General features: G+C 41.4%; 1 protein-coding gene and 1 pseudogene across 1 annotated transcript; one reads left to right on the top strand and one right to left on the bottom strand.

Annotated features, from left to right (window-relative positions):
- Positions 1-296: 296 nt before the first annotated feature.
- On the bottom strand, positions 297-18,927 carry LOC129530466 (bifunctional hemolysin/adenylate cyclase-like). The gene is made up of 10 exons (XM_063697645.1): positions 18,900-18,927; positions 14,873-14,931; positions 14,380-14,404; positions 11,347-11,433; positions 6,366-6,431; positions 4,300-4,361; positions 3,684-3,825; positions 1,164-1,591; positions 636-974; positions 297-596 (listed from the first exon to the last, which is right to left on the bottom strand). Exons 1-10 carry the CDS (start codon positions 18,925-18,927, stop codon positions 297-299), a joined length of 1,536 nt encoding a protein of 511 aa, XP_063553715.1.
- Positions 18,928-19,427: 500 nt separating this feature from the next.
- On the top strand, positions 19,428-24,504 carry LOC129530467 (eukaryotic translation initiation factor 3 subunit F-like; annotated as a pseudogene).
- Positions 24,505-60,948: the final 36,444 nt, after the last annotated feature.

Here is a 60,948-nt window from a genome sequence, read left to right as displayed (position 1 = left end):
AGAGGTCAATTTGGAAGTACCTATCTATTTTAAAATTCCAGTACCCTGGGAATTTCATCCCATGTCTAGAGTCTTTTATGTAAAATATTTCCACAATTAGGAGAAATATGTGCATGGGGATTTTCTATGTAGTGGTGTTTTGATAGAATAGAAAATTGGGATAAACCAAATTTCCATCATGAAGGAAATAGTAATATGCTGAATAATAATACAGCGAATATTATGCAGGCTTTAAACTTAAAAAAAGAGTTCAACTTCTGACTTCCGATGATGGTGTTGAAGCAGGTCACTGCTGGTTAACATTTGATTTTCTCGTTAGCGACGCCGTGGAGGGCGTCCTCATTAGCGATGCCGTGGACGGCATCCTCGTTAGCGATGCCGTGGACGGCATCCTCGTTAGCGATGCCATGGACGGCAACCTCGTTGCCCATGCCCTTGGTGGCGTCCCCGTTGGCGATGCCCTGGGCGGCATCCCCATAGGCGATGCCCTGGGCGGCATCCCAGTCGGCGATGCCCTGGGCGTCTTCCCAGTCGGCGATGCGCTGGGCAGCGACCCCGTCGGCGATGCCGTGGATGGCGTCCCCGTCGGCGATGCCCTGGGCGGCGACCCCGTCGGCGATGCCCTAGGCGTTGACCCCGTCGGCGATGCCCTGGGCGGCGTCCCCGTCGGCGATGCCGTGGAAGGCGACCTCGTCGGCGAAGCCGTGGACGGCGTCCCAGTTGGCGATGCCCTGGACGGCATCCCAGGTGGCGATGCCCTGGACGGCGTCCTCGTTGGCGATGCCCTGGATGGCGTCCTCGTTATCGATGCCCTGGACGGCATCCTTGTTATCGATGCTGTGGAATCCATCTTCATTAGCGATGTCCTGGACAGCATCCCAGTTGGCGATGCCCTGGGCGGCATCCTCGTTAGCGATGCCGTGGACGGCGTCATCGAGAGCAATGCCCTGGACGGCGTCCCCGTCGGCAATGCCCTGGACGGCATCCCCGTCGGCGATGTCCTGGATGGCGACCCCATCAGCGATGCCCTGGGCGGCGTCCCCGTCGGCGATGCCGTGGAATACGACCTCCTCGGCGAAGCCGTGGACGGCGTCCCAGTCAGCGAGGCCCTGTACGGCGTCCCAGTCAGTGAATCCCTGGATGGCATCCCAGTTAGTGGTGACGTGGATGGCGTCCTTGTCAGCGATGCCCTGGGCGGCGTCCTCGTCAGCGATGCCCTGGACAGTGACACCGTCAGCGATGCCATGGACGACGTCCCCTTCAGCGATGCCCTGGGCAGCGTCCCCATCAGTGATGCCCTTGATGGCGTCCCAGTCAGCGAGGCCCTGGACGTCGTCCCAGTCAGCGAGGCCCTGGACGGCGTCCCAGTCAGTGAATCCCTGGATGGCGTCCCAGTCAGCGATGCCGTGGATGGCGTCCTCGTTGGCGATGCCCTGGACGGCATCCTCGTCGGCGGTGCCGTGGACGGTGTCCTCGTCGGTGGTGCCGTGGATGGCGACCTCGTCGGCGGTGCCATGGAAGGTGTCCTTATTGGCAGTGTCGTGGACGGCCTCCTCGTTCGTGATGTCGTGGACGGTGTCCCCATGGGGAGCTTGAAGAACACAGAATAAAGGTCAGTTCCCTGGTGGTGGAGACTGTGAATCACCCAGGGGCTTGCTTGGTGTGGTGCATGGAGTTGGCTTATCACAGCATGGGCCAAGCTGATGCTGGGACATACTCCCAGGTGGACCTGCACTAGTGAAGCTAAGGGATATGTCTCAGAACACTTTCTGCAGTCGGAATCAGTTTCCAGGTTCAGGTATGCATTATCCGGTGAAGTGGGGAAATATAAAAACTAGAAATTGACAAATTCATGAAAAGCCTTCCATGAGTGCAAGTGTGATTTTTTTATCCACTTTACATTCAGTATGCATTCACACATACAAAATATTTTTACAAGAAATCAGAAATTTTAATTTTTGTCAGTTATGTTAAATCTAACTTAGCTGCCAACATAAAGATTCTCATTTACTTGGTCTCGAGAAAATCTAGCACATAGTAAGTAGACCAAAGTGTTTATTAAATGAAAACACAGAGCAGAGATAGGGGGGCTGCTAGGCAGACTGGGTTGCACCTGATTACCTGGATGATAATAAACTGCACAAAACCTCGGTCAAATTAATGTTGAAACTGCCTTTTGCTTGGGCTCGTTTCCCTTGCGGAAGAAGGATGACCAAGAAGATGAACAGGAAAGAAATGAGAAACTGAGGCCTTTGCTTAGTAGCTAAAGGCCACCTTCTGTAACACGAAATAGTCTACAAGTGGCCTTGAACTCTGCCGTGATTCAGTGACAGAGTTCCCTCCTGTCTTCTACCCAGGTTGAAGTCCAGCAAAATTGCGACTGTCCTCTTTACAACTTGTGAGACCACACTGCTTCTGCATTTGCCTGTTGTATGAGATTTACACTTGTTTTAAGGCAACATTTTGTTTCAGTTGGGCTGGTGGCCATACCCGGCACTAGCCAGTCAATAGTGAGATGGCTCCTCATGGAGGAGGCTTGGCTTGATGCTGAGGGTCTTTAACCCACATATACAAGAGAGTTGCCACTAAGGGATGGAAGCCAGGCTAATAACCAAGTGCTACACAGAGTTCCTATCTGTCCCTCCTCACCATTTTTGGCTGGCAGGATTTGAGCATTTTAGGGCTTGGGAAGATAGTATTACTAAATCTACTAAAATACATCACTCATCCTTATAGACTTTGGCCAGTTGCTGAGCAAATTAACTTCACAACTGAAGTGGGCCACACTGGCCTTTGTGGTCCCCCACTCCTCTTAGAATTTGTGTGCGTGGGGCCTACTGGAGGGTGGGAGGTGGGAGGAGGGGGAGGATCAGGAAAAATAACTGATATTAGGCCAATGTATGGGTGATGCAATAATCTGTACAACAAACTCTCATGACACACATTTCTATATGTAGCAAACCTGCACATCCTGCACATGTACCCCTGAACTTAAAAGTTAAAAAAAAAAAAAAAAGATCTGTGAGCTGAGCCAAACACCTGGGGATCTTTGTGCTTTTGACACACTGATGACTATGCCTGTCCGTGGGGAGATGAGCCTATAACTGCCCTGGGTTGTGTGACCACGGAGGCCACTTTATGATGATGGGCAGTGTCTGGGGCCTTTTGGGCTCGTTGCTTTTGGGTTTATACATGAATGCTGGACTCCCTGTGTGGTGGTGAACACCCCATGACTAAGTGCATGTCAGTGTCAGCACTGGCCCACACTCCTGGGTTCGTGTTTTCACTTTTTCATTCAGGAACTCAGGAGCTGGGGCCACTCCCTTGGCCCTTCAGGTTCTCCACCTGAGCAGTCGGGATAATAAGGCAGACCCGGGGATGGCTCTGGTGAGGGTGGAGGAGTCACTGTACAGAGAGAGTAGAGCGGGGGTGGATTTTATTGTTAGAAGTGGACACTGGTGATTGGGTTGTATAAGTGGGAAATCTCTCCTGAGAAAACACACAGCCTCACCTGTACAGAAACACACACATTCACACCACACGATGCAGCCTCACACAAGACACCACCAATCCTCAAGCACCCAACTCAGCACCACCCAAAAGGGAGCACAGCTGCTTCCTCAAAATTTGGCCATAATTTTTCCCTGAGGAATTCAGGTTTTAAAAAAACACTTCCCCTATACTTATTCCTATCACAATCCCAGGATCAGGGTGGCTCTTCACATTGAAACCAGGCAAGGATGCCACACGTTTCTTGGCATCCAGATTGTTTTCTTGGCAAGTGATTCCAGAATACTTACTATATTCACGCCTCAGAGGGGCCACCTGCACCACCAGCAATACAGAAACAAAACTTCTTGAGGGGTATGTCATGTTGTGGATTATTTGCACAAGGCTCTGTTTCTCTCAATGAATACTGAAAACTTGATCAGAAAGTGTAGTCAACTTCAAGGCCTCCAAGACAAGGGTAGGATACACACTGGAAAAGACATCAGCTTCTGGATGGTGTATCTCTCAGGTCCACGTAGGTTGGCAAGTGCAAAATACTGAATCCAAGGAGTAGACATTGCTTCCAAGGACAAGGATCCCAAGGATACAGTCTACAACCTGAAGCCGTCATAGCTAAATGCCATTTTGGATTACATATCAGTTGCTAAGAGTCACTTCTTCCTCCCCCTCAGAAAACTGCATTTAATACCTGTCATGGACATTGTCATTTTTCCACATGTAAAGTCAGTTGAAAAAGAAAGACACCAAGAAAGGAACATTTCTATTTCAGAGAAAGCAAGGCAACCTTACCCTCGCATTGACTGGCCTTTCTCCATCTCCTCTGTCCTTGTGAACTAGAGACTCCTCAGAGGCTAGGAGGACACACAGCAAGAGTTATTCATAGATACTTTTGTTCATGAGTTATTCAGGGAGCTCTGCTTAATGTGGACAACAGGACAGTGTGTGTGGATGTGTTTCATTAAAAGCACAGCTTGAGCTCCTGCTGGAAAATCTTCCCTCGTGGAAAGACAGGCAGGAACGAGGAGCTAAGGAGCAAGAAATAGAGTCCCTGGCATTTTGCTGATGGCAACTTAAGGCAATGGGAACGAGTCAGTCTACAAATGGTACTGAAGCACATGCTATAGTTTGATGAGAGTCCCACTGCTCACACTGTGAGGTTTGAAACCCAGTTAAATGGTTTTCTAAACCCTGTAAAAACAATATTAGCTTGCAGGATTTATGTCCCAAGACTAATTTTACCTCTGAGGATCCACAGTGGCTGTCACTGTAGTTGTTATGTGTTTTAGCATTTTGCACTTGAATAAAAGCAAAGTTTAATAGACAGATTGGATTCAATTCTAGGCAAAACAGTCTATGGTATTTATTCACTAATCCTTTGTTATAACTGCTGATGGGAGAATTAGAAGTACTGAAATTATATCCTTTAAAATTAATTAAAGCATAATTATTAATCACACAATATTTTTTCATCCAGGCCTCCTTTTCTTTGTCATGCATGCATATTAATTGAGGATGGAGAATATCTACACTTGTTCAGGCCAGCCAACATACGACAGTTTACTTCAAGAGAGGACACATGGGTTGAATGCTGGTGTGTTTTAATTCTGCAGCACAAACAGTTGCAACAAGTGTGGTGAACTAATCACCAGATGGCCCTTTGCTGCCTTATTTGTCATTGTGCCTTACATGTAGCTTGCAGGATTTGATTATGCTAATGTTTTGTGGTGATCATACTTTCAACTATTCCTAAAATACTGCTTCAGTCTTATCTGTTTGGGGTCAACTGCTGAGGATTTCTTACAAATTAATGAAGTTTGTGAATCTAAAGTTCTACACAAAGGGGGAAATATTTGCAAATCATTTATCTTGTAAGAGACTAAAATTTAGAATATATTTTAAATATATTTAAGATATATTCAAACATCTACAACAACAAACCAACTAAATAAAAACCAGACAACTTTTTAAAAATGGGCAAAAGACTTCAACATATATTTCCCTAAAGAAGATATAGCCACAGATAGTAGCACAGGAAAAGCTGCTCAGGATCATTAGTCATTAGGGAAATGCAAATGAAAAACACAAGCAGACACCAATATACACCTACTAGGATGATTTAAAGGAAAATAAGTGTGAACAAGGATGTAAAGAAATTGTAACCCTGATACATTGATGGTAGAAATGGATAAAGTTGCAGCCACTGTGAGAAACAGTCTGCAGTGGCTCAGAAGATTAAATATAGAACTCCTGTTGGACCCAGGAACTCTACTCTTAGGCACCCCAAAGAATGGAGAACAGAAATCAAACAGATGTTTGTATACTAATGTTTATAGCATCATTTTTCACAGGAGCCAAAAGGTGGAAATAATCCAACCATCAGTGAACAAATGAATGTAATAAAAGCAAGGTGGTCTACATGCAATGCTACATCATCCATCTGTAAAAAAACGAACATAATTTTGGTAGATGATACAACATGGGTGGACATTGAGAACATTATGCTTAGTGAAATAAGCCAGACACAAAAGGAATATATTGTATAATTGTACTTACATGAAGTGCCTAGAATAGTCAAATTCATACAAGAGAAAGTGGGATAGGAATCACCATGGGCTGGAAATAGGGGGAAGGTGCTATATTGCTTATTGTGGACAAGGTTTTGTAAGAAATCATCAAAATTGTGGGTGTAGATAGTGGTGTTGGTTATGCAACCCTGTGAATATATTGAATGCCACGGAGTGCACACTTTGGTTAAAAGGTTCAAATGATAAATATTGTGTTATATATATTTCCCCACGATAGAAAACACGCACAGCCAAGCCCAGATGCCAGTCTTGTTAGCTGCCTTCATTTACCTTCAAGAGTGGGCTGAAGCTTGTCCAATCTTTCAAGGTTGCTGAAGATTGTATGATGGAGGTCATCTGCATTGGGAAAGAAATTAATGGAGAGAGGAGAAAACTTGAGAATCCACACTACTCACCCTGCAGGGCCAAGAACTCTGTCTCCCATGCATTGCTGACCCGTCTCAGTATTTCCTGTGACCACCTCCTTTTTCAACTGAAGTCTTTGCACCTGAAGGGGTTCCCAGGTTTTTCGCCTCGGCCCTTGTCAGTACTGATCCTCTCAACTACTGACCATTTCACCTCCATTCATGTCCATGCCACATCAGGCTGTGTTGTCTAGATGGAATGAATCCACCCCAAATGTCCCTTTCTGGAGGAAGCCACCATTATGCTGTGCCTCCAACACGTCCACACACACCAAGTCACCTCGCTCATGCAAGGGGTGTGTCCTCTAACAAAGTTTCATGCTCTAAACCCAGATAACTTTTGAAACCCAAGTTCTGTTGATTCCCCTACTTTGGGTGCTCCATAGATGCTCATTTGTCTACTAAACACTGCCCCAGGCAATTAAATATTCCAAAGTGACCAGCAGAATTTTTATGTTAATTCTGACATTGCGTTGTTAGTACAAGTGTTTTTTCCCCTTCAAATTTATGTCTTTGTTACTGATAAATGTAACTGATAATGCTTTTTTCAGCTATGTTGCCGAGCATATTTACATAAAAATATACTCAGATTGTTTTCAGAATTTGACAAAGATGATAGCAACAATGATAATCTCATTTGTTTTGTACTAATCTTTATGTGTTACTTTCATCATTTCTTACATATTGGGGCCTACCATACATTGTACAGTGAAATTAGTACTATACATCATGGTAGGAATATAAATTGGCAAAAGTAATTTAGAAAATAGTTCTCGTTTCTTAAAAAAATTAGGCTGGGTGTGGTGGCTCATGCCTATAATCCCAGCACTTTGGGAGGCAGAGGTGGGCGGATCACCTGAGGCTAGGAGTTTGAGACTAGCCTGACCTACACAGCAAAATCCTGTCTCTACTGAAAATACAAAAATTATCCATGCGTGGTGGGGTGTGCCAGTTGTCCCAGCTACTCGGGAGGTTGAGGCATGAGAATTGCTTAAACCTGGGAGGTGGAGGTTCCAGTAAGCCGAGATTGTGCCACTGCACTCCAGCCTGGGTCTCAGAAAAAAAAAAATTTTTTTTGACCAAAATGTCATTATGCATTACATGACTGTATATGAATGCTCAAAGCTACATTACTCATCAAAGAAAATAACAAAATAATTAAATGTCCATTAACTGATAAATGAATAAACACTATCTGTATGAATAAACACAGCAGACTATGAAGGAAAACACATGACTAGCACGTGCTAACACGTCAATTAACTTCAAACATAGTATGCTAAATGAAGGAAGTCAGGTTCCAAATATATATATATGTCCATTTCTATAAAGCAAGCGGGAAATTTATGGAGATGGAATGTCACAGCAGTATTGCTTAGGGCTGGAGATGGGAGTGGGGATTAACTGCCAGTGCGCAAGCGAGAACTTGGGTGAGGGAAACATATTTAAATTAGATCGTGGTGTTGGGTGCACACAGTATCAATTTAATAAAGCATCAAATTGCAGATCTTTTCAGTGGGCAAACTTTATGGTGGGTTCACACCCAATATAGGTGTTAAAAATAAATTAATGTTACGGAAATTCTTGTCGGGTTTTTAACAAGCCAAGAGATATGCTGTGAAAGCAGCATTAATTCAAATGGTTGTCACAGGTCACTTAAAGTTAATCAGATAGTTGTCCTACAAATATAGGGTCAATGTTATTCACGAATTTCCTGAATCTATTGCAATAATCACATTTTTTCCATTAAACTGTTGAGGTAGCTAATTTTATTTATTGAATTTTCAATGTTAATCTACTATTTCATATTTTGAGATTAACTCACATTAGTCAGAATTTAAAGTATTTTAAAATATCACAGAATTTAATTTACCTTATCTGGTTTTGGTTTCAAGACTATACTAGCCATTTCATTTAATTGTACATGTAGGGTATTCTAATTTATGGAAAACTATTACATCTTCCTTGATTTTTTTTTTTTAGAAATTACTTCTAGGGATCTATATGGTAGAGTCCATGGAGAATTGTTTTAATTCTTCATTCATGTCTTCAGTGAGTATAGGATTGGTCATATTGGTCATAGTTTTCTGCTCGGATTTCAATAAGAAACTTGTGAAAGAACCTGAAGGGTGGGATCTTTGAGGGAGACTAAGACAGAGCAAGACAAGCTAAGAAGGAGGGCAGTGCCACAGCAGAACTATTATTGATGCCTCCTCACCTAGATTGCAGAAGAGACATCCAGCTGTAGACACTGAGGTGCAGGAAAACAATGGAGCACCATCAGAGAAAGCCGTGCCCAGGAACAAGGAGGCACTGATGGTGGCAAGGGGCAAAGACAGCTGCCACAAAGCTGTTCACATGAGGGTCTCAGGCTGCATAGACACCCACACCAGCTGAGGGGTCCTGGTTTTCATAAAGTGTGTGGCTCAGCCAGGCCACCAACAAGCAGTTCACAAACAGTAGTAATACTACACTTTCCAAAGACCTTACTTGAGTAACATGGTGATCCTCACAAATTTCCAATCAGGATGGTGGCACAGTTCCTCCTGCTTTAGGACTCAGAGCCTGCCCGTGGTCACAGTGGGTAGGTGCAGACTCTGAAGATGCACTTTGGTCAGAGACCCCGCTGAACTCTGTCTAATGAGGACCTCTGTCCTGTCTGCTGACCACCGGTCAGAGGTGCAGGCTGCACTGGGGAGTAAGAATGCCACCTTCTCAATGTTGGGAAAACTCCCTGCCAGAACTGAGAATGGCCCTTTCTAAGCAGAAGGCAAGCTCAGACTAAAGAAGGAGGCTGACCACATCAGGTTGGCAGATTGCCAAAGATTCACTCAGGGAGAGCCCACATCCTGGGCCATCTTGGGTGGTGGCAAGATGAGGTAGACAACTGCTTTTGCAACACATACCTGATAACAAAAAATCAACAACTGTAAAAGAGCCACAAAATCCCCAAATATTTGCAAATTAGCAATGCACTTTTAAATAACTCATGGGTTAAAGAAGAAGTCTCAATAGAAAATTAAAAATACTTTTAACTACATTAAAAGAAAATGTGACTTGGCAAGATTTCTGGATGTAGCAAAAGCAGTCCTTAGAGGGAAATCTATAGCATTGGATGCAATATACTAAAAATCACAAGACCTAAAATCAGTAATATCATGTTTCAATTAGGGAACTGTAGAAAATAGAGGAATGCAATGGAAAGAAAATAAAAGTAATAAACAACATCACAGAAATCAATAAAATTAAAACACTGAAATCATCAGAAAATCAATAAAACCAAAAGCTGGTTCTTTGATATGCTCATTACAATGAATGAATTGATATGCAGGCTAACCAAGAAAAAGAAGATAACACAAATGACCAATTTCTGAAATAAAAGAGGAGCCATCTCTACTGAACTGTTAGGCATTAAAAGGAATATTATGAACAGTTCTATGACCGCAGTTTGATAACCTCAGTGAAATGTATCAATTCCTTGAAAGGCAATCTTCCCAAGGTCACGCTAGAATCCTAATTTGAATAAACTTATGTCTATTAAATAAGTTGAATTCACATTAAGAGCATTCCGAAAAAGAAAGCACCAGGCCCAGATGGTTTCTCTCATGAAATCTACCGAATTCTTCAACAGGTGAATAAAAAGACAAAAATTCATTTAATGCAATATTATTTGGTGATTTAATGTGCCATTTTTTGCCATTAAGGCATAAAAAAGACATGAAAGCAGCTAAAGCGTACATCAATTTAGTGCAATAAATTCATCTGAAAAAACTACATAATACATGATTCCAACTATATGACATTCTGGAAAAGGCAAAGTTGAAGCGATAGTAAAAATATTAATAGTTGCCGAGGTTTCTGGAGAAAGAGGACAGAGATTAATGAGAAGAGAGGATTTTTAGGGAAGTGAACATTTTCTTTATGAGACCATAAGGGTGAACATAATGTTTTAAACATTTCAAAATTCATATATATGTATAACAGAAAGAATGAACATTATGCAAATGTAGACTTCGGATAATAATGTATCAATATTTTCTCATTATTCTAGCAAATGTACCACAGTAATGTAAGATGTTACTAATAGGTGAAATTAGGAAGTGAGGGTGAGGAGACAGAATAATATGGGAACTTCGTGTATTATATACTCAATTTTTATTTATTTATTTATTTATTTATTTATTTATTTATTTATTTATTTATTTATTTTGAGATGGAGTTTCACTCTTGTCACCCAGGCTGGAGTGCAATGGCATGATCTTGGCTCACTGCAACCTCTGCCTCCCGGGTTCAAGCGATTCTCCTGCCTCAGCCTCCTGAGTACCTGGGATTACAGGCGCCTGCCACCACACCCGCCTAATTTTTTTGTATTTTTAGTAGAGAATGGGGTTTCACCATGTTGGCCAGGCTGGTCTCCAACTCCTGACCTCAGATGATCCGCCTGCCTTGGCCTCCTAAAGTGCTGGGATTATAAGCGTGAGCCACCATGCCTGGCCATATGCTCAGTTTTTATGTCAATTTAAAACTCTCTAAAGAAATATATTAATTGAAAAATAATAACATAGCACCACTCTTTCAGGGAGATCTATGCTTATGTTTAACAACCAGGTAAGTTCTAGACATTAGCTTGAAACATTGTCTATCATTAAACATGAACCAAAATTGACTTTTAAGTAGATATTTACTTTTGTGGTTGTAGCAATATTTACTGACCAGGCAAATTAGAATCCTGACACATTAAAAAATATGGCTTAGTCTCTTCATAGTTTCCTCTTACATATGGGACACTGAATACTCCCCGCAATTGCAATTCTTGAAGCAACTTAATTAATGAACTTCCACAGTACCTTCTTGTGGGTACATCTTCTTCTTTACCGGGGAGCCATGAGGTCTCCGACACTGGTTGGTGTGCACAGCATATCTTCTTGTATTCTCTATCAGAGAAGATGCTGGTTAATACATTTACAATAGATAGGGCTGTTGACATCTTGCTGACAGAAGACCAGAGGGAAAATAGTGATAATCTGTTCTAAGTTTAAACTTATGATGCTTTTCTTTACAGGCTTCCAAGCAGAGCCCACTGAATCAAAGTTGGGTTTCAGGAAGATCACGGAGTTCAGTGAGCACTCAACACCTCTATCAGACAGACTGTGTGGGCAGTGCCTTCCTGGAGAGGAGAACACAGCAGGATGACTGTGAGTGCAGGGCTGATGCAGAGTGGGGGCCCGGATTCAAATTCCACTAAGCCATGTGGACCTAGCAAGCTCATGTCGTTCCTCTGCCCTCAGTTCTCTGCACTGTCATAATGTAATTTTAGCAATACTTTTTAAGCCTTATTTAGGCCCTACTTCTTAGTATCACAGTACAGGGCTAAAAAATCACTAAATACAGGAAAACCTTAGAGAGGACTGGTACTTCAGTAATGTTCTCTAAGTGTTTACTACATGCCAGGAGGAATAAGCTGGACACTTAGCAGTGGCGGAATATGGAGGGGGAACTTGGATGCTCCGGGGCAGTGGAGCATGCTTTCCTGTTCAGCTTTTCCGTGGGCATGATGCCTTATGGTTTATGGAGAACATCAGCCCTGCAGGGGGTGCAGAGGAGGGGCTGTGGCTGAGATTTTACACTTGAGGGTGCTGACATTCAGAGATGATAAGTGACGAGCAGAACCTCAACCCCGCTGAGTGAAGGACCTGAGATGGGAAATGTATTTGGTTCCCTAGAGAGAGAGATTCCTGAAAAACTGCCACCTCTTCATCACGCCCTGTGCCAGAGACCCAAGAGACCCTTCACAGTCTTTCTCCAGTCCTCCTAGCCCAAGGTGTGTGGCTGGACAAAGGTGATGCTCTGGAGGAAATGCCTGAGATAAGGAAAGGTCCTTAATGATAAAGAATTCTCCTTCCTCTTTCAGATCCTTGACTTCCCCAGTATGACAGCTTAAAGGCTGTCATCTCTGTGGCCTGCCTCCCCTTTCCCTTCACCCTGCCAGCTGCCTCTCAGTGACTGCCTCCTCCAGTGACTACACTGGGGGACCAGGGACTGCTTGCCTCCCGAGGCTGCTCAGACCTTCTGACACTGCAAAATGATTGTCAAAAGATGGGTCTGCAAAGAGTAACTTCGCTTCCACTGATCAAACCTGAATATGCAAGCTACTGTGAATTAACTGGAAAAGTGGCAGTGTGGGCTGGTGCTTTGGTGATTTAATGAATTAAGTCTGCAGCCCCCACTGCCTCCTTGACTATTGATCAGAGCTGCCTGCAATAAGGTCTGGCTAAGAATGGGCAGTGGCTGCACCAGCTCTGGGTAAAATTTGACCTAAAACGACCAGTCTCATTCACTAACCTCAACATAGTCTTATGGGTTCAATGGACCTGTCCAATCCTTTGCTCTGTTCTCTCCATCACCTTCCTGTGTAATTTTCCTCCACCACGCACATAATAGAAACATGGCACAGGGGAGCTAATCACCTCTTTTATCCTCCACTTCAGGCTCACACATAAGTTTATAGTAAAAGCCTTTTCAAATGACTGCTTTAACTGCTGCTACAGCATGTGTCATCAGTTGAATGGAATCTGTCATGTGACTTTAAGCAACCCTTTGTTGAGAGACAAGATTCAATACTAGGGACAGTATTCTAGTGTACTACATCATTGATTTTATGTTATGAAGATCATCATTTATTGAAAATGTATAAATAACGAAGCCCAGCCTTACTCTTCAATGCTGTGTGTGTAAATCCACTGAGTGTGCTGACCCCCATGCTTGTACCCACCTGCTAACACAGAAACGGTCCACTCAGAAGGGAGGCACAGCTCCAGCACTGAGGCTGTCCACACCAGCTTCACAAGAGAGTTGCCACAAGGACGACAGATACCCGGATAACAACCAAATGGTAATTTGAGTATTTAATGGTCATGATCCCTAATGTGTGTAGCTCAGAGGGCTTGTGGTGATAACTCCATCAAGACTCTAAAGCATCTCCCCAATTCTTATTGGACTTGATCCATGTCTTGAGGAGACCCAGCTATGACATGCAGGCACCACATTGTCCTACTTAGTGCCTCCCTTAGTGTTTCAGAACCTGTGATTTGATCAGAAACATGGGCTTTCTATGTTGGTTTCACACTAAGGACTATGTGACACCTGCAGGAAGATGTCTACATAGCTACCTGGATTATGAGATCATGAGGCTCTCTTATGTGAGTGGTGGCGTTTGGGATCTCTGCAGGTGTGGGTAATTCCAGGCATAGAGGGTGCTGGAACTCCCTTGCATGGTGAATAGTGATCTCTTCACTGGCTGATAAATAGAGGTAGTAGTTCAGACCTTCAACATTAGCACCGTATGAGTAAACATTTTGACTCTTCACTATGCAGCAAGTGAACCAGGGCACATTTATTTATGTGGCTTAGTTTCTCCATCTGGCATGTGGGCTCAATAAACAAGCTCACAACATATGGGCATGATGATGATGAGGTGTGAACTAATGTAAGTAAAGTATGTGGTCTGACTTGTTAAATTAAGAAAAATGGCACTGAGAGTTGTGCTGGGTAAACACAACATTTTTTTCCTAGGGAAAACACACATAGACACACATTCACAAGTAAATCATGCAGACTTGCACACAGACCACCTCACCCCACCCCCGCCCTAATACACACATACCCACACACAACCTAATGTGAACACTTTCCCAGAAACTATACATAGATAAAAAGAGTATGTCACCTGGAAAACCAGTTTCTTTTACTATACCCCACATCCTCATTCCCACCAGATATCTTGGATCATGGAGGCTCTCCAGACAAAAGCCAGCAGTTAAGCTCCAGATTTCCTGTAGAATCCTTTTCTAACAACCAGTGAGTGATTCCAGAATACGTACCATTGAATGTGCTCCCCGAAGTCACCTGTAATTAGAGAAGGAAAACACTCTGAGAATCAGGCTATGCTATGGATGGCTCACACAGGTCTTTTGTTCACTTGGAAACTCTGGGTAACCAAGACTGGAAATAAGGTTCAAGTCAAAAGCCCCAACTCTAGAATAGAGTTCCCTTAGGAAAGCACAGGAGCTTTTCTTGAAGAATGTTTCTGTCTAGGTAATTTTTGAGTAGCAATTGAAGAATTCTTATCTGAAGTGGAAAGCTTGTTCCTGAAGAAAACATCCCTTAACACGCAGTGTATTATCTGACACTGCCAATTTTGCATGTCCTCTGGAATCAGGTGTCAGTTGGTAAAATACACCTCCTACATCCCCAAGGAAATATTATCTAACATCTATAATGTAGTGGATAATTTTCCCATAGCTGATATCAACTGAAAAATAAAGGATCCAAGAAAACAACATTTACATCTTAGGCAAAGACAGGCTACTTTACCTTGGTAGTAGAGTAGGGCTCCCTTTTCACACGCTTTTTGGAAGGCTTCCTCGAGTCACCTAGGGGATGCGGAGGGACACAGCATGGCTGTCAGTTCATTGGCAGTGCTACTCATGAATGACTCAGGGACTGGTACTTAGGGGTGTGCCTGGTTAACAAGCATGGAATGAGCTTCTCCTGGACCATCTTCTTCACGGACCAAGGAAGGCAAAGAAACAGTAGCAAGGAAATGAGAGTAGAGCCCTTGGCTTTCCAGGTAATGGCAAAGGAAAGCAATGTGAAATAATCAAACTCCAAATGAACAAATGCTAAAATACCTGCTAGGATTCAACCACAGCATCCTGTCACTTCTTCAGACCCTTTAAAAGCCCAGCAAGACTGCCACTACCTTCTTGACATCTACCAAGTCCCTTTCAACCTCCACAGACCCACATACACTGCTACTGCATTTATCATGGAGGGTATAGGGTTCTGCCTTGTTTATGTGTGCATTTTTTAAAAACTAGATTTAATACCATGCACCAGCATTAATTGTATTTATTTCTTTTCTTGGTTATGAAAATAATCAGTCAGGCATAGTGGATCACACCTGTAATCCCAGCAGTTTGGAAGGTGGAGGTGGGTGGATCATTTGAGGTCAGGAGTTCGAGACCAGCCTGACCAACATGGTAAAACCCCATCTCAACTAAAAAAAAAAAAACAAAAAAACCAAAAAAAACAAAAAAACCCAGCTACTCAGGAGGCTGAGGCAGGAGAATCCCTTGAACCTGGAGGCAGAGATTGCAGTGAGCTGAGATTGCACCACTGTACTCCAGCCTGGGTGACAGAGACTTCATCTCAAAAAAATAAAAAATAAAAAATCAGGCCAGGTGTGGTGGCTCACGCCTGTAATCCCAGCACTTTGGGAGGACGAGGTGGGTGGATCATGAAGTCAGAAGATTGAGACCATCCTGGCTAACAGAGTGAAATCCCGTGTCTACTAAAAACACAAAAACTTTGGCAGGTGTGGTGGCACGTGCCTGTAGTCCCAGCTACTAGGGAGGCTGAGGCAGGAGAATCGCTTGAACACAGGAGGCAGAGGTTGCAGTGAGCTGAGATCATGCCACGGTACTCCAGCCTGGGCAAGACTCTGTCTCAAAAAAAAAAAACCTCCCCTAAAAATGATCATTAAAGATTAGAAAATACTGAAATGCTTATACTTCAAAGTAACCACTATAACCATACATTTTCCGTTCAGTCTTCCTTTGCCCTGTGTTTGCAGTCATCATGTGAGGGGCTGCCTATGTTCCGCCCAGGCAACCCACAGTGAGAGAGGACAGAGCAGGGAGATGGCCCCTGGTGAGCACTGAGGCTCTTCAAACCAGCTGCCGAGGGAGTTGCAAGCAGGGTGACACATGAGGCTCGTTATTTAGTGATATTTTGTGTTCTTACTTGTCTTGTCCCCAGGTTGTGTAGCTCACAGACTTTTTTTTTTTAACATTTCTATAGGGGTCATTTGAAGTTCATAACACCATCAAACATCAGTACAGGATCTTCCCATTATTTACCGGCTGTGGGATATGTGCTGAGGAGTGGCCACGCACTGAAGGAATGTGATCGGTTGTCCCAAGTGCTGTCCTCCAACTCAAAATCTGCAACCAGTTCAAAAGCATTTGGGCTTTTATGAGCCTATCACATAAAGACTATGACACCGCTAAGCTATTCATGTACTAATACCTGCCCTGAGCGGTGTGACCACAGATACCACCCTATAATGTGGCCAGTGTGTAGGAATTCTACAGGCTCAGATCATTCCAGACATACATGCAGATGTTGGAACTCCCTTGCACAGTGACTCATGATCCCAAGGCTGAGTGCTTAGGGCAGGTCAGTAGTTCAGAGCCTCAGCATTGGGGCTGTATGCTTGGGTTCCCATCTTGGCTCTTTTGATGAGGGGCTCATAAGCTTGGGCACATTCATCTCTGTCTTTTTCTGCCCAGGGAAAGGTGATAGTAAATCAATCAGGCCATTTGTCTGTGGTGATGGCCGAATGATTTGATGTAGGTAAAGTGTACAGTATAAGTGCTCATGAAGCTTAATTATCAGGGAAATGTCTTGCTTTAGATTTCACAGCTTAATAAGGCTCAGAGGCTTATTCACGCCCAGGATTCTGAACTCACAAGTCATTGTTCTATGACATACACCTGCTTGGCCTAAAACCGACCACTTTATCATAATGCAGACCCAGTTTTGAAAGAAGCAGATAAAGTTGTCAAAAATACTGTGTCTGCCTCAGCGCACACTCAGTGCGCTCCACACAAAGGGCATCACCATCTGCCACAATGGCCCAGTGGCCTGGCTGGCACAGACAGTGGCAGGACAAAGAGCAAGAGATCCCTAATCCCATCACCATGGTCGATAGGGCATTATAGACATTCCAGGGTGAAGGCAAAATCCACATTGTGAGGTCCAACTGCTGCCATGTAGACAGGTGTGTTTTTACATGTACAGGAAGATCATTGAAGATAAGTGTTTTTTATCCATGGTTAACAGATGAGATGACCATGAAATGAACACCAGTGTACTGGGTGGAGCAGCTTATCTATTCAGTCTTCTGCACTAAAACCTGTGAAACAATATCATCTTGCCTTATTTACTAACAAATACAAGTGCCTCTAAACTTAGACAGTTTCCAAGTCATGGAACTGATGAGCACTTAGCTCCTGCAGAGAGCTCTGGATGATGGGTCGGGAGAACAAAGTCACACAATACATCAAAACAGCATTAACAAGTAAACAGGCTTTCAAAGCTCTCTACATGCAAATTTACACAATTATCCTTTTAATTTTTATCTTCAAATTTGTGTACATAATCTACTTGCTTCTGAGTATAAATAAAACTGTATGTTCTTAGTTAATAGTCTCTACCAATTCATTCTATTTATCTTTCTGAGTTGAAATACTGCAACTCATTGGATAACAAAAAAAAAAATTGACTAAGATTACACTGGAAAGGTGAGTAGGTTGGGTGATTGACTGTGATTGACAATTCCATGATTTTGGATAACTCTAAAAGCATAAAACTAAATGTGAGTTTTATTTCACACGTAGACAATACACGTTCTTATTACTTTAAAAAATTAATATGTGAATGGAAATGACTTACTACAAATTTATTAAACTAAATACACATTTCACAAAAAAAGAAGAGAGGAAGGGAAAAACATGTTAAAAACAAAGATAGGTACATTTTATGGTGTGAAAAGCCTCCAACCCATCCATACTACTGTGGCTTTGTTCCAAAGTTTTGGAAAGTGATGATTTCATGGGTTCTTAATTAGGTTAAAAACTTTGCCATATTCTCCCCTAGGGAATAATTAATCTGTGGGGTGGGGGATGGAACGTTGAAGGATGCAGGATGTAAAAGGAAATTATATATATGTTATATATATATTATATATTATATATGTATTATATATAATTATATATAATGTATAAATAATATATAATATATATATTATATAATCTATATTATATATGATATATAATATGTATTATATATTATATAATTATATACACAATTATATATTTATACATTATATATTATATATAATATATATTCTATATAAAATATATGTAATATATATATATTTAATTTGGGAATAAACTGAATCCCAATTCACACTGGGACTACACAAGCTGCCACCATGCCTGGCTAATTTTTTGTATTTTTAGTAGAGACAGGGTTTCACTGTATTGGCCAGGATGGTCTTGATCTTCTCACCTTGTGATCCTCTTGCCTTGGCCTCCCAAAGTGCTGGGATTACAGGCCTTAGCCAAGATACATGTTTTTTAAATGAAGAAAAATTTCAAAGGTACTCTGCTTGGTACAATAATCAAATATATAATTTGAGGAATAAAACATAACCATGAAACATATTTATAACTGTGTATGGAAAACACAGAGGATAATTTTTTAAATAACATATTTTGAAAGCATTAACTAGTAATTTGAAGAGTTCGCATTTGACAGGCCAGTATGAACATACCTTGAATGCAGCAACACAGGTTCCCCATAAGAAAAATCAAAATCAGGGAAAATGAAACCACAAAGGTTCAATCTGCTCTGACCTTTGAAAAACTCAGCACAGACAGTGGCACGTAGCACCAAGGGCAGGAGATCCCTAATCCCATCACGATGGCGATAGGGCATAAAGATTCCAGGGTGAAGGCACAATCCACATTGTGAAGTCCAACTGCTGCCATGCAGACAGGTGTGCTTTTACATGTACAGGAAGGTCATTGAAGGCTCAGTGTTTTGTTTCAAAAACTGAATCCCAAGCGCACACATTATTTTGCTGTGCTTCTTAAAATAAGTTATGAGATGGGAAATAGGGCACCCCCAAATATAGCCAATAGTGGGAGTTTCAAATTGAAGAGTGGCACAACTGATACGTTGAGAATAAACAGAGATTCCATTCTGTTTTTTCTTTTTCAACTTTTATGTTAGATTCAGGGTGTACATGTGGAGGTTTATTACCTGGGTATATTGTGTGGTTCTGAGGTTTGGGGTATGAATGATCCCAACATCCAGGTACTGAACATGGTACTCAGCAGTTTTTCAACCTTTTCCTTCCTCCCCCCCCCCCAGCAGTCCCTAGTGTCTATTGTCACCATCTTCATGTCCATGGGTACTCAGAATTTACCTCCTATGTATAAGAACCTGAGGCGTTTGTTTTCTGTGACTACATTAGTTCACTTCCTGGATTCCAGCTCTATCCATTTTCCCTCAAAGAACATAATTTTATTCTTTTTTGTGGCTGCGTAGTATTCAATGGTCTATATGTACCACATTTTTATCCAGTCCACTGTTGATGGGCACCTAGGTTGATCCCATGTCTTTGCTAATGTGAATAGTGTTGCAATAAACATACAAGTGCGTATGTCTTTTTGCTGGAATGATTTGTTTTCTTTTGGTTACATATTCGGTAATGAGACTGCTGGGTTGAATGTTAGTTCTGTTTTATGTTCTTTGAGAAATCTCCAAATTGCTTTCCACAGTGGCTGAACTAACTTACATTCCCACCAAAGGTGTATAAGCATTCCCTTTTCTCCTTATCCTTGCCAGTATCTGCTATTTTTTTTTTTGACTTTTTAAAAATAGTCATTCTGACTGGTGTGAGATAATATCTCATTGTGGTTTTGATTTGCATTTCTCTCATGATTAGTGATGATGAGCATTTTTTTCATGTTTGTTGGCTGCATGTATGTCTCCTGAGAAGTGTCTATGTCTTTTGCCCCTTTTTAATGGGGTTGTGTTTTTCTTGTTGAATTATGTTCCTTATAGATTCTAAATATTAGGCCTTTGTTGGATGCATAGTTTGTGAATAATTTCCCCCCTTCTGTAGGTTGTTTACTCTGCTGATGGTTTCCTATGCTGTGTGGCAGCTCTTTAGTTTAATTAGGTCCCATTTGTCAACTTTTGCTTTTGTTGCAATTTCTTTTGAAGATTTAGTCATGAATTATTTCCCATAGCCCATATCCAGAATGGTACTTTTGAAGTTTTTCTTCTCGGATTATTGTAGTTTGAGGTCTTAAATTTAAATCTTTAATCCAACCTGAGTTAATTTTTGTATATGGTGAAAAGGTGACCAGTTTTTTGTTTTTTTGTTTTTGTTTTTTGTTTTTGTTTTTAGTTTGTTTGTTTTTTGAGAGATAGTCTTCCTCTGTCACCAGGCTGTAGTGGAGTGGTGCCATCTCAGCTCACAGCAACCTCCACCAGCGGGTTCAAGCAATTCTCCGGCCTCAGCTTCCTGAGTCGCTGGGATTACAGGCACGTGCCACCACACCCAGCTAATTTTTGTATTTTTAGTAGAGACAGGGTTTCACCATGTTGGCCGGGCTGGACTCGATCTTCTGACCTTGTGATCCTCCCACCTTGGCCTCCCAAAGTGCTGGGATCACAGTCATGTGCCACTTTGCCTGGCCAATAAGGTGCATTATTAACATCAATAAAGCTCAGGAACCAGCTTTCACCATATTTGTGTTTAATTTACAGTTTTTCTCAGAGTCTTTGGAATAGATTCCTCCCTCCATGAGCCAGAGAACTTACAATGTTCACTGCAGTGTCTTTAAATGTAGCAGTAGCAGCTGTGGGTTGAGAACACAAGTTTTCCACTTTTCCTTTTAGAGCCAGCCATTCACGGTGCTCTGTGTTCTTATTCAGCATTGGGTAGGGGCATCTGGGAGCTGGGCATAGCACCAGTGCCCCATGGAGGAGGGAGGCAGGAAGCCCCTTTCTTCCTTCTCTAAAACCTTTTTTCTTTATGTAGATCCAAGTTTTTAGCCTATATCATTTTCTTCTCTCTGGATAACTTCTTTTAATATTTTGACAGATCTACTGACAGCAAATTTGTGTTTGTCTGAGAAAGTCTTTATTTTTCTTCACTTTGGAAAGATAATTTTGCAGGATACAGAATTTTAGGTTGGTGGAATTTTCTTGCTTGCTTGCATGAGTTCTGAAGAAAAGTTTGATGCAATTTTTATTCTTATTCTAACGTGTGTTAGGCCCTGCTAAAGCCCAAGGTGGTTAGACTCTTGTGAAATAGTTTCCCTGGGGCAGGCTTTTGCTAAGGAGAACGGAACACCCAGGGCGTATTTCAAAGTAGTTACTTTTCCCCTTCCCTGTGGGAAGGAGGAGGGAATTTTTCTGTGATGTGCATAAGAGCGTCTGGCAGAGCTCTTGGAGGTTCATGAAAGTGTAGGGCCCCCTAAGACTGGGCTCCCTTAATTCTTAATTCTCAAGTTTATGTGCATGGAGCCTCCAGTGATTTGTTGTTTACATGTAAGTCTTCCCACCGTGGTTCTGGCTCCAGTGGCCAGCCTCTGATCCTGTTAGGCTGGGACTCACTGCCTCTCCAATTTGGGGGATAACTGTTTGCCCTGATAACCTCAAGTCTCTGATGGATCTAAGAAAAGTTGTAATTTTCAGTTTGTTCAAGGTGTTTTTTGTTGTTATTGTGAGGACAGGAGTGACAGCTTCCAAGCTGGAAAACAGAAGTCACATTTGGGTTTTGTTTCAAGATATTTTTCCAATGACAGAGAATGATGCCACACACATTTCCATAGATGTCTTTTGATGCAGATGTGCATGCATTTCTGTTATCCTAAGAGTGAAATACCTGAGCCCTAAATGTGCTCCTTTCTAGAACCTTTATTCAATGCCAAACACAGTATCCCCTCCAGCAGTGATGAGAGTTCTTGTTGCTCCAGATTCTCTCCAACACTTGGTGTTCTATCTTTTACATTTTAGCCGTTTTGGAGGATACGTTATCCTGTTGTGATGTTAATTTGCATTTACATGAATATTAAGAAAGCTGAACACATTCAAGTTTTGCTTTTATAAGTTACACATTTAAGTGTTTTACCCATTGTTCTTTCTCTTAGTAATTTTTAAGAGCTCTTTACATATTGTTGATGTGAGCCCTCTGTCAGTTCTATGGATTCATAGATCTGTTTCCACTCTGCAACTTGTCTTGTCACTTAGTGGTGTCTCTTAATAAACAGAAATTCTTAATTTGAATATAGTCTAATTTATCAATTTATTCCCTTAAAACTATGGCTCTTTGTGATCTGTTTAAGAAATCTGTCCCCATTCATGGTCACAAAAATCGGCTGGGCACGGTGGCTCACACCTGTAATCCCAGCACTTTGGGAGGTCAAGGGGGGCAGATCGCCTGAGATCAGGAGTTCGAGACCAGCTGGCCAACATGGTGAAACCCTGTCTCTACTAAAAATACAAACATTAGCCAGGTGTGGTGGCAGGTGCCTGTAAGCCCAGCTACTCAGGAGGCTGAGGCATGAGAATCACTTGAGCCCAGGAGGTCAAGACCGCAATGAGCAGTCATTGTACCACTGCATTCCAGCCTGGGTGACAGAGCAGGATGCTCTTTCAAAAACAAACACAAAAGTAAATCTAATTAGCTCTAGGATTTCTAATTTGAAGATAGAAGCAATAAACAAAATGAGAAACAAAAATACATTCGTTTTGATTAAAGCAGAGGTCAGCCATAACTCTGAACCTAAAAAGGAGCTCACCTGAAGCAGCTGTGAGTGAGCAGGGTAAGATAGGAAGCAGAGAACCGATCCTCATTGCCAGATCTTAGGAAAAAAATAATAAATTAGGATGACATACTTTTGCAAAATTAAAGAAATCCCCTGAGGTGCTAATACAAAATTTTATTTGTGATAGGACTAATAAAGAAATTCAGCTAGTAGTGGGATCTGTCATGGACTGAGTTTGATTCCAAGAACAGAAGAGGTAGGACCAGTGAGAAATAGCACAGACATATTTGCAAAAGCAGCCCTCCCACGTTAGGAAGAAGGGATACTTTTGCACAGTGAACAGCACTACAACTGTTCATCTCTTTCATGTACTATCACACATGGAATGACTGAGATAATCCTGTGTTCCACACATAGTCCTCCCTGCCCCTACTGAATAGAGAAACCCAATTTCACCTTGGCTATCTCTAGATCAATTATCTGTTAATAGGTCTGCTGTTTTCTTTACCATTAGTTTCAAGAAGAACTAAATATCCCCAAATGGTATTTCAGCTTCCACTTAATGAAACCTGTCATCTAAAGCCAGACCCTGGCCTCAGTGCAAGCTCCAGTGCAGACCCCAGCACCCACTCTGCCTGGTCCTGCTCTTCCAGGGCCCTTCCCTGGTGGCCGTTTGGTCAGGCTGCACCCAGTCATTTTGGCCTCCACTGTGGACAGCTACTAGAGACGCAACAAGGGTGCTGCCCGAGTTATCGGGACCCTGTTGGGAACTGTCAACAAACACTCAGTGGAGGTCACCAATTGCTTTTCAGTGTCACACAATGAGTCAGATGAAGTGGCTGTTGACGTGGAATTTGCTAAGAACATGTATGAACTGCATAAAAAAGTTTCTCCAAATGAGCTCATCTTGGTGTGGTACGCTGCAGGCCATGACATCACAGAGCACTCTGTGCTGATCCATGAGTACTACAGCCGAGAGGCCCCCAACCCCATCCACCTCACTGTGGACACAAGTCTCCAGAACGGCCATATGAGCATCGAAGCCTATGTCAGCACTTTAATGGGTGTCCCTGGGAGGACCGTGGGAGTGTTCACACCTCTGACAGTGAAATATGCATACTATGACACGGAATGCATCAGAGTTGACCTGATCATGAAGACCTGCTTTAGCCCCAACAGAGTTGTTGGACTCTCAAGTGACTTGCAGCAAGTAGGAGGGGCATCAGCTCGCATCCAGGATGCCCTGAGCATAGTGTTGCAATATGCAGAGTATATACTATCTGGAAAGGTGTCAGCTGACAATACCATCAGGAAGGTGGGCCACTTCCTGATGAGCCTGGTTAACCAAGTACCAAAAATAGTTCCCGATGACTTCGAGATCATGCTCCACAGCAACATCAATGATCTGTTGATGGTGACCTACCTGGCCAACCTCACACAGTCACAGATTGCCCTCAATGAAAAACTTGTAAACCTGTGAAGGGACCCCAAGCAGTATGCTTGCTGGTCTAGGTCTTAACCCCAGGACTCAGAAGTGAAGGAAAAATGGTTTTTTTGTGGTCTTGAGTCACACTGAGACAGTCAACTGTGTGTGACTCTAATAAACGTAGCCTACCTTTTGTAAATTAAAAAAAAAAGAAGTTAGTTTCTTCCCTGGGGAATCAGTATCTCTAAATGAGGAGAACCCAAAGTTTCACAAAAGGGAAGAAAAAGTCTGCAAGTGCAAATTAGGCATAATAGTGCAGGGAGCCCCCTCCCCTTGACTTTCAGATTCATGTGTTTTTGTTGTAAGATAAATAACACTACAAGGTGGTCACTGACTCTAAGTTTATACCACACACGGTAAGACAACATCCCAACCTCACTATGTGTTGTTTACCAGCTGGGAGCACTAACTGAGTTACATGATTCCATTCCATCATGTCAGATTCTTCTAGGTGATGGGGATTATGTTGTAAATCCAATGAGTTGCACAAACATGAGCCTAATACCATATTTTTTTTGCAGTGAAATGAATTCCTTAGTCAAAAACAATGTTGTATGGGATATCATGATTGTGAATAACAAATTATTTAAGTTCACTCATGGTAGTACCAGCAGAACAATTGCAAATGTAAAGGGTGAGTTCGTACCCAGAATAAGTGTCTATTTCGGTGAGAACAAAATCCCTGAGGGATGGGTTTCAATGTCGTCAATCTGCAAGTTGACTGGGTAGCCCCTGGGGGAAGGCTGTCATATTAGCCTTAGTTGTTCTACATTGGTCCAGATACAATTTGATTATGTAAAGTCGTGAATACCTTCTAACCTTAATATTATGTGCATTTGTCCATGAGCCCATTGAACAAGTATCAGCTGACTAACATCTATTATATAACATGTCATTGTATGCATATGATTACTCCTCTTCAGTGGATTCCCTCTAATAAGAATTTACTTGGGCTACAAGTATTTTCATACTTAGTGTCTATTTTAAGAAGTCATCTTCGGCTGGGCGTGGTGGCTTACACCTATAATCCCAGCACTTTGGAAGGCCAAGGTGGCCGGATCACGAGGTCAGGCGATGAAGAACATCGTGGCTAATATGGTGAAATCCAGTCTCGACTAAAAATATAAAAAATTAGCTGGGCCTGGTGGTGGGCACCTGTAGTCCCAGCTACTCAGGAGGCTGACGCAGGAGAATGGCATGAACCCAGAAGGTAGAGCTTGCGAGCTTGCAGTGAGCTGAGATCGCGCCACTGCACTCCAGCCTGGGCGACAGAGTGATACTCTGTCTTGAAAAAAAAAATCCAACTATTCAAAAGTAAAGAAAAAAATATGTCAATCCCCCATGTGTCCACTGCACACCATCACAACTTTTAAACCATGCATGAGCTCACATTTTGAATAGAAGGATCTTGGGGACAGGGGACACTAAAAGCCCCAAATATGGTCCTGTGTGGCATAATGGTTTTTTGGTAAATGCTATACTGCATACAATGGTGGTCGCTTAAGATAACAGAGCTGAAAAATTCTTACCATCTAGTAACACTGTGGCCATGATGACATCATAGCACAACGCATTACTCATGTGTTTGCAGTGAGGCTGGTATAAGCAAACCCACTACATTTTTCAGTGGCATTAAAGGTTAGCACATCTAATTATGTACCATATGTCATATTTGGTAATGATAATAAATGACCATGTGGCTAGTTTATGTACAGTTGCTCCTTGAACAGCATGGATTTGAAATGCACAAGTTCACTTATATGCAAATTTCCTTCTGCTTCTCCCACCCCTGAGACAACAGGATCAACTTCTCCTCTTCTCTTCCTCAGGCTGCTCAACATGAATATGCAGACGAAGACCTTTATGATGATCCGCTTTCACTTAATGAACAGTAAACATATTTTCTCCTCCTTATGATTTTCTTAATAGAATTTTCTTTTCTCTTTATTATAAGAATACAGTATACAATTAACAAAGTATGCATTAATTGTTTATTTGATCAGCAAAGCTTGCAGTTAATAGGCTATTAGTAGTTAAGTTTGGGGATAGCCCAGAGTTATATATGGATTTTCAACTGCACAGGAGCTGGTCCCCTAACCCTTGCACTGTTCAAGGATCAACAGTATTTACAATACTATACATTTTATTCATATTTTAGAGTGTAGTACTTCTACTCATTAAAAATAATTAACTATAAAACAGCGTCGGGAAGGTCTTTCAGGAGTTCTTCCAGAAGAAAGCCTTGTTATCATAGAAGATGACAGCTGCATGTATGTTATTGCCCTTGAAGACCCTGAAGACCTTTCACTGGGACAAGATTTGGAGATGGAAGACAGTGATATTGATTATCCTGACCCTTACAGGGCTAAGCTAGTGTGTGTGTTTGTATGTTTTTAACAAAAAAGTTTAAAACGTAAAAAATAAAAATAAATAAAGCTTATCGGATAAGGATATAAAGTATTTCTGTACAGCTGTTCAATGTGTTTTTTTAAGATGTGTTATAAGAATCAAAAATTAAAAAAATTAAAAGTTTATAAAGTTACGATAAGCTAAGATGAACTTGTTAAAGGAGGAAAAATTTTAAATACATTTAGTGTAGCCTAAGTGTACAGTGCATATAAAGTCTATAGTTATGTACAGTAATATCCTAGGCCTTTGCATTCACTCACCAAGTACTCACTGACTCATCAGAGCAACTGCCAGTCCTGCAACCTCTGTTCATGCTAAGTGTCCTATACTGGTGTACCACTCTCTCTAACTTTTGTAATATATATATATTTTTTTCTTTCTTTCTTTTTTTGAGAAGGAGTTTTATTTTGTTGCCCAGGCTGGAGTGCAATGGCACTATCTTGGCTCACTGCAACCTCTGCCTCTGGGGTTCAAGTGACTCTCCTGCCTCAGCCTAACGAGTAGCTGGGATTACAGGCCCACGCCAGCACACCCAGCTAATTTTGTATTTTTAGTACAGATGGAGTTTCTCCATGTTGGTCAGGCTGGTCTCGAACTTCTGACCTCAGGTGATCCGCCCGCCTCGGTCTCCCAATGTACTATGATTTTACTGTATCTTTTCCATGTTTAGATATTACTATTGTGATATAACTGCCTACAGCAGTGGTCCCCAAAGTTTTGACACCAGGGACTGGTTTTGTGAAAGATAATTTTTCCACGGAGTGGGGATGGCTTTGGGCTGAAACTGTTCCACCTCACATCATCAGATCATCAGGCATTAGATTCTATTTTTTCTTTTAGATTGAGTCTCCCACTGTCGCCAGGCTGGAGTGCAGTGGCACAATCTCGGCTCACTGCAACCTCTGCTTCCTGGGTTCAAGTGATTCTCCTGCCTCAGCCCCCCGAGTAGCTGGGACTACAGGCATGCGCCACCACACCCAGCTAATTTTTGTATTCTTAGTAGAGACGGGGTTTCCATGTCGGCCAGGATTGTCTTGACCTTGTGATTCACCTGCCTTGGCCTCCCAGAGTGTTGGGATTACAGGCGTGAGCCACAGCACCCAGCCTAGTTAGATTCTTATAAGGAGCACACAACCTAGATCCCTTGTATGTGCAGTTCACAATAGGGTTTGCGCTCCTGTGAAGGTCTAATGCTGCTGCTGATCTGATAGGAGGCGGAGCTCAGGCAGTAATGCTCGGCTGGCCAGCCACTCATCTCCTGCTTTGTGCCCAGTTCCTAACAGGACACGAACCGGTGCTGGTCCATGGCTTGGGTGTTGGGGACTACTGGCCTACTGTATTCAGCACAGTGACATGCTGCACAGGTGTGTAGCCCAGGAGCAATAGGCTGTAGGATATAGCCTAGGTATGTAGTAGGCTACACTGTCTAGGTTTGTATAAACTACACTCTATGGTGTCCGCACAGCCACAAAATCATGTAATGATGCATTTCTTGGAATATATTACCATTAAATGAGATTTACCTGTATTAGTGTCATCTCAGGTTTATTGTCTAGTAATTTTAAAAGTATTTGTATATTCTTTCCCAGACACATCATCATACTCTGGTGCATATCTCTATTTTATTCCCTAGACCCACTCTTAATTTTTCTACGTTCTGCTTTTTCCTTAGGAGGCTCACCTGAATTGGATACTGCAGAGATCTCCCTTACCCTCATGCTTTTACTGAGGTTCAGCTAATGGAGGGGGTGGCAGAAGATAGGTGAGAGAAGAGTGTGTTTATCCCCCACCTCTGCCCCTGCAGGGTCAGCACAGGCAGACTGTGTCCCTTTGCTGAAGATCACAGCTTCTGTCTGGGGCCTTCTTGGCAAGCTGGCACTGTCTCTAGTCAGGTGACTGCTTGGCCCCTTACTACTTACATTCTTCTGTCTGGTTCCTTTGTGTCTTTCCTGCTGTGCTGTAAGTAGTCCCTTTATTAGAATCCATCCACATTATCCAGTTATATAAAGACAAATAGTTGGTCACTGACCTAGTTCACTCCCTGAGAATCAGCCTTCATCAAAGATCCCTAACAGTCAGATATTCTGTTGGCCGCTCCATTCCTGCTCCCCATGATTCTAGTTGTGTCTTCCTTGTCTTGAGTGCAGTCACAAAGCATAAGCGCCTCCACTGTCACTTGTTCTTTGCAACTCTAGGATCACATCATTCCCCTTGAAATCAGAGAACCCGCAATCTCCCCAAGCCCACAAAATTCAGCCATCACAGTACTTTTCAAGCATGCCAGCAGCCCTCCCCAAAAAACGAATCCTTAATTTCTTAGAGAAATATCTTCTGGGGCTTCCTGTGGGACACAGTGGGGGTCGGCTTGTCATGTGGATCACACCTGATATTTTTACCCCCACCTCCTACTATTCCTATTCCTTTGTATGCACCTCTCTTTATTATGCTAGGAAAGCTCTGGCAACACAACCTCAAAATAAGCAGGCCAGTGTGGATTCACAGTTTCTGTCAGACAAACTTGAGCACCCCTTCTAACTTCTTGGACTAAGAGTTTAACTTCAGAATATCTATGTGTACATGTTGATAAACTTAGCCTATGTCAAGATTATATTCTGCATGCCTTAGTCAAACACCATGTAAATCTATGCCTCATATATTATCTAGGCTTTAGCTGATAGGGATTAGCAAAGTAGTGTGGTTGTTTTGGTCTTTAAACAATGTCCATTTTCTACCAGCTTTCCATTGCACTCTTTTTTTTTTTTTTGAGATGGAGTCTTGCTCTGTCGCCGAGGCTGGAGTGCAGTGGCGCAATCTCGGCTCACTGCAAGCTCTGCCTCCTAGGTTCACGCCATTCTCCTGCCTCAGCCTCCCGAGTAGCTGGGACTACAGGCGTGTGCCACTACGCGTGGCTAATTTTTTGTATTTTTAGTAGAGACGGGGTCTCACTGTGTTAGCCAGGATGGTCTCCATCTCCTGACCTCATGATCGGCCCGCCTTGGCCTCCCAAAGTACTGGGATTACAGGTGTGAGCCACCGCGCCGGGCCGACTCCATTGCACTCTTACAGACCATGTTGACAAAATTATAACTGCAACAGTCAACTACAATAGCAATTTTACCTCTCATATACCACTTGAAAAAACACATCATTCCCAATAACCACATTTGATGATTTAAGTAATCACAATACCACCGTACACTACAGATGATCAGGTTTCTGTCTCCTCCTGACAAGAAGGTCAGGAATTCATTCTGACTAAAACAGGTCAGCAAACCAGTTCCAGATTCTCATCTGTAAAGATCTATTTCTAGAGGTGTCCACCTGGAGCCTGGTGAACATTGGACATCAAACACCAGGTTGACACTGTTTCTTGATCTTCAACAAAAAGCACACAAACAAGCTTTGGAGAAAGAACTCCCTCCTGTCAATATATGGTGCTGGGATAAAATGGCTAGCCAGTTGCAGAAGAAAAACAGTGGGCCCCTGTGTCTCACCATGTACAGAAATTAACTCAAGATGAATGAAAGCTGTAAATGCAAGACCTCAAACTATTAAAAGCCTGCAAGGGAACCTAGGAAATACACTTCCTGACAGAGGATTTGGCACAGCATGGATATGCCTAAGTCCCCAAAAGCAAGTGCAACTAAAACAATTATTGACAAGTGGACCTAATATACAAAAGAGCTGCTGAACAGCAGAAGAAATTACCAACAGAGTAAACAGAAAGCCTACACAATGGGAGAAAATGTCCCCACATATGCATCTCATAAAGTCTGATATCCAGGATCTACCTCAAAAATGTTAAGCAAATAAATCAGCAAAACGAAAACTCAGTGAAGAAAGGGCAAAGGGCATGAAAACACACATCTCAAAGGAAGGTTTATAGCAACCAACGGACAGGACATTTCTCTACCTCAGTAATCATCAGAGAAATGCAAAGCAAAAGGCCCATGAGATAGTATTTCACACTGGTCAGAATGACAATTATGACACAGTCCACAAGAATGAATGCCAGCGAGGCAGAGGAGGAGAGGATGCTGGTCTGCTGTTGGTAGAAATGCAAACTAGTTCAGACACCATGGAAAACGATGTGGGGATTTCTCAAATAACTTTCTCGACATCGCCAATCCTCACAGAAATGTCCACAAAAACCACACTAAGAGTCCATCTCGTTCCACTCAGAATGAATACTACCAAAAACAAACAAAACACAAATTTTTAAAGGTGACAGCCAGTGTAGACTTACAGAAGAGAAACCTCTTAAATGCTATTGGTGGGGATGTAAATTAGTATACACACTATGAAAAACAGCTAGAGGTTCCTGAAAAAATTCACAGTACAACTACCATGTCAGCTAGAAGCCCCATCACAGGTTCCACAATTAAAGCACTTGAAATCCCTAGGTTGAAGAGAGTTACCCGCCTTCCCATGGGTACTAAAGCACTCCTAACTGTGGCCAAGGTACAAAACCAACCTACCTGTCCGTACACAGCTGCAGGGATGAAGAAACTGCCATACAGACACACCACAGAATATGTTTCAGCCATAAAGCTTTGGGAAATCCTGCCATCTGCAGCCACATGAAGAAACCTGGAGAACATCAGGTCCAACAAATGAGCCTGGTAGAGAAAGTCCCATGCCACATTATAAATAATATATACAATATATAATATTTATTACATATAATATATAATATATTATATTTCACATAATATATAGTATATATAATATGAAGAAATATATTACATAAAATATATTATGTAATGACATATAATATATACTATATTTTATGACATGTAGTGTATATTGTATATAATATATTACATATATTACATATTAAATATATATTATGTATATTGAATATATGATATATATTATATATAATATAATATTTATAATATATATTATATATTAAATATTCATTCTATATACTAAATATATGATAGATATATTATATATCATATATGTTAAATAAAAGATATAATTTATTATATGATCTATAAATATTACATGATATGTAAATTATATATTATATGTAATATATACCATATAAAATATATAACATGCTACATATTATATAATATATGATATATATTTAACATGTGATACATATAATATATGATATGTATTCTGTAATAAATGATATATAATATAATATATGATATATAAAATAATATATGATATATATTACATAATATATGATATATAATATAATATATGATATATAAAATAATATATGATATATATTACATAATATATGATATATAAAATAATATATGATATATATTACATAATATATGATATATAATATAATATATGATATATATTACATAATATATGATATATAATATATAATATAATATATGATATATATTACATAATATATGATATATAATATAATATATGATATACAATATAATATATGATATATATTACATAATATATGATACCTATTATATAAGATATCATATATTATATATAATATATGATATAAAACATATAATTTATGATATAAGATATATATAATATATATTATACATAACATGACATATATTATATATAACATGATATATGTTATATGTAATATAGTATATATATAACATATGATATATATTGCATGTAATATAGTATATATATGATATATATTTAATATATCACATATCATATATGATATATTATATATCGTTTATGATATATAATATATCATATATAATATATATGATATTTCATGTATGATATAAGTTATATATCATATATGATACATATTATATATGATATAATAGGTTTAATTATATAATAGTGTATTGTAAATGATTATGTGAAATATTATATATAATATATCATACTAGATTATATATAATATATCATAATATATGTTATATTATATTATTAGTACACATACTATATTATATATCATATTACATAGATGTCATATATAATATATATTATACTATGACATAATATATTACGTATTATTTAATATGTAATATATAATACATTACATATTATAAAAAATATCTTATATATTATATATTACATAATGTATTATATATTATATAAAGTATTATATATTAGATATTATGTATTATATAAAGTATTAGATTTTAGTTATTATACACTATACAATATGTTCTATATTATATATTATACCTTATGTATATTATATATTATTATATTATATACATAATTATATATATAATTATATAATTATATAAGTAATTATATATATTGTATAATATATCATAATTATATATTATTATATGTATTATATTAAAAATAATAATTTTGTATTAATTATGTATTATATTATTCATAATATATTATATGTAATATAAGGATGCCATATGTAAAAGGAAATTATATATATTATACATATTATATATGTTATATATATTACATTATATATAATTATATATATATATACACAGACACACATATATATATATATGTATATATATGTATTTGGGGTTGCCCTGTTTCCCATCTCATAACTTATTTCAAGAAGCACAGCACAGTAATATGTGGGCTTGGGATTCAGTTTTTGAAACAAAACACTGAGCCTTCCATGACCTTTCTGTACATGTAAAAGCACTGCTGTCTTCCTGGCAGCAGTTGGACCTCACAATGTGGATTGTACCTTCACCCTGGAATGTTTATGCCCTATCGCCATGGTGATGGGGTTAGGGATCTCCTGCCCTTGGTCCTAAGTGCCACTGTCTGTGCTGAGTTTTTGGAAGGTCAGAGCAGATTGAACCTGTGTGGTTTCATTTTCCCTGATTTTGACTTTTCTTATGGGGAACCTGTGTTGCTGCATTCAAGGTATGTTCATACTAGCCTGTCCAATGCGAACTCTTCAAATTACTAGTTAATGCTTTCCAAATATGTTATTTAAACAATTGTCCTCTGTATTTTCCATCTGCAGTTATAAATATGTTTCATGATTAGGTTTCATTCCTGAATTTATATATTTGATTATTGTACCAAGCAGAGTACCTTTGAAATTTTTCTTCATTTAAAAAATATGTGTCTTGGCTCATGCCAGTTATCCAAGCACTTTAGGAGGACAAGGCAAGAGGATCACAAGGAAACGAGATCAAGACCATCCTGGCCAATACAGTGAAGCCCTGTCTCTATTAAAAATACAAAAAATTAGCCAGGAATGTTGGCAGCTGCTGTAGTCCCAGTGCGGTGTAGTAGCAGTTACCTGGGAGGCTGAGGCAGGACAATCACTTCAACCCGTGAGGGAGAGGTTGCAGTGAGCCAAGATGGCGCCATTGCACTCCAGCCTGTGCAACAGAACAAGACCCTGTCTAAAATTAAATTACATATATATAATATATATCATATATACATTATATATTATATAATATATTATAGATGTTGCATAAAATACATATATAATATATAATATATGGTAATATAAATAATATTTAGTATATATTTTGCCACATTATATATAATATTACAATATATAATATTTATAACATATAATATATAATATATTATATTTCACATAATATATACTATATATAATATGAAGAAATATATTACATAAAATATATTATGTAATGACATATAATATATATTATATTTTATGACATGTAGTGTATATTGTATATAATATATTACATATATTACATATTAAATATATATTAAATATTCATTATATATACAAAATATATGATAGATATATTATATATAATATATGTTAAATAAAAGATATAATTTATTATATGATATATAAATATTACATGATATGTAAATTATATATTATATGTTATATATACCATATACAATATATAACATGATACATGTTATATAATATATGATATATATTTAATATGTGATACATATAATATATGATATGTATTCTGTAATATATGATATATAATATAATATATGACATATAAAATAATATATGATATATATTACATAATTTATGATATATAATATAATATATGACATACAATATAATATATGATATATATTACATAATATATGACACATATATTAGATATCATATATATTATATATAATATATGATATGAAACATATAATTTATGCTATAAAATATATATGATATATATTATACGTAACACATGACATATATTATATATAACATGATATATATTATACGTAATATAGTATATATATAACATATGATATATATTACACATAATATAGTATATATGATATATATTTAATATATAATATATCACATATGATATATAATATATCATATATGATATATAGTATATTTCATCTCTGATAAAAGTTATATATCATATATGATACATATTATATATGTTATATAATTTGTATAATATATAATGGTGTATTGTAAATGATTATGTGAAACATTATATGTAATATATCATACTATATTATATATAATATAATATATGTTATATTGTATTATAAGTACACATATTATAATATTATATATCATTACATATATGTCATATATATTGTATATTATATATGACATAATATATTACTTATTATTTAATATGTAATATATAATATATTTAATATGTAATATATAATATATTACATATTATATAATATATCTTATATATAATATACATTACATAATGTATTATATATTATATAAAGTATTATATATTAGATATTACTTATTATATAATGTATTAGATTTTAGTTATTATACAATTCCATTCTTCCTTTCCATTCCATTCCATTCCGTTCTACTCGGGTTGATTCAATTCCATTCTATTCCATTCCCTTTCGTTCCTTTCCATTCCGTTCCGTTCTACTCTTGTTTATTCAATTCCATTCTATTCCATTCCATCCCATTCCATTCCATTTCGTTCCATTCCGTTCAACTCTGGTTGATCATTCCATTCCATTCCATTCCATTCCATTCCATTCCATTCCATTCATTCCATTCCATTCCATTCCATTCCCTTCCGTTCGACTCGGGTTGATTAAATTCCACTCTATTGCATTCCATTCCATTCTGTTCCGTTCTGCTATGTTCCGCATCGATCTACTCGGATTGATTCAATTCCATTCTATTCTATTCCATTCCATTCCATTCCATTCCATTGCATTCCATTCCATTCCGTTCTACTCGGGTTGATGCCATTCCGTTCCTTTCCGTCCCGTCCCATCCCGTCCCGTCCCGTCCCATCCCGTCCCATCCCGTTCCGTTCTACTCGGGTTGATTCCATTCCATTCCGTTCTGTGCCGTTCCGTTCCGTTTCGTTCTGTTCCATTCCATTCCGTTCTACTCGGGTTGATTCAATTCCATTCTATTCGATTCCATGCCATTCCGTTCTGTTCCGCTATGTTCCACGTCGATCTGTTGGGTTGCTTCAATTCCATTGTATTCCATTCCATTCCATTCCATTCCATTCCATTCCATTCCATTCCATTCCATTCCATTCCATTCCATTCCATCCCGTTCCGTTCTACTCGGGTTGATTCCATTCCGTTCCATTCCGTTCCGTTCCTTTCCGTTCCGTTCCACTCGGGTTGATTCAATTACATTCTATTCCATTCCATTCCATTCCGTTCCGTTCCGCTATGTTCCGCATCGTTCTCCTCTGGTTGATTCAATTCCATTCCATTCCATTCCATTCCGTTCTGTTCCATTCCGTTCTACTCGTGTTGATTCCATTCCATTTCATTCGATTCCGTCCCGTCCCGTCCCGTCCCGTCCCATCCCGTTCTGTTCTACTCGGGTTGATTCCATTCCATTCTGTTCCATTCCATCCCGTTCCGTTCCGTTCCTTTCCGTTCCGTTCCGTTCCATTCCACTCGGGTTGATTCAATTCCATTCTATTCCACTCCATTACATTCCGTTCCGTTCTGCTACGTTCTGCGTCGTTCTACTCGGATTGATTCAATTCCATTCTATTCCATTCTATTCCATTCCATTCCATTCCATTCCATTCCATTCCATTCCATTCCATTCCATTCCATTCCATTCCATTCCATTCTACTCGGGGTGATTCCATTCTGTTCCTTTCCGTCCCATCCCGTCCCGTCCCGTCCCGTCCCGTCCCGTCTCGTCCCATCCCGTTCTGTTCTACTCGGGTTGATTCCATTCCATTCCGTTCCATTCCATCCCGTTCCGTTCCGTTCCGTTCCTTTCTGTTCCGTTCCTTTCCTTTCCACTCGGGTTGATTCAATTCCATTCTATTCCACTCCATTACATTCCGTTCCGTTCTGCTACGTTCTGCGTCATTCTACTCGGATTGATTCAATTCCATCCTATTCCATTCTATTCCATTCCATTCCATTCCATTCCATTCCATTCCATTCCATTCCAATCCGTTCTACTCGGGTTGATTCCATTCCAGTCCATTCCATTCCATTTCATTCCATTCCATTCCATTCCATTCCATTCCATTCCATTCCATTCCGTTACTTTCCGTTCCATTCCATTCCGTTCTGCTCTACACTGGCTGATTCTATTCTATTCTATTCCATTCCGTTCCATTCCATTCCATTCCGTTCTACTAGAGTTCATACCATTCCATTCTTCCATTCCATTCCATTCCATTAAGTTCTACTCGGGTTTATTCATTTCCATTCTATTCCATTCCATTTCGTTCCTTTCCCTTCCGTTCCGTTCTAGTCTTCTTTATTCAATTCCCTTCTATTCCATTCCATCCCATTGCATTCCATTCCATTCCATTCTGTTCAACTCTGGTTGATCATTCCAATCCATTCCATTCCATTCCATTCCATTCCATTCCATTCCATTCCATTCCAGTTGATTCAATTCCATCCTATTGCATTCCATTCCATCCTGTTCCATTCCGTTCCGTTCCGTTACTTTACGTTCCATTCCGTTCAATTCTGTTCTGCTCGCGTTGTTTCAATTCTATTCTATCCCATTCCATTCCATTCCATTCCATTCCATTCCATGCCATTCCTTTCCGTTCTACTCGAGTTCATAACATTCCATTTTCCATTCCATTCCACTCCATTCCGTTCTACTCGGGTTGATTCAATTCCATTCCATTCCATTCCATTTCATTCCTTTCCATTCCGTTCCGTTCTACTCTTGTTTATTCAATTCCATTCTATTCCATTCCATCCCATTCCATTCCATTTCCTTCCATTCCGTTCAACTCAGGTTGATCATTCCGTTCCATTCCATTCCATTCCATTCCGTTCCATTCCGTTACATTCCGTTCCATTCCGTTCCGTTCTGTTCTACTCGGGTTGTTTCAATTCTATTCTATTCCATTCCATTCCATTCCATTCCATTCCATGCCATGCCATTCCATGCCATTCCATTCCGTTGTACTCGAGTTCATACCATTCCATTCTTCCATTCCATTCCATTCCATTCCGTTCTACTCGGGTTGATTCAATTAAATTCTATTCCATTCCTTTTCGTTCCTTTCCATTCCGTTCCGTTCTACTCTTGTTTATTTAATTCCATTCTATTCCATTCCATCCCATTCCATTCCATTCCATTCCGTTCAACTCAGGTTGATAATTCCTTTCCATTCCATTCCATTCCATTCCATTCCATTCCATTCCATTCCATTCCATTCCATTCCATTCCATTCCATTCTACACGGGTTGATTCCATTCCATTCCATTCCATTCCATTCCGTTCTACTTGGGTTGATTCCATTCCATTCCATTCCATTCCATTCCATTCCATTCCATTCCATTCCATTCCATTCCATTCCATTCCATTCCATTCCATTCCATTCCATTCCATTCTACTCGGGTTGATTCAATTCCATTCTAATCCATTCCATTCCATTCCATTCCATTGCATTCCTTTCCGTTCCATTCCGTTCTACTCGGGTAGATTCAATTCAATTCTATTGCATTCCATTCCATTCCATTCCATTCCATTCCATTCCATGCCATTCCATTCCGGTTGATTCAATTCCATACTATTGCATTCCATTCCATCCTGTTCCATTCCGTTCTGTTCCATTACTTTCCGTTCCATTCCATTCCGTTCTGTTCTACTCGGGTTGATTCAATTCTATTCTATTCCATTCCATTCCATTCCATTCCATTCCATTCCATTCCATTCAGTTCTACTCGAGTTCATACCATTCCATTCTTTCATTCCATTGCATTCCATTCCGTTCTACTCGGGTTGACTCAATTCTATTCTATTCCATTCCATTTCATTGCTTTCCATTCTGTTCCGTTCCCTTCCATTCTAGTCGGATTGATTCAATTCCATTCTATTCCATTCCATCCCATTCCATTCCATTCCATTCCATTCGATTCCATTCCATTCCTTTCAACTCTGGTTGATCATTCCGTTCCATTTCATTCCATTCCATTCCATTCCCTTCCGTTCTACTCGGGTTGATTCAATTCCATTCTATTCCATTCCATTCCATTCCGTTCCGTTCCTCTATGTTCCGCATCGATCTGCTCGGGTTGATTCAATTCCATTCTATTCCATTCCATTCCATTCCGTTCCATTCCATTCCATTCCATTCCATTCCATTCCATTCCATTCCATTCCGTTCAGTTCTACTCGAGTTCATACCATTCCATTCTTTCATTCCATTGCATTCCATTCCGTTCTACTCGGGTTGACTCAATTCTATTCTATTCCATTCCATTTCATTGCTTTCCATTCTGTTCCGTTCCCTTCCATTCTAGTCGGATTGATTCAATTCCATTCTATTCCATTCCATCCCATTCCATTCCATTCCATTCCATTCGATTCCATTCCATTCCTTTCAACTCTGGTTGATCATTCCGTTCCATTTCATTCCATTCCATTCCATTCCCTTCCGTTCTACTCGGGTTGATTCAATTCCATTCTATTCCATTCCATTCCATTCCGTTCCATTGCATTCCATTCCATTGCATTCCATTCCATTCCATTCCATTCCATTCCATTCCATTCCTTTACATTCCATTCCGTTCTCCTCGGGTTGATTCCATTCTGTTCCGTTCTGTTCCGCTCCATCCCGTCCCGTCCATCCCGTCCCGTCCCGTCCCGTCCCGTTCCATTCTACTCAGGTTGATTCCATTCCATTCCGTTCCATTCCGCTCCGTTCCGTTCTGTTCTGTTCCCTTCCGTTCTACTCGTGTTGATTCCATTCCGTTCCATTCCATTCTGTCCCGTCAAGTCCCGTCCTGTAGCGTCCCGTCCTGTCCCGTCCCGTTCCGTTCTACTCGGGTTGATTCCATTCCTTTCCCTTCCATTGCATTCTGTTCTGTTCCTTTCCTTTCCGTTCCGTTCTGTTCCACTCGGGTTGATTCAATTCCATTCTATTCCACTCCATTACATTCCGTTCCGTTCCGCTACGTTCCGCGTCGTTCTACTCGGATTGATTCAATTCCATTCTCTTCTATTCCATTCCATTCCATTCCATTCCATTCCATTCCATTCCATTCCATTCCATTCCCTTCTACTCGGGTTGATTCCATTCCATACCATTCCATTCCATTCCATTCCATTCCGTTCCGTTCCGTTCCATTCCATTCCATTCCATTCTACTCGGGTAGATTCAATTCCTTTCTATTCCATTCCATTCCGTTCCGTTCCATTCCGTTCCATTCCGTTCCGTCCTTTCTACTCAGGTTGATTCAATTCAAGTTGATTCCATTCCATTCCATTCCATTCCATTCCATTCCGTTCCATTCCGTTCCGTTCCGTTCTACTCGGGTTGATTCAATTCAAGTAGATTCCATTCCATTCCATTCCATTCCATTCCATTCCATTCCATTCCATTCCATTCTACTCGAGTTGATTCCATTCCATTCCATTCCATTCCAGTCCATTCCACTCCACTCCACTCCACAACAGTCCACTCCAGTCCACTTCCATCCACTGCACTCCACTCTACTCGGGTTGATTCAATTCCATTCTATTCCATTCCATTCAGTTCCATTCCGTTACATTCTTTTCCGTTCCATTCTACTGGGGTTTATTCAATTCCATTCTATTCCATTCCATTCCATTCCATTCCATTCCATTCCATTCCGTTACTTTCCGTTCCATTCCATTCCGTTCTGCTCTACACTGGCTGATTCTATTCTATTCTATTCCATTCCGTTCCATTCCATTCCATTCCGTTCTACTAGAGTTCATACCATTCCATTCTTCCATTCCATTCCATTCCATTAAGTTCTACTCGGGTTGATTCATTTCCATTCTATTCCATTCCATTTCGTTCCTTTCCCTTCCGTTCCGTTCTAGTCTTCTTTATTCAATTCCCTTCTATTCCATTCCATCCCATTGCATTCCATTCCTTTCCATTCTGTTCATCTCTGGTTGATCATTCCAATCCATTCCATTCCATTCCATTCCATTCCATTCCATTCCATTCCATTCCATTCCATTCCATTCCATTCCATTCCATTTCGGTTGATTCAATTCCATATTATTGCATTCCATTCCATCCTGTTCCATTCCGTTCCATTCCGTTACATTATGTTCCATTCCGTTCAATTCTGTTCTGCTCGGGTTGTTTCAATTCTATTCTATTCCATTCCATTCCATTCCATTCCATTCCATGCCATTCCTTTCCGTTCTACTCGAGTTCATAACATTCCATTTTCCATTCCATTCCACTCCATTCCGTTCTACTCGGGTTGATTCAATTCCATTCCATTCCATTCCATTCCATTCCATTTCATTCCTTTCCATTCCGTTCCATTCTACTCTTGTTTATTCTATTCCATTCTATTCCATTCCATCCCATTCCATTCCATTTCCTTCCATTCCGTTCAACTCAGGTTGATCATTCCATTCCATTCCATTCCATTCCATTCCATTCCATTCCATTCCATTCCGTTCAATTCCGTTACTTTCCGTTCCATTCCGTTCCATTCTGTTCTACTCGGGTTGTTTCCATTCTATTCTATTCCATTCCATTCCATTCCATTCCATTCCATGCCATGCCATTCCATGCCATTCCATTCCGTTGTACTCGAGTTCATACCATTCCATTCTTCCATTCCATTCCATTCCATTCCTTTCTACTCGGGTTGATTCAATTAAATTCTATTCCATTCCTTTTCGTTCCTTTCCATTCCGTTCCGTTCTACTCTTGTTTATTTAATTCCATTCTATTCCATTCCATCCCATTCCATTCCATTCCATTCCGTGCAACTCAGGTTGATAATTCCTTTCCATTGCATTCCATTCCATTCCATTCCATTCCATTCCTTTCCATTCCATTCCATTCCATTCCATTCCATTCCATTCCATTCCGTTCTACTTGGGTTGATTCCATTCCATTCCATTCCATTCCATTCCATTCCATTCCATTCCATTCCATTCCATTCCATTCCATTCCATTCTACTCGGGTTGATTCAATTCCATTCTAATCCATTCCATTCCATTCCATTCCATTGCATTCCTTTCCGTTCCATTCCGTTCTACTCGGGTAGATTCAATTCAATTCTATTGCATTCCATTCCATTCCATTCCATTCCAATCCATTCCATTCCATTCCATTCCATTCCATTCCATTCCATTCCATTCCAATCCATTCCATTCCATTCCATTCCATTCCATTCCATTCCATTCCATTCCCTTCCATTCCGGTTGATTCAATTCCATACTATTGCATTCCATTCCATCCTGTTCCATTCCGTTCTGTTCCGTTACTTTCCGTTCCATTCCGTTCCGTTCTGTTCTACTCGGGTTGATTCAATTCTATTCTATTCCATTCCATTCCATTCCATTCCATTCCATTCAGTTCTACTCGAGTTCATACCATTCCATTCTTTCATTCCATTGCATTCCATTCCGTTCTACTCGGGTTGACTCAATTCTATTCTATTCCATTCCATTTCATTCCTTTCCATTCTGTTCCGTTCCCTTCCATTCTAGTCGGATTGATTCAATTCCATTCTATTCCATTCCATCCCATTCCATTCCATTCCATTCCATTCGATTCCATTCCATTCCTTTCAACTCTGGTTGATCATTCCGTTCCATTTCATTCCATTCCATTCCATTCCCTTCCGTTCTACTCGGGTTGATTCAATTCCATTCTATTCCATTCCATTCCATTCCGTTCCGTTCCTCTATGTTCCGCATCGATCTGCTCGGGTTGATTCAATTCCATTCTATTCCATTCCATTCCATTCCGTTCCATTCCATTCCATTCCATTCCATTCCATTCCATTCCATTCCATTCCATTCCATTCCATTCCATTCCACTCCATTCCTTTACATTCCATTCCGTTCTCCTCGGGTTGATTCCATTCTGTTCCGTTCTGTTCCGCTCCATCCCGACCCGTCCATCCCGTCCCGTCCCGTCCCGTTCCATTCTACTCAGGTTGATTCCATTCCATTCCGTTCCATTCCGCTCCGTTCCGTTCTGTTCTGTTCCCTTCCGTTCTACTCGTGTTGATTCCATTCCGTTCCGTTCCATTCTGTCCCGTCAAGTCCCGTCCTGTAGCGTCCCGTCCTGTCCCGTCCCGTTCCGTTCTACTCGGGTTGATTCCATTCCTTTCCCTTCCATTGCATTCCGTTCTGTTCCTTTCCTTTCCGTTCCATTCTGTTCCACTCGGGTTGATTCATTTCCATTCTATTCCACTCCATTACATTCCGTTCCGTTCTGCTACGTTCCGCGTCGTTCTACTCTGATTGATTCAATTCCATTCTCTTCTATTCCATTCCATTCCATTCCATTCCATTCCATTCCATTCCATTCCGTTCTACTCGGGTTGATTCCATTCCATACCATTCCATTCCATTCCATTCCATTCCATTCCATTCCATTCCATTCCATTCCATTCCATTCCATTCCATTCTACTCGGGTTGATTCAATTCCTTTCTATTCCATTCCATTCCGTTCCGTTCCATTCCGTTCCATTCCGTTCCGTCCGTTCTACTCAGGTTGATTCAATTCAAGTCGATTCCATTCCATTCCATTCCATTCCATTCCATTCCGTTGCATTCCGTTCCGTTCCATTCTACTCGGGTTGATTCAATTCAAGTATATTCCATTCCATTCCATTCCATTCCATTCCATTCCATTCCATTCCAGTCCATTCCATTCCATTCCATTCCATTCCATTCATTTCTACTCAAGTTGATTCCATTCCATTCCATTCCATTCCATTCAATTCCATTCCATTCCATTCCATTCCATTCCTTTCCATTCCATTCTCCTCATGTTGATTCCATTCCACTCCATTCCATTGCATTCCATTCCATTCCATTCCAGTCCATTCCACTCCACTCCACTCCACTACACTCCACTCCAGTCCATTTCCGTCCACTGCACTCCACTCTGCTCGGGTTGATTCAATTCTATTCTATTCCATTCCGTTCAGTTCCATTCCGTTACATTCCTTTCCATTCCATTCTACTCGGGTTTATTCAATTCCATTCTATTCCATTCCATTCCATTCCATTCCATTCCATTCCATTCCATTCCATTCCATTCCATTCCGGTTGATTCAAATCCATACTATTCCATTCCATTCCATTCTATTCCATTCCATTCCGTTGCGTTACTTTCCGTTCCATTCCGTTCCGTTCTGTTCTACACTGGCTGATTCAATTCTATTCTATTCCATTCCATTCCATTCCATTCCATTCCGTTCTAGAGTTCATACCATTCCATTCTTCCATTCCATTCCATTCCATTAAGTTCTACTCGGGTTGACTCATTTCCATTCTATTCCATTCCATTTCGTTCCTTTCCTTTCTGTTCCATTCTACTCTTCTTTATTCAATTCCGTTCTATTCCATTCCATCCCATTGCATTCCATTCCATTCCATTCCGTTCAACTCTGGTTGATCATTCCAATCCATTCCATTCCATTGCATTCCATTCCATTCCATTCCATTCCATTCCATTCCATTCCATTCCATTCCATTCCATTCCATTCCATTCCTTTCTACTCGAGTTGATTCAATTCCATTCTATTCTATTCCATTCCATTCAGTTCCGTTCTGCTATGTTCCGAATCGATCTACTCGGATTGATTCCATTCCATTCCATTCCATTCCATTCCATTCTGTTCTACTCAGGTTGATTCCATTCCGTTCCATTCCGTTCCGTGGCATCCTGTCCCGAACCGTCCCGTCCCATCCCGTCCCGTCCCGTTCCGTTCTACTCGGGTTGATTCCATTCCGTTCCATTCCGTTCTGTTCCTTTCCGTTCCGTTCCACTAGGGTTGATTCAATTCCATTCTAATCCATTCCATTCCATTCCATTCCATTGCATTCCTTTCCGTTCCATTCCGTTCTACTCGGGTAGATTCAATTCAATTCTATTGCATTCCATTCCATTCCATTCCATTCCAATCCATTCTATTCCATTCCATTCCATTCCATTCCATTCCCTTCCATTCCGGTTGATTCAATTCCATACTATTGCATTCCATTCCATCCTGTTCCATTCCGTTCTGTTCCGTTACTTTCTGTTCCATTCCGTTCCGTTCTGTTCTACTCGGGTTGATTCAATTCTATTCTATTCCATTCCATTCCATTCCATTCCATTCCATTCCATTCAGTTCTACTCGAGTTCATACCATTCCATTCTTTCATTCCATTGCATTCCATTCCGTTCTACTCGGGTTGACTCAATTCTATTCTATTCCATTCCATTTCATTCCTTTCCATTCTGTTCCATTCCCTTCCATTCTAGTCGGATTGATTCAATTCCATTCTATTCCATTCCATCCCATTCCATTCCATTCCATTCCATTCGATTCCATTCCATTCCTTTCAACTCTGGTTGATCATTCCGTTCCATTTCATTCCATTCCATTCCATTCCCTTCCGTTCTACTCGGGTTGATTCAATTCCATTCTATTCCATTCCATTCCATTCCGTTCCGTTCCTCTATGTTCCGCATCGATCTGCTCGGGTTGATTCAATTCCATTCTATTCCATTCCATTCCATTCCGTTCCATTCCATTCCATTCCATTCCATTCCATTCCATTCCATTCCATTCCACTCCATTCCTTTACATTCCATTCCGTTCTCCTCGGGTTGATTCCATTCTGTTCCGTTCTGTTCCGCTCCATCCCGTCCCGTCCATCCCGTCCCGTCCCGTCCCGTTCCATTCTACTCAGGTTGATTCCATTCCATTCCGTTCCATTCTGCTCCGTTCCGTTCTGTTCTGTTCCCTTCCGTTCTACTCGTGTTGATTCCATTCCGTTCCGTTCCATTCTGTCCCGTCAAGTCCCGTCCTGTAGCGTCCCGTCCTGTCCCGTCCCGTTCCGTTCTACTCGGGTTGATTCCATTCCATTCCCTTCCATTGCATTCCGTTCTGTTCCTTTCCTTTCCGTTCCATTCTGTTCCACTCGGGTTGATTCATTTCCATTCTATTCCACTCCATTACATTCCGTTCCGTTCTGCTACGTTCCGCGTCGTTCTACTCTGATTGATTCAATTCCATTCTCTTCTATTCCATTCCATTCCATTCCATTCCATTCCATTCCATTCCATTCCATTCCATTCCATTCCATTCCATTCCGTTCTCCTCGGGTTGATTCCATTCCATACCATTCCATTCCATTCCATTCCATTCCATTCCATTCCATTCCATTCTACTCGGGTTGATTCAATTCCTTTCTATTCCATTCCATTCCGTTCCGTTCCATTCCGTTCCATTCCGTTCCGTCCGTTCTACTCAGGTTGATTCAATTCAAGTCGATTCCATTCCATTCCATTCCATTCCATTCCATTCCATTCCATTCCATTCCATTCCATTCCGTTGCATTCCGTTCCGTTCCATTCTACTCGGGTTGATTCAATTCAAGTATATTCCATTCCATTCCATTCCATTCCATTCCATTCCATTCCATTCCATTCCATTCCATTCCATTCATTTCTACTCAAGTTGATTCCATTCCATTCCATTCCATTCCATTCAATTCCATTCCATTCCATTCCATTCCATTCCTTTCCATTCCATTCTCCTCATGTTGATTCCATTCCACTCCATTCCATTGCATTCCATTCCATTCCATTCCAGTCCATTCCACTCCACTCCACTCCACTACACTCCACTCCAGTCCATTTCCGTCCACTGCACTCCACTCTGCTCGGGTTGATTCATTTCTATTCTATTCCATTCCGTTCAGTTCCATTCCGTTACATTCCTTTCCATTCCATTCTACTCGGGTTTATTCAATTCCATTCTATTCCATTCCATTCCATTCCATTCCATTCCATTCCATTCCATTCCATTCTGGTTGATTCAATTCCATACTATTCCATTCCATTCCATTCTATTCCATTCCATTCCGTTGCGTTACTTTCCGTTCCATTCCATTCCGTTCTGTTCTACACTGGCTGATTCAATTCTATTCTATTCCATTCCATTCCATTCCATTCCATTCCGTTCTAGAGTTCATACCATTCCATTCTTCCATTCCATTCCATTCCATTAAGTTCTACTCGGGTTGACTCATTTCCATTCTATTCCATTCCATTTCGTTCCTTTCCTTTCTGTTCCGTTCTACTCTTCTTTATTCAATTCCGTTCTATTCCATTCCATCCCATTGCATTCCATTCCATTCCATTCCATTCAACTCTGGTTGATCATTCCAATCCATTCCATTCCATTGCATTCCATTCCATTCCATTCCATTCCATTCCATTCCATTCCATTCCATTCCTTTCTACTCGGGTTGATTCAATTCCATTCTATTCCATTCAATTCCATTCAGTTCCGTTCTGCTATGTTCCGAATCGATCTACTCGGGTTGATTCCATTCCATTCCATTCCATTCCATTCCATTCCATTCCATTCCATTCCATTCCATTCCATTCCATTCCTTTCTACTCGAGTTGATTCAATTCCATTCTATTCTATTCCATTCCATTCAGTTCCGTTCTGCTATGTTCCGAATCGATCTACTCGGATTGATTCCATTCCATTCCATTCCATTCCATTCCATTCCATTCCATTCCATTCCATTCCATTCCATTCCATTCCATTCCATTCTACTCGGGTTGATTCAATTCCTTTCTATTCCATTCCATTCCGTTCCGTTCCATTCCGTTCCATTCCGTTCCGTCCGTTCTACTCAGGTTGATTCAATTCAAGTCGATTCCATTCCATTCCATTCCATTCCATTCCATTCCATTCCGTTGCATTCCGTTCCGTTCCATTCTACTCGGGTTGATTCAATTCAAGTATATTCCATTCCATTCCATTCCATTCCATTCCATTCCATTCCATTCCAGTCCATTCCATTCCATTCCATTCCATTCCATTCATTTCTACTCAAGTTGATTCCATTCCATTCCATTCCATTCCATTCAATTCCATTCCATTCCATTCCATTCCATTCCATTCCTTTCCATTCCATTCTCCTCATGTTGATTCCATTCCACTCCATTCCATTGCATTCCATTCCATTCCATTCCAGTCCATTCCACTCCACTCCACTCCACTACACTCCACTCCAGTCCATTTCCGTCCACTGCACTCCACTCTGCTCGGGTTGATTCAATTCTATTCTATTCCATTCCGTTCAGTTCCATTCCGTTACATTCCTTTCCATTCCATTCTACTCGGGTTTATTCAATTCCATTCTATTCCATTCCATTCCATTCCATTCCATTCCATTCCATTCCATTCCATTCCATTCCATTCCATTCCATTCCGGTTGATTCAAATCCATACTATTCCATTCCATTCCATTCTATTCCATTCCATTCCGTTGCGTTACTTTCCGTTCCATTCCGTTCCGTTCTGTTCTACACTGGCTGATTCAATTCTATTCTATTCCATTCCATTCCATTCCATTCCATTCCGTTCTAGAGTTCATACCATTCCATTCTTCCATTCCATTCCATTCCATTAAGTTCTACTCGGGTTGACTCATTTCCATTCTATTCCATTCCATTTCGTTCCTTTCCTTTCTGTTCCATTCTACTCTTCTTTATTCAATTCCGTTCTATTCCATTCCATCCCATTGCATTCCATTCCATTCCATTCCGTTCAACTCTGGTTGATCATTCCAATCCATTCCATTCCATTCCATTCCATTCCATTCCATTCCATTCCATTCCATTCCATTCCATTCCATTCCATTCCATTCCATTCCATTCCTTTCTACTCGAGTTGATTCAATTCCATTCTATTCTATTCCATTCCATTCAGTTCCGTTCTGCTATGTTCCGAATCGATCTACTCGGATTGATTCCATTCCATTCCATTCCATTCCATTCCATTCTGTTCTACTCAGGTTGATTCCATTCCGTTCCATTCCGTTCCGTGGCATCCTGTCCCGAACCGTCCCGTCCCATCCCGTCCCGTCCCGTTCCGTTCTACTCGGGTTGATTCCATTCCGTTCCATTCCGTTCTGTTCCTTTCCGTTCCGTTCCACTAGGGTTGATTCAATTACATTCTATTCCATTCCATTCCATTCCGTTCCGCTACGTTCCGCATCGTTCTCCTCTGGTTGATTCCATTCCATTCCATTCCATTCCATTCCGTTCCATTCTACTCGGGTTGATTCAATTCCATTCTAATCCATTCCATTCCATTCCATTCCATTGCATTCCTTTCCGTTCCATTCCGTTCTACTCGGGTAGATTCAATTCAATTCTATTGCATTCCATTCCATTCCATTCCATTCCAATCCATTCCATTCCATTCCATTCCATTCCATTCCATTCCCTTCCATTCCGGTTGATTCAATTCCATACTATTGCATTCCATTCCATCCTGTTCCATTCCGTTCTGTTCCGTTACTTTCTGTTCCATTCCGTTCCGTTCTGTTCTACTCGGGTTGATTCAATTCTATTCTATTCCATTCCATTCCATTCCATTCCATTCCATTCAGTTCTACTCGAGTTCATACCATTCCATTCTTTCATTCCATTGCATTCCATTCCGTTCTACTCGGGTTGACTCAATTCTATTCTATTCCATTCCATTTCATTCCTTTCCATTCTGTTCCATTCCCTTCCATTCTAGTCGGATTGATTCAATTCCATTCTATTCCATTCCATCCCATTCCATTCCATTCCATTCCATTCGATTCCATTCCATTCCTTTCAACTCTGGTTGATCATTCCGTTCCATTTCATTCCATTCCATTCCATTCCCTTCCGTTCTACTCGGGTTGATTCAATTCCATTCTATTCCATTCCATTCCATTCCGTTCCGTTCCTCTATTTTCCGCATCGATCTGCTCGGGTTGATTCAATTCCATTCTATTCCATTCCATTCCATTCCGTTCCATTCCATTCCATTCCATTCCATTCCATTCCATTCCATTCCATTCCATTCCATTCCATTCCATTCCACTCCATTCCTTTACATTCCATTCCGTTCTCCTCGGGTTGATTCCATTCTGTTCCGTTCTGTTCCGCTCCATCCCGTCCCGTCCATCCCGTCCCGTCCCGTCCCGTTCCATTCTACTCAGGTTGATTCCATTCCATTCCGTTCCATTCTGCTCCGTTCCGTTCTGTTCTGTTCCCTTCCGTTCTACTCGTGTTGATTCCATTCCGTTCCGTTCCATTCTGTCCCGTCAAGTCCCGTCCTGTAGCGTCCCGTCCTGTCCCGTCCCGTTCCGTTCTACTCGGGTTGATTCCATTCCATTCCCTTCCATTGCATTCCGTTCTGTTCCTTTCCTTTCCGTTCCATTCTGTTCCACTCGGGTTGATTCATTTCCATTCTATTCCACTCCATTACATTCCGTTCCGTTCTGCTACGTTCCGCGTCGTTCTACTCTGATTGATTCAATTCCATTCTCTTCTATTCCATTCCATTCCATTCCATTCCATTCCATTCCATTCCATTCCATTCCATTCCATTCCATTCCATTCCATTCCGTTCTCCTCGGGTTGATTCCATTCCATACCATTCCATTCCATTCCATTCCATTCCATTCCATTCCATTCCATTCCATTCTACTCGGGTTGATTCAATTCCTTTCTATTCCATTCCATTCCGTTCCGTTCCATTCCGTTCCATTCCGTTCCGTCCGTTCTACTCAGGTTGATTCAATTCAAGTCGATTCCATTCCATTCCATTCCATTCCATTCCATTCCATTCCATTCCATTCCATTCCGTTGCATTCCGTTCCGTTCCATTCTACTCGGGTTGATTCAATTCAAGTATATTCCATTCCATTCCATTCCATTCCATTCCATTCCATTCCATTCCATTCCATTCCATTCATTTCTACTCAAGTTGATTCCATTCCATTCCATTCCATTCCATTCAATTCCATTCCATTCCATTCCATTCCATTCCTTTCCATTCCATTCTCCTCATGTTGATTCCATTCCACTCCATTCCATTGCATTCCATTCCATTCCATTCCAGTCCATTCCACTCCACTCCACTCCACTACACTCCACTCCAGTCCATTTCCGTCCACTGCACTCCACTCTGCTCGGGTTGATTCATTTCTATTCTATTCCATTCCGTTCAGTTCCATTCCGTTACATTCCTTTCCATTCCATTCTACTCGGGTTTATTCAATTCCATTCTATTCCATTCCATTCCATTCCATTCCATTCCATTCCATTCCATTCCATTCCATTCTGGTTGATTCAATTCCATACTATTCCATTCCATTCCATTCTATTCCATTCCATTCCGTTGCGTTACTTTCCGTTCCATTCCATTCCGTTCTGTTCTACACTGGCTGATTCAATTCTATTCTATTCCATTCCATTCCATTCCATTCCATTCCGTTCTAGAGTTCATACCATTCCATTCTTCCATTCCATTCCATTCCATTAAGTTCTACTCGGGTTGACTCATTTCCATTCTATTCCATTCCATTTCGTTCCTTTCCTTTCTGTTCCGTTCTACTCTTCTTTATTCAATTCCGTTCTATTCCATTCCATCCCATTGCATTCCATTCCATTCCATTCCATTCCGTTCAACTCTGGTTGATCATTCCAATCCATTCCATTCCATTGCATTCCATTCCATTCCATTCCATTCCATTCCATTCCATTCCATTCCATTCCTTTCTACTCGGGTTGATTCAATTCCATTCTATTCCATTCAATTCCATTCAGTTCCGTTCTGCTATGTTCCGAATCGATCTACTCGGGTTGATTCCATTCCATTCCATTCCATTCCATTCCATTCCATTCCATTCCATTCCATTCCATTCCATTCCATTCCATTCCATTCCTTTCTACTCGAGTTGATTCAATTCCATTCTATTCTATTCCATTCCATTCAGTTCCGTTCTGCTATGTTCCGAATCGATCTACTCGGATTGATTCCATTCCATTCCATTCCATTCCATTCCATTCCATTCCATTCCATTCCATTCTATTACATTCCATTCCGTTTTACTCGGGTTGAATCCATTCTGTTCCGTTCCGTTCCGTTCCGTTCTATTCCATCCCATCGCGTCCCTTCCCGTCTCGTCCCGTCCCGTCCCATTCCGTTCTACTCGGGTTGAATCCATTCTGTTCCGTTCCGTTCCGTTCTATTCCGTCCCGTCGCGTCCCGTCCCATCCCGTCCGTCCCGTCCCATTCCGTTCTACTCGGGTTGATTCCATTCCATTCCGTTCTGTTCCGTTCTGTTCCGTTCCATTCCGTTCCATTCCAATCAGTTCCGTTCTACTCGGGTGGATTCAATTCCACTGTATTCCATTCCATTCCATTCCACTCCATTCCATTCCATTCCATTCCATTCCGTTCTACTCGGGTTGATTCCATTCCGTTCCGTTCCATTCCGTTCCGTCCCGTCCCGTCCCGTTCCGTTCTACTCGAGTTGATTCCATTCCGTTCCATTCCGTTCCGTTCCGTTCCGATCCGTTCCATTCCACTCGGGTTGATTCAATTACATTCTATTGCATTCCATTACATTCCGTTCCTTTCCGCTACGTTCCGCGTCGTTCTACTCGGGTTGATTCAATTCCGTTCTATTCCATTCCGTTCCGTTCCGTTCCGTTTCGTTCCGTTCCATTCCGTTCCATTCCAATCAGTTCCGTTCTACTCAGGTGGATTCAATTCCATTCTATTCCATTCCATTCCATTCCACTCCATTCCATTCCATTCCATTCCTTTCCGTTCTACTCGGGTTGATTCCTTTCCGTTCCGTTCCATCCCGTCCCGACCCTTCCCGTCCCATTCCGTTCTACTCGAGTTGATTCCATTCCGTTCCGTTCCGTTCCGTTCTGTTCCATTCCACTCGGGTTGATTCAATTACATTCTGTTGCATTCCATTACATTCCGCTACGTTCCGCGTTGTTCTTCTCGGGTTGATTCAATTCCATTCTATTCCATTCCGTTCCGTTCTGTTCCTTTCCGTTCCGTTCCATTCCATTCCATTCCATTCCGTTCCATTCCATTCTACTCGGGTTGATTCCAGTCCGTTCCGTTCTGTCCCGTCCTGTCCCGTCCCGTCCCGTCCCGTCCCGTCCCATCCTGTCCCGTTCCATTCTACTCGGGTTGATTCCATTCCATTCCATTCCGTTCTGTTCCGTTCCATTCCGTTCCTTTCCGTTCTGTTCCGTTCCGTTCCGTTCCACTCGGGTTGATTCTATTCCATTCTATTCCATTCCATACCATTCCATTCTATTCTATTCAATTTCGTTCCGTTCCGTTCTGTTACTTTACGTTCCATTCCGTTCAATTCTGTTCTGCTCGGGTTGTTTCAATTCTATTCTATTCCATTCCATTGCATTCCATTCCATTCCATTCCATGCCATTCTGTTCCGTTCTACTCGAGTTCATAACATTCCATTCTTCCATTCCATTCCACTCCATTCCGTTCTACTCGGATTGATTCAATTCCATTCTATTCTATTCCATTCCATTCCATTCCATTCCATTGCATTCCATTCCATTCCGTTCTACTCGGGTTGATGCCATTCCGTTCCGTTCCGCCCCGTCCCATCCCGTCCCGTCCCGTCCCATCCCATCCCGTCCCGTTCCATTCTACTCGGGTGGATTCCATTCCATACCGTTCTGTGCCGTTCCGTTCCGTTTCGTTCTGTTCCATTCCGTTCCCTTCTACTCGGGTTGATTCAATTCCATTCTATTCGATTCCATGTCATTCCGTTCTGTTCCGCTATGTTCCACGTCGATCTGTTGGGTTGCTTCAATTCCATTGTATTCCATTCCATTCCATTCCATTCCATTCCATTCCATTCCATTCCATTCCATTCTGTTCTACTCAGGTTGATTCCATTCCGTTCCATTCCGTTCCGTGGCATCCTGTCCCGAACCGTCCCGTCCCATCCCGTCCCGTCCCGTTCCGTTCTACTCGGGTTGATTCCATTCCATTCCATTCCGTTCCGTTCCTTTCCGTTCCATTCCATTCCATTCCATTCCATTCCATTCCATTCCATTCCATTCCTTTCTACTCGAGTTGATTCAATTACATTCTATTCCATTCCATTCCATTCCGTTCCGCTACGTTCCGCATCGTTCTCCTCTGGTTGATTCCATTCCATTCCATTCCATTCCATTCCGTTCTGTTCCATTCCGTTCCATTCTACTCGGGTTGATTCAATTCCATTCTAATCCATTCCATTCCATTCCATTCCATTGCATTCCTTTCCGTTCCATTCCGTTCTACTCGGGTAGATTCAATTCAATTCTATTGCATTCCATTCCATTCCATTCCATTCCAATCCATTCCATTCCATTCCATTCCATTCCATTCCATTCCATTCCATTCCCTTCCATTCCGGTTGATTCAATTCCATACTATTGCATTCCATTCCATCCTGTTCCATTCCGTTCTGTTCCGTTACTTTCCGTTCCATTCCGTTCCGTTCTGTTCTACTCGGGTTGATTCAATTCTATTCTATTCCATTCCATTCCGTTCCATTCCATTCCATTCAGTTCTACTCGAGTTCATACCATTCCATTCTTTCATTCCATTGCATTCCATTCCGTTCTACTCGGGTTGACTCAATTCTATTCTATTCCATTCCATTTCATTCCTTTCCATTCTGTTCCGTTCCCTTCCATTCTAGTCGGATTGATTCAATTCCATTCTATTCCATTCCATCCCATTCCATTCCATTCCATTCCATTCGATTCCATTCCTTTCCTTTCAACTCTGGTTGATCATTCCGTTCCATTTCATTCCATTCCATTCCATTCCCTTCCGTTCTACTCGGGTTGATTCAATTCCATTCTATTCCATTCCATTCCATTCCGTTCCGTTCCTCTATGTTCCGCATCGATCTGCTCGGGTTGATTCAATTCCATTCTATTCCATTCCATTCCATTCCGTTCCATTCCATTCCATTCCATTCCATTCCATTCCATTCCATTCCATTCCATTCCATTCCACTCCATTCCTTTACATTCCATTCCGTTCTCCTCGGGTTGATTCCATTCTGTTCCGTTCTGTTCCGCTCCATCCCGTCCCGTCCATCCCGTCCCGTCCCGTCCCGTTCCATTCTACTCAGGTTGATTCCATTCCATTCCGTTCCATTCTGCTCCGTTCCGTTCTGTTCTGTTCCCTTCCGTTCTACTCGTGTTGATTCCATTCCGTTCCGTTCCATTCTGTCCCGTCAAGTCCCGTCCTGTAGCGTCCCGTCCTGTCCCGTCCCGTTCCGTTCTACTCGGGTTGATTCCATTCCATTCCCTTCCATTGCATTCCGTTCTGTTCCTTTCCTTTCCGTTCCATTCTGTTCCACTCGGGTTGATTCATTTCCATTCTATTCCACTCCATTACATTCCGTTCCGTTCTGCTACGTTCCGCGTCGTTCTACTCTGATTGATTCAATTCCATTCTCTTCTATTGCATTCCATTCCATTCCATTCCATTCCATTCCATTCCATTCCATTCCATTCCATTCCATTCCATTCCATTCCGTTCTACTCGGGTTGATTCCATTCCATACCATTCCATTCCATTCCATTCCATTCCATTCCATTCCATTCCATTCCATTCCATTCCATTCCAGTCCATTCCATTCCATTCCATTCCATTCCATTCCATTCCATTCATTTCTACTCAAGTTGATTCCATTCCATTCCATTCCATTCCATTCAATTCCATTCCATTCCATTCCATTCCATTCCTTTCCTTTCCATTCTCCTCATGTTGATTCCATTCCACTCCATTCCATTGCATTCCATTCCATTCCATTCCAGTCCATTCCACTCCACTCCACTCCACTACACTCCACTCCAGTCCATTTCCGTCCACTGCACTGCACTCTGCTCGGGTTGATTCAATTCTATTCTATTCCATTCCGTTCAGTTCCATTCCGTTACATTCCTTTCCATTCCATTCTACTCGGGTTTATTCAATTCCATTCTATTCCATTCCATTCCATTCCATTCCATTCCATTCCATTCCATTCCATTCCATTCCATTCCAGTTGATTCAATTCCATACTATTCCATTCCATTCCATTCTATTCCATTCCATTCCGTTGTGTTACTTTCCGTTCCATTCCGTTCCGTTCTGTTCTACACTGGCTGATTCAATTCTATTCTATTCCATTCCATTCCATTCCATTCCATTCCGTTCTAGAGTTCATACCATTCCATTCTTCCATTCCATTCCATTCCATTAAGTTCTACTCGGGTTGACTCATTTCCATTCTATTCCATTCCATTTCGTTCCTTTCCTTTCTGTTCCATTCTACTCTTCTTTATTCAATTCCGTTCTATTCCATTCCATCCCATTGCATTCCATTCCATTCCATTCCGTTCAACTCTGGTTGATCATTCCAATCCATTCCATTCCATTCCATTCCATTCCATTCCATTCCATTCCATTCCGTTCTAGAGTTCATACCATTCCATTCTTCCATTCCATTCCATTCCATTAAGTTCTACTCGGGTTGACTCATTTCCATTCTATTCCATTCCATTTCGTTCCTTTCCTTTCTGTTCCGTTCTACTCTTCTTTATTCAATTCCGTTCTATTCCATTCCATCCCATTGCATTCCATTCCATTCCATTCCGTTCAACTCTGGTTGATCATTCCAATCCATTCCATTCCATTCCATTCCATTCCATTCCATTCCATTCCATTCCATTCCATTCCATTCCTTTCTACTCGGGTTGATTCAATTCCATTCTATTCCATTCAATTCCATTCAGTTCCGTTCTGCTATGTTCCGAATCGATCTACTCGGGTTGATTCCATTCCATTCCATTCCATTCCATTCCATTCCATTCCATTCCATTCCATTCCATTCCTTTCTACTCGAGTTGATTCAATTCCATTCTATTCTATTCCATTCCATTCAGTTCCGTTCTGCTATGTTCCGAATCGATCTACTCGGATTGATTCCATTCCATTCCATTCCATTCCATTCCATTCCATTCCATTCCATTCCATTCCATTCCATTCCATTCTATTACATTCCATTCCGTTTTACTCGGGTTGAATCCATTCTGTTCCGTTCCGTTCCATTCTATTCCGTCCCATCGCGTCCCTTCCCGTCTCGTCCCGTCCCGTCCCATTCCGTTCTACTCGGGTTGAATCCATTCTGTTCCGTTCCGTTCCGTTCTATTCCGTCCCGTCGCATCCCGTCCCATCCCGTCCGTCCCGTCCCATTCCGTTCTACTCGGGTTGATTCCATTCCATTCCGTTCTGTTCTGTTCTGTTCCGTTCCATTCCGTTCCATTCCAATCAGTTCCGTTCTACTCGGGTGGATTCAATTCCACTGTATTCCATTCCATTCCATTCCACTCCATTCCATTCCATTCCATTCCATTCCGTTCTACTCGGGTTGATTCCATTCCGTTCCGTTCCATTCCGTTCCGTCCCGTCCCGTCCCGTTCCGTTCTACTCGAGTTGATTCCATTCCGTTCCATTCCGTTCCGTTCCGTTCCGATCCGTTCCATTCCACTCGGGTTGATTCAATTACATTCTATTGCATTCCATTACATTCCGTTCCTTTCCGCTACGTTCCGCGTCGTTCTACTCGGGTTGATTCAATTCCGTTCTATTCCATTCCGTTCCGTTCCGTTCCGTTTCGTTCCGTTCCATTCCGTTCCATTCCAATCAGTTCCGTTCTACTCAGGTGGATTCAATTCCATTCTATTCCATTCCATTCCATTCCACTCCATTCCATTCCATTCCATTCCTTTCCGTTCTACTCGGGTTGATTCCTTTCCGTTCCGTTCCATCCCGTCCCGACCCTTCCCGTCCCATTCCGTTCTACTCGAGTTGATTCCATTCCGTTCCGTTCCGTTCCGTTCTGTTCCATTCCACTCGGGTTGATTCAATTACATTCTGTTGCATTCCATTACATTCCGCTACGTTCCGCGTTGTTCTACTCGGGTTGATTCAATTCCATTCTATTCCATTCCGTTCCGTTCTGTTCCTTTCCATTCCGTTCCATTCCATTCCATTCCATTCCGTTCCATTCCATTCTACTCGGGTTGATTCCAGTCCGTTCCGTTCCGTCCCGTCCTGTCCCGTCCCGTCCCGTCCCGTCCCGTCCCATCCTGTCCCGTTCCATTCTACTCGGGTTGATTCCATTCCATTCCATTCCGTTCTGTTCCGTTCCATTCCGTTCCTTTCCGTTCTGTTCCGTTCCGTTCCGTTCCACTCGGGTTGATTCTATTCCATTCTATTCCATTCCATACCATTCCATTCTATTCTATTCAATTTCGTTCCGTTCCGTTCTGTTACTTTACGTTCCATTCCGTTCAATTCTGTTCTGCTCGGGTTGTTTCAATTCTATTCTATTCCATTCCATTGCATTCCATTCCATTCCATTCCATGCCATTCCGTTCCGTTCTACTCGAGTTCATAACATTCCATTCTTCCATTCCATTCCACTCCATTCCGTTCTACTCGGATTGATTCAATTCCATTCTATTCTATTCCATTCCATTCCATTCCATTCCATTGCATTCCATTCCATTCCGTTCTACTCGGGTTGATGCCATTCCGTTCCGTTCCGCCCCGTCCCATCCCGTCCCGTCCCGTCCCATCCCATCCCGTCCCGTTCCATTCTACTCGGGTGGATTCCATTCCATTCCGTTCTGTGCCGTTCCGTTCCGTTTCGTTCTGTTCCATTCCGTTCCCTTCTACTCGGGTTGATTCAATTCCATTCTATTCGATTCCATGTCATTCCGTTCTGTTCCGCTATGTTCCACGTCGATCTGTTGGGTTGCTTCAATTCCATTGTATTCCATTCCATTCCATTCCATTCCATTCCATTCCATTCCATTCCATTCCATTCCATTCTGTTCTACTCAGGTTGATTCCATTCCGTTCCATTCCGTTCCGTGGCATCCTGTCCCGAACCGTCCCGTCCCATCCCGTCCCGTCCCGTTCCGTTCTACTCGGGTTGATTCCATTCCATTCCATTCCGTTCCGTTCCTTTCCGTTCCGTTCCACTCGGGTTGATTCAATTACATTCTATTCCATTCCATTCCATTCCGTTCCGCTACGTTCCGCATCGTTCTCCTCTGGTTGATTCCATTCCATTCCATTCCATTCCATTCCGTTCTTTTCCATTCCGTTCTACTCGTGTTGATTCCATTCCATTTCATTCGATTCTGTCCCATCCCGTCCCGTCCCGTCCTATCCCGTTCTGTTCTACTCGGGTTGATTCCATTCCATTCCGTTCCATTCCATCCCGTTCCGTTCCGTTCCTTTCCGTTCCGTTCCGTTCCATTCCACTCGGGTTGATTCAATTCCATTCTATTCCACTCCATTACATTCCGTTCCGTTCCGCTACGTTCTGCGTCATTCTACTCGGATTGATTCAATTCCATTCTATTCCATTCTATTCCATTCCATTCCATTCCATTCCATTCCATTCCATTCCATTCCATTCCATTCCATTCCGTTCTACTCGGGTTGATTCCATTGCAGTCCATTCCATTCCATTCCATTCCATTCCATTCCATTCCATTCCGTTCCGTTCCGTTCCGTTCCGTTCCGTTCCGTTCCATTCCATTCCATTCCTTTCCATTCCATTCCATTCCATTCCATTCTACTCGGGGTTATTCCATTCTGTTCCTTTCCATCCCGTCCCGTCCCGTCCCGTCCCGTCCCGTCCCGTCCCATCCCGTTCTGTTCTACTCGGGTTGATTCCATTCCATTCCGTTCCATTCCATCCCGTTCCGTTCCGTTCCTTTCCATTCCGTTCCGTTCCATTCCACTCGGGTTGATTCAATTCCATTCTGTTCCACTCCATTACATTCCGTTCCATTCCGCTACGTTCTGCGTCGTTCTACTCGGATTGATTCAAATCCATTCTATTCCACTCTATTCCATTCCATTCCATTCCATTCCATTCCATTCCATTCCATTCCGTTCTGCTCGGTTTGATCAGTCCATTCCATTCCATTCCATTCCATTCCATTCCATTCCATTCCATTCCATTCCATTCCATTCCGTTCCGTTCCATTCCATTCCGTTCCATTCCATTCTACTCGGGGTGATTCCATTCTGTTCCTTTCCGTCCCATCCCTTCCCGTCCCGTCCCGTACCGTCCCGTCCCGTACCGTCCTGTCCCGTTCCGTTCTACTCGGGTTGATTCCATTCCATTCCATTCCATTCTGTTCCGTTCCATTCCGTTCCTTTCCGCTCTGTTCCGTTCCATTCCGTTCCACTCGGGTTGATTCAATTCCATTCTATTCCATTCCATACCATTCCATTCTATTCTATTCAATTCCGTTCCGTTCCGTTCTGTTACTTTACGTTCCATTCCGTTCAATTCTGTTCTGCTCGGGTTGTTTCAATTCTTTTCTATTCCATTCCATTCCATTCCGTTCCATTCCATTCCATTCCATTCCATTCCATTCCATTCAATGCCATTCCGTTCCGTTCTACTCGAGTTCATAACATTCCATTCTTCCATTCCATTCCACTCCATTCCGTTCTACTCGGATTGATTCAATTCCATTCTATTCTATTCCATTCCATTCCTTTCCGTTCCATTGCATTCCATTCCATTCCGTTCTACTCGGGTTGATGCCATTCTGTTCTGTTTCGTCCCGTCCCGTCCCGTCCCGTCCCGTCCCATCCCGTCCCGTCCCGTTCCATTCTACTCGGGTGGATTCCTTTCCATTCCGTTCTGTGTCGTTCCATTCCGTTGCGTTCTGTTCCATTCCGTTCCATTCTACTCGGGTTGATTCAATTCCATTCTATTCGATTCCATGTCATTCCGTTCTGTTCCGCTATGTTCCACGTCGATCTGTTGGGTTGCTTCAATTCCATTGTATTCCATTCCATTCCATTCCATTCCATTCCATTCCATTCCATTCCATTCCATTCCATTCCATTCTGTTCTACTCAGGTTGATT

This window comes from Gorilla gorilla, chromosome 14, assembly GCF_029281585.2.
Source record: "Gorilla gorilla gorilla isolate KB3781 chromosome 14, NHGRI_mGorGor1-v2.1_pri, whole genome shotgun sequence".
Lineage (NCBI taxonomy): Eukaryota > Metazoa > Chordata > Mammalia > Primates > Hominidae > Gorilla > Gorilla gorilla.
This window is presented reverse-complemented; position numbering and strand designations above follow the sequence as displayed.

What these genes read in the sequence shown, in the direction of transcription:
- LOC129530466 (XM_063697645.1), bottom strand. Translation starts at nt 18,927, where the DNA reads ATGGGGAACCTGTGTTGCTGCATTCAAG. An exon ending in AAAGGCCAGTCAATGCGAGG is followed by an intron (nt 3,826 to 4,299) that starts GTAAGGTTGCCT and finishes CTGGTGGTGCAG; the next exon opens with GTGGCCCCTCTGAGGCGTGA. An exon ending in CTGACAAGGACGCCATCCAC is followed by an intron (nt 975 to 1,163) that starts GTCACCACTAAC and finishes GATGCCGTCCAG; the next exon opens with GGCATTGCCGACGGGGACGC.